At 42.7% G+C, this 72,089-nt stretch overlaps 2 protein-coding genes across 2 annotated transcripts; one reads left to right on the forward strand and one right to left on the reverse strand.

Moving 5' to 3' along the window:
* Positions 1 to 10,265: 10,265 nt before the first annotated feature.
* On the forward strand, positions 10,266 to 23,378 carry angptl2b (angiopoietin-like 2b). Its single transcript, XM_080531215.1, has 5 exons — positions 10,266 to 10,661; positions 16,099 to 17,041; positions 20,982 to 21,175; positions 22,312 to 22,582; positions 22,699 to 23,378. Exons 2-5 carry the CDS (start codon positions 16,132 to 16,134, stop codon positions 22,896 to 22,898), a joined length of 1,575 nt encoding a protein of 524 aa, XP_080387341.1. The 5' UTR covers positions 10,266 to 10,661; positions 16,099 to 16,131; the 3' UTR covers positions 22,899 to 23,378.
* Positions 23,379 to 41,526: 18,148 nt separating this feature from the next.
* Positions 41,527 to 55,529, reverse strand: zbtb34 (zinc finger and BTB domain containing 34). Its single transcript, XM_080532031.1, has 2 exons — positions 55,461 to 55,529; positions 41,527 to 50,182 (listed from the first exon to the last, which is right to left on the reverse strand). Exon 2 carries the CDS (start codon positions 50,147 to 50,149, stop codon positions 48,617 to 48,619), a length of 1,533 nt encoding a protein of 510 aa, XP_080388157.1. The 5' UTR covers positions 50,150 to 50,182; positions 55,461 to 55,529; the 3' UTR covers positions 41,527 to 48,616.
* Positions 55,530 to 72,089: the final 16,560 nt, after the last annotated feature.

A 72,089-nucleotide genomic window follows, 5' to 3' on the forward strand; every position in this document is an offset into this window, starting at 1 on the left:
TCCGGCTACTTATTTGAGCTCTTATGATCCAAGACAAACAGTCTGAGCTTTCAAAGAGCAGTGTGATCTGAGGGTGGTCCGCCTTTGTCAGCACAGTGGTTTTGCCCCTACTGTAACTCTGCCCACCAAGGGTCAGAATGACGCCACTGAACCCCCCCAGGAGAGAAAGGCTGAAAAGAGTCTACTGAAGCATGGTACAGAGCAATAACACCGTCCAGCTGAGAGGACTAAACCTACTATAGGTCAAAGGTCATTTGTGTTTCTGATTTTGCAGGTCTCTTAATGGGTGACAATGAAATCAGTCATCAGTGTCACTGCTCTTGGATCTAGACACACATGGTGACAAGGGCTCTGTGACCACAAAGGTGCTTATTTGCTGAACAGGGACACACAAATACAGATGGCTTTCTCAAACGCTTGAGTGGAAAAAACACCACACTTCAGTGAGTTTAGCCACATAAACTGGACAGAGTACTCCCTGCCGTTTAGGGTCAGTGTCTGTGGCTTGAAAACATACTCATTAAGCAGGAATTTATCTGAATAAAAATGATGGATAGCTTGCAGAGCAGGCTAATGTAGAATTGAGGACATTGAGTGAAGACACATCAGAAAGGCATCATTATTGAAGGCCTACTGGCTGAAAGCTTCGACAGATATTTGGCTCCTAAACCGAGTGGTTTCAACTTCTTCCACTTCGCTATACTTTCCATTCCAATCAAAGGGGAAAAGACAATCCCACACAAATCCTCTTTTAGGATTGACTTTTGTAAAAGGACATGCATTTATTCATTTGCATTGATAGAGACAAAGGCGAAGTATATTCTTCATATTAGATTCAGGAAACAACTGGAGTTGCATGGGTGTGTGTTTTCAGTCCTTGGGGTCCACAAGGCTGACCTTCCTCGGTTTGGTTCAGCAGCTCTGGACTCTCTATCAGCCCCTGTCCAACAGGAAATGACCTCAGACATTGCCTTGCAGACTTGGGTACTGGACAAAGAGCATACACTTATGAGACCTACTGTCAGATCGCCACATTGCTGCTGAATATAAAAGCAAAATAAAAACGTATTTTGAGCAGAACAGATCATTTAACCATCTGAACTACTTATGTAACTCCTCCTCAGCTGGATCTATCACCAACCACTATTTATGGGAGATGTTGAAGTACAGTATTGACTGAGAATATCAACAGACCATAGCACAGTTGGAGCTGGACTGCCCACCCAGTTCCATAAACACCAGGGAAATGATGTATGGATGAACATGGGTCGGGTGTCCCCCATAGTGCTGGTCACACTGTTTCCCAGGCTGTCCCACCAGGACATCAGTCATTAAAGCCAGCAGACCTGAATCCAAATACACGCCAACAGAACACACCTTGTCCTCCACAGTCCAGCAGCCGAGGCCAGAGGGAAACAGGATTCATGTCACAAGTTAACACTGCTTCTAGGCACACCTGGCTCGAAGGCCAGCTTGTTCAAAACTGTTTTAAAAACGATCATACTCTCCTCATAAACGTGTAACATGTGAAACTATCACGTTTGGACCACATTTGAAGTTCAAAACGTAGTTATTCGATGTGTTGACACCAAGCTGTCACATAAGCTTGTTGTATGAGCATTTTAGGATAACTGAGATCTAAGGGTCATTGGTTTTCTTGACTGGAGGTGCCAACGTGTCACTCCACAGACCGACTACAGTATTAGGCAGCAAAGCAGTCCTCACCCTGAATACATTGACGATTATGAGGTGAATCACATCCAATACTTTGCTCTGTTTGAGTGTCATGCTAGCAGTCTACATTTGTTAAAGTGAAGGACTGTTATCAAGGTGGATAGAAATAATGTGAAATATTCTGGCACTTTACCCAAATATGCAATTGAGAGCTTCAATAATTTGTGGTGTGAGATGACTCGTATCCTAACACTTGAACTGTACCAATCACAACATGTCCATGAAGATTGAGCCTAGCATTTATCATGAAGGGTTCTGTTGAGAGAGACGTTCCTGTATTACCAGCCTCCTGCCATGAGATGACATGTCATCAGGAATTCCAGAGGGAAATCCCTCCATTATAACATGTACCTGGCACAGCTGCCATTGACTTTTCATCACCTCAGCTCGTTTCTCTTTTTAAGGGGGCAGTCCACACACCAACATTATACTTACTTACTTCTATGTGTTGTTATGTTCAGCTTCTGTGACCATGGGTCTTGACGCAGAGCACCTGTTAAAAGGTTTACCTGACCCTGTTTTGTTGGATTCCTTCCCGGTGACGTACAGAAGTCAGTCTTGTAAAATACATGTCTGGAAACCATAAGGTATAGAAGTCCTGAGGCCGTCTAATGCAGCCATGGACATAAAGTGGCATGGCTTTTAGATTCACGACACAAAGAATGCTGTCAATTCAAAATAAATGACTGTTAAGGTGAGCTGAACGGGGCGGGATGCATTGGCTCTTCAGTAATCTTCTAGAAATGCACTGTACACGGCGGTAAATCATTTCCCTATCACTCGGCAAGGTCTTCTGTCAGATTGAATAGTAGTGAAATTCTGCTGCTACGGTTTACGTAACGTAAATGGTAGGAAATACAAAAAAAAAACAAGTACAGAATGAGAATACAGTCCAGGGATACCAGGTGGCTAAAATCCCTTAAACTTTATGTATGCTTCAATACTTACGGTGATGAATCGATAAATCATTTGAACTGGGATTTATGGGTAAGTAATGCGGAGACCAGGCCACACAGACGGCTCTTGCCTTCAACTTCAGACTCATAAAGTTTCTCTGAATCAAATCCCATTCCACTCAACTCTCACACATTCCTCATTTACTGCTCTCATTCAGTGGTTTGTAACAGTCAGGGTGATTCTGACAGAATCCCGAGCCAGACCAATTGTTTCCACTCTGATCATAAAACTGAACTAGACGTCTATCCCATCAAAACAGACCTCAGCGTCCAGCCATCAGGCCCAGCAGGCAGTGCTGCCCTATCCACACATGCTGACCTTCTCCCCAGACCACGGAAGAAGAAGAGGGACCAGAAGAGTAAAAAGCGTAAAGTGAGACTTTTGATTCGTATCAAATGAGTGTATAATACTAATCAAAGAAAGCTTGTTTTCCTGTCTACAGAAGCAAAGTGGTTCATTATGTTTCCTTTTTAAACCAGACTAATGACTCACAACGTGATGTGAGCTGCTCCTGAGTCAGTCTCACACCAGCTAGTTCATCTAACCACTGGCAGCTGTCTCTGCATGCTCCACAACAGCAGACCTTCTCAGGCACCCAGCCAGATGCACAAGCACAGCCAATAGAAAGATCTATTAATTATCTATGAAAAAATGACACAGGTTAAAAGTACATGAGAAGATGGAAAATGAGTCACGTGTTACACTTAAAGTGTTACAGGAAAATGTCCCCAGTCTGGTTTAACAACTTGCGGGGAGGAGGCCATACAGTAGACTGTAGTCAAAGAAACAGACTACCTCTGTTCTGGGACTGGGTTAGGTGAGGTAGAGATGAATATACTGTAGCTCTCCCAAGTATGATTTCGCTCCATTTCTACTCATTCTACTTCTATGCAAGCATCAATTAGAGGGAGTCGGCCTAAGAATATTGTGATGCTGCCAGACATTGCAAAAAGAGAACAGTAGTTCTCCTCTGGTCTGAGACCTGTCAGTCAAACTGGGCTACCAAACAGAGAGTAACAGTGCAGTGCAGGCCAGGGGTGACGAGGTCACCACAGGTTAGCATGGGACCATCCATCATGGCTAGGGAGACAGGGAGACACCCTGGCCTTGTACATGCCCATGTTTATCCTGCAGAGGCTGAGCTGGAGACCTGCACTATAGGGGTCTGTGTGTGGTGGTCTTCCACAAGAGGAGTGAGTGGTAAGGCACATCAGGATCTGTACAACTCAACCACTGGGCTACCTGATGGCTAACATGTTGAGACCAGGTTTTCCTAGTTGGGAAAGTCTGGTCAAATCCTTTGCATAAAGTAGCTACACAGGGGTGGAAAAGTGTTTGAAATGAGTGACACCTTACCACATGTCAAACCAATCAAATACCTTATGCCTTCATAGATCATAGACTCGACTTTGTGTATAGAGCACACTTCTGGCAAAACAGAATTCAGTTTTTCCTTCCTGGTTTCAATTTTCTTTAATGTTGCAAGCAAGCATCTAGCAACAACTCTCATGCAAAATAGCCCTACCCGGTTGGACACACACAACAACAAGCAGTCATCTACAGATATGTGGGGGAGGGTTGATGGAATTCCAATCCAATGAAATTGCAAACAAATTCTCCCATCACTGTCCAGGTTCAATCCAAGCCAAATTGGCTAATAAAACAAAAGAAACTGTCCATTATAATTCAGACCATTTCTATGCAAACAAGTGAGCTTATCCTCCTGCAACTATTACCTCCAGTGATTGTAAACACATTATATATACTATCCTGTAAAGTTAGTTATAGTATGCATTATTCTGTACAGTAGGTGACTGTTGCAATATACTTTCTTTACAGTTTGTCATGACCTTACAGCTGAAATGATGTCATTCCTGTGTTTAGCCTTTCAGCTTGTTCGATCTACATTACAGCCTGTTCGATCTTTCTACCACTCTAAGTGGTAGCTTACATTCACAAGCACTAGCCAGTAAAACCACCTCTAGATGCCAATGATGATCTTACAGCCGTTGTTAATGTTTGCAAGATGATGTTGTCAAAGTGTTACTGTAAAGTCTTATCTGGGATCTGTACTGTTTCTTATTACTGAGCCTTCTTGTTTATTTTCCCATGCCCTGTAGCCTCCTGCTTAATGCCATGACAAGCTAGAGTACATCCCTATTAAAGGGAGGAGGATGAGTAGATACCTGATGAGTATGATACATTGTTGATTGAGACAACACACATTGCATTACCTCAAATGCATTCTCTCAATGGAGATATATGTAGATATATTCTCGTCATAGAAAAATACAGTGACTCATATGGGCATGTTGCAAGCTGAAACAAAGAGGGCCCCAGTTGAAAGACAGGGTCTTATACACGGACAGCTGTAACACTTCAAGAACAGTATGACCTCACTAAGTGGTAGTGTCTCAGAATGACAAAGCAAGAGGTTGAAAGAGGAGGGAGACAGAAAGAGAAAGAGAGAGTGAGTTATGCTGCTGGAGACAAAGGGGGACCACATTCACCCAATTACTAATCCGTCACTATGTCATGTGTTCAGATTTTGATTCCTTTACTTTCCACCACAAACACTTCACAGTTGAATGTGCATATAATAGCTTTGTAGACCTACAATGTTTTCTGCATGACACACTCTTCCATCTTCATAGATGAGCCACATTGAGCAAGCAGTCTTTCCGCAGTGATGATGTAAGCTGTGAATGATCCCCAGCCCCTCTTCCACTTTGTATAGACCTCTATTATTCTGGATTGGGAATGGGGAGGACGGCTGTTTGCATCTCCAACTCCAACTAGCCTTGCACCTTTCAACGTTTACCGGTAATCTTTTATGTGCTAAGGCACATTTTCAAATGTGACAAAACTCAATGGGAATTTGGGGAAAAAATAGCCATGTTCATGTTTGGCACAAATTACAAAGATTTGGAGAAAAACAAGTTGAAAAACTGTTTAGTGTATATTTTTACATTATATCTTGCAGCTAAGCTATACATCATCGTTTTTTTGTTACACTCATGACTTCAAAGAAAACTGCAGATGTTGAACAACCTGTTAAGATAAGATTTTAAAAAATACCTGCCAGTAATACATTCCTAGATGTTGATGATTATTATTTAGTACAGAGATAAAAACCATGCTCAATAAAATGTTTATCCTTGAATGTTATGGTCTTAGACGAGCAATGGGTAACAGGCCAACAGTATTGTCCAGTCCAGAACCACTGATTCAGATATGTGACAGGGTCTGGTGAAAAAATCTGGTGAAATAATATTGCAGATTATGAAAGTACAGATGACGTGTCATAGATTGAAATCTGAAAATAGTTGAAGGAGATATGCTTGCGTGTGAATATGAATCAAAACACACGCAAAACAACTGCTAGTAGTTAACAGCTAAGGGACATCACTATTAACATCTAACGGCATGTTTAGCACATCACAACATGCTGATAGAACATCAACATGCTAAAACACATGTTGACTAACTACACATAAGTTGATCATACAGTCCTTGCTTTTGAACATGTCTTAAAACTTAACTTTGTTTACAATCCAATTCACAAATTATTTAAAAAGTATTTAGTGATCCTAAAACTGTTGTTTGTTATATCGAGTGGGCTCTTCAACACTTAAACTTTCCTAGTATGAAAAGGAAAAAATAATAATAAATACTTTCACCAGACCGTGTCACATATTTTAGTGCTGGTTGGTAACAAAAGCCTCTCCACTCTGCTCCCCTCCAGGATTGGTGTTGTTCACCCCTGTCTGATAGACACGAGACATACCATGTCTAGAGTGCTGCATCTAGTACTAGCTAAGAGACATAACTGACAAAGTAACAACCTAAACCACCCAATCACATAAATAGTCTGTATCTCCCAACACTTAAATCCTCAGGGATACATTTAGGGATATTTATAGAGACGTAAATATGGTATGCACCTGTGGAAAGAGCTAAACTGATCTGAATGCAGATTCCCTCTGTCTTTCTCACCAGATGAATTCCTGCTTAGATGAATGGCGTTTACAACCAGCAGATTTCTCAACGCACTCATTCACTAATGCAGAGAACCCATCTGTGAAACATTTCAAGTGAGAATCCACTTTCCTTGATTTCTCCCATGTGGGGCTGTTTGGTTTACAATGCATTGATTGGTCACCGTTTCAATATGAGAGTAACATTTTCCTCTGCCATTTTCATTGGACGTTCCAGCACCTGCTATGGATTAGAAATGGAAAGAGAACGAATCACCAGTTAAACAGTCTGGTTTTGAAGTGAGTAAGTCACTATGCTATTGAGCATTCTGCCTGCCTGGTCTTCAGTCTGAGAGCTTGGTTTATACACTGTCAGTTGCAGGTGTACAGTGGTATTAGTGAGAAGCAGGGGAGGCTGGTGGAGGTAGAAATTAGAGGACGAGTAATCCATACATTACAATGAGCCCATCCTCCGATTTCTACCTCCACCAGCCTCCATTGGTGAGAGAGGGAAGAAGAGGGGTAAAGGCAACATCTGAAACGTTCAGGAAACAAATTCCCATCAAGACATGTGGTGAATGTATACTCATGTGTAATAACATTTGCTTTGATTAAAGATCGCTTCGGGAGGGTCAGTTTGTAAAATGTGGTCATTTTGTAATTTTGGTCTGACATAAGTTAGTGTTATAAAATAACATTGTCTCACTTGTTTTATTCCTTTTCCTTTTCCCATGCTCGTTGTTTCCATAGAGACATCTGTATATTCTCTGTATGAATAAAGACACCTAATTTTTTCCATCTGGATTTGGGGACCAAGAGGTCAGGTCTACCAACATTCATGGAAGTAATCAATAATTACACACTCAGTCTGTTAAAAACACCTGCTCTTTGGTAAGAGAGCAGAGGCTTTTTGAAAGGCCTTTATAAGGAAGCTGAGTTTGAAAGTTTGATATTTAGAAAATCGGTTAGGATAAGGTTTGCATTAAAAAGATGGATCCTGCTAAGGGAATGAAAGAAAACCCTGGATCTACTGTAGCCTGTCACTGTGATATGCAGGCCTTCCACCACCCACAACTTAACCCCTACTTCATAGCTACAGCTATGAGATAGTTCAGTGGGTTTATTTTCAATACCACAGTATGAATTAACTTTTTTATACTCAAATATGTTCCACGGATTGTTCCAGCCAAAAACACCAGAGCACTCTCTTTACCTTTTTCCAAATTGCTTTTCCTGTCCTATCTTAAACTACTGTATTTAAATGGAGTCAAGGTATGGTAAGCTAATGGAAAAAACATATGTGTTTTGATTCAAAATGCATAAATGCGAGCTGAATTACACACAAGTGCCATGGCAAACATATAGATTTAAAGGGGTATCCAACCTACCTCTTTAGGCTGTGTATTCAGGTAACACAGTCTGACGTCTCAAGACGCTCAAACTATCAACTGAATAAATGGTTTGTGTTTCTCAATGGCTATTAAAGGGATAGTTCTTTTGAAAACAACTTTTATATTATATTTATATTCAGCATTTTGAATAGAACAAATCGGTCAGCTACAGTATGACCATAAACAGCTACGGTATATGTACTATTGGGATTCATAAACGGCAATTGCATTTGAAGTTATAGACTGGCCATTTTATAGTTTCTTTAGTAATAGAATCAGAATTATTCCCTCTGCTCTACAAGGATGTTTTACCTACTAAAAAAATAGAGGGTTCTAAACATAAATCTTACTTTCTAAAGTTTGGGGGACAGGTTGAGTTTGGCCTGTCTGAAACTTCTGGGCCTCTGTTTATTCACATAGAGCGGTGTGAGGCAACATCTGAATCGTATTTATAATGGATGCAGCTCCAGGGAAAAGCCAGACATCCTGTACATGGTAAAACCCCACAGTTTCACTTAATGATTTAGTTTTAAACATAGCCATTATAAAGGCTGAGAGACGTAACATGTTTACATAACCTTGAAGAGTTTATAATATAGGGTTAGCCTACATGTCATAGCCTGTGTTTTATTCTACCAATTAAACACGCCTCAGTAATCTTTGATTATTTATTACAGAACTACAGTCTGGCCGTGTTATTGGCTTAAGGACAGCGTTGTGTGAGTTAATACTGTTTTGAAAATTGAAAATCAAACCTCTCAACAAACAGATCTATAGATGTTTAGCACCCTAACTAGAAATATCCAAATGTCTTATACACATAATTCTCCTTCTAAGTTGTTAATCACCCTCGACTGGACAGTATTCTGTAAACATAATATGTCTTTAAATAAACAATCATAGTAAGACCGGGAAACACAGTAAGGACACCATTTACTAAATAAACAATACAATCCTTATGGAAATGTGAGAATAACACAAATACAATTGATTACAGCCAGGTAAAGACTCTCACTGCCAATTCTATGCATACATTAATGTTGTCATAGATTTGGCAAGCTTGTCTGTGCACATCACAAACATGATTCCACACTGAGCAACATGTTCCCAAACAGTCCGGTCATGCTGTATTTTCTTAAAACAACAGTAAGACACAAACAACACAACACAACAAACACAACCAAAAATGGCCAAAATGGGTTAAGGTTAGGTTAGTTCCTGAATAGAACATAAAGTACATATTAATTAATAAACAGCTCAAACACATCTAGCTGGATGGCAGCTGTCCTCCACAGCCCCTGCTTCACAACATAGTATTTCCCCTTTAAGCTCTGATCCATGGTCAGTTTTCCCTCCCGATCCAAAGCTCCAGAAATCGTAACTTTCCCTGGACATACACTTCTTATTTCCATAGCCTCATTCCTCCTTCAGGGGCTGGCCAGCTCACACACATGCCCAATTAGACTCTGGTTGTGACATCACTGTGCTCTCTGCTACAACAACCAACAGCCCAAGCCAGAAATAGTGGTGGGGTGAGGGGTGAAAGGTGAGGGGTGAAGGGTGAGGGGTGAGGGGTGAGGGGTGTGTGTGTGTGTGTGTGTGTGTGTGTGTGTGTGTGTGTGTGTGTGTGTGTGTGAGAGAGAGAGAGAGAGAGCGACAGAGAAAGAGAGAGAGAGAGAGAGAGAGAGAGAGAGAAAGAGAAAGAGAGAGAGAGAGAGAGAGAGAGAGAGAGAGAGAGAGAGAGAGAGAGAGAGAGAGAGAGAGAGAGAGAGAGAGAGAGAGGGAGGTGGGTTGGGGGGAGGTGTGTGTGTGTGGAGCTTGTATCTCATGCTTTTGGATCTCTTTGTGCCAAGGGGAGGAGAAAGGAGAAAGGGGGAGGACCTGAGCTCAATTTGTCAGCCTTCTAAAACGTTGTGCCAGAGCATTTTTCATCATGTAAAAGCAGTGAGGAGAGAGAGAGAGAGAGAGAGAGAGAGAGAGAGAGAGAGAGAGAGAGAGAGAGAGAGAGAGACAGAGAGAGAGAGAGAGAGAGAGAAAAAGAAAGAGAAAGAGAAAGACAGAGAGGGGTGGGGTAAAAGGGGAGTTAGGGGGGGCAGTTGAGAAAAGACTACCTCTTCGAGCCGTGAGGCAGAAGTGATGGACTCAGCAGTGAGAAAGTGACAGTCTTCTACTGCCGGGCCACAGAGAGCACACAGACCAGCACAATGGCCTCTCACTGCCTCCTGCTCACTGAAAGCTTCTAAGGAAACGACTCATTCCGTCAACAAAAACATCTGGAATTATTCTTTTATTTGGCATCTCAAATCTTGTTAAGTGGATTTTTTTAAACCCTTGCCCCAATGTCTACAGAGGATTTCCCAGCCACTGGAGCTCCTGTTGGTGTAATGAAGGTGTTTTAATAATAGGCTTCAACCCACAGTCAACATTTAACTGCCAGGACGGACTCAGGTGACAGAGAGCCACCAGGAACAGAGAGAGGGACAACCTCGAGCAGCTTTCACACTTGCGATGACTTTCTTCAAGGGGACACTTCAATCAGCTGTGCCAGGAGGGCAAGGAAACTAGTGACAAGAGGCAACAAGTGACAGTATACAATTATCTGGTAAGGATGGAACTTTCACTGCATCAATGGTCAAAAACCTGTTTATTTAACAACTTGTAGTCAAAGTAGTTAGCCTATCACATACTTGTTTATTTCTACTGTTGCTCCTGTGTAAAACCTCAAGATGACCGTTCAGCTCAGTTGTGTTAGCAATATTGGTAATCCATGGACTACTTTCTCAAATTGAGTGCTGCTAAGCCGCACAGCGTGAGTCTCTGGCAGCTGGCTGGTGAGTTGAAAGAGATGCTGATCAGTTTAAGCGTAGCCCTAAGTGCTATCTGAACATACAAGGACAGGTTTGTTGCCCCGGGCGGTTCCCCATTCTGATTACTCTAAGTGGTTTTAACAAGGCAGCTGGGTCTGAAGTGGACACACTAGAGAGGGTTCAACACAACAGAAAGAGACTGAAGTGAGTTTTCCAGGGGCAAGCGCTCGTTAACCACTGATAAACACTCAGCTTGTCATCACAGAGGATTCCAAAGACATACCCAGACTACAAAGACAGTGAATAGTGAATAGGGTCACTAGCGGGAGTTTGGGCTTTTCAACATGAACATCTTTATATTCATACTTGTAAGCAGGGCTGCACAAGGCTGTCCCTCTGTCCATTTTGTATGGGTCACAACAGCAGCAGTTGGTTGTTTTAGATATAGTTTGATTAAATTATTCTAAATATCACAGCACAACATGATAAACAAATCAAATCAAAGAGGGAAGACACATTGACAAGATATAAAAAGCAATTCAAACCAATCACAGGGTTTGAAAAGATTTGTACATGAATGGCTAATGAATGGATACTTTTAATGAATGAATGAGTATCACTATCAGGCAAAGCTTTGTCATGATTCAGGATGTAACCCTGGGCAGAAGTGGACAGGGAAGCGGCCAGGCTTGAATCTCTGCTTTGTCTCTGCTGCCAGTGCTGTGTTTGGACAAGGGGGCTTTGAGGCTGAATGTCGGTACTTATCAAAACAGTTCCTGAGACCCCCTGCCTTGCTGTATCAGAGGATAGGTCTCAGCCAAAACAGCACACAACAACAGCACAACACAAACAGTCTGATTGTGTCAAAGAACGAAACCCTCAAAAATGAGAAGTCAAACCAATGGCTACTTTCCCTCACCATCAGAGCAGTCAAACCGTGCTGGTAGCTGGGACTGAGGCTAATTACTGGATGCCTACACTGTTACCAGGATTACATGCTTGAGGAAAAAATGTGGTCCCCTTCAAGATACTGTAATAACCCAGATTACCATAAATTCAATTGACTCTGATCCAAGTTATTATTTTCTCACCATAACTGGTGCTAATTTCCCCAATTAATGTGCTGTAGTTTGAGAGGTGTTACGTTACGTTGATATGATGTTGTTATGTGATGTTGATATTAGATATTAGATATTAGAGTCTAACGGTGTGAACCTGTATTAGTGCAGGATAACAGGACTGAGGGACCTGTAAGGCAGATGTACACGACGGCTTCCAAGGCTACGGGAGCTAATGGAGGGGCTTACAGTGACTACAGGGTCTCTTTCCACCGCCAGCAATGGCTCTGTCTGTATCTGTCTGTGTCTGTGTCTAAGGCAGCTCACTCTAATGAGGTGGCGAGGAATGTGAGGAATGCCACACTCACGCCGAAATAAGAGGGGCTGGGGCGAGAGACATCAGAAGTGGCGCTCACCTTCTAATTGCTATGTGCTGAGCATGAACAAAAACACAGGAGCATGCGGCTGGACAGATACACAGTGACCCACACAAAGCCCTGCCTGTCCCACACAATAGGGAGAGGGAAAAAACATGATGATTTGGTAGTCATGAGACCTGTGACTAAGAAGTGTCATCTGAAATGCTGCATACTCGAAAGGCTTAAGTCATTTAAAAAGGTGGTTATTTGGTCTATGGCAACATTGTCCTCTGTGGTCTATCCATTGAGCTTCAACACACCAATGTACAGTGTCCTGAGGTGTCCTCTGTGTACTACTGTATGAAGCTTCTCAACACCAGTTAATCATAGACATCGCCAGTAGCCAGTCAATGGCAGCTTGTTTAAGTGAAATTATGCTAGGCCGGCAGGGCTGTGTAGGTTATAACAGTGGAGGAGGAGTAGTAGGGGCGTGTGGGGGTGCGGGGGGGGGGGGGCCTGTTGTTCCCTCTGGCGGTGACGGTGGACGGGTTAATAACAGGGTCTCTCTCCTGGGGCAGATGGGACTCTCTCTGGTCTCTGGGAGTCTGACCCTGGCATGTGGTGTTATCTGAATACACACACACACACACACACACACACACACATTCAGACACACATTCAGACACACACTCATTCACCACAAGCTCAGGCATTTTCCTCTTCTTTGAGGTGGTGGGAAGCCTGGGAGACTCTTGGAGGGCTAACCGCATATGGGGCTCCTCTGCAGTGATGGAGGGGCGCATAGAAGGAAAGCTCAGGTTCCAGAGAGGGAAGCCATAGCAGTTCCTGGCCAAAAACAGCCATTTGCTAAGAGGAGTCCATGACTGCTCCATTAACCCTGATTGGTCCTGTTCCGAGCCTATTCATTATCAGTGTGTTGTCCTCTGTGTCCCAGGGAGGAATTTTATCTGAGGACTTCATTCTTTACCCTCTGAAAAGAGCTCTCTCGGGAAAATAATCTATTATATCAACACTATTTTTGTTTGTTGGCACTTCTATGTTTAGATACTGTCCCTGAATCCAATCTCTGCTATCTTCTCTATGCCAATCAGAAGCTGCTGGGATGATGACATACAGTGGGGTTTTGTGCTATGAAAGGGTCCCGCACACTGTATTCACTGATGGGTTTCATAGTAAAAACCCTTGATAGAAACCAAAACGAAACCAACTCCTGTTTAGAACTTCTAAATCATGTGTAAAACAGAGCTTCTGCATAAGAATGACTTGCTTACTTACAAAACAGGTATAATACTATTTGATCAATTCATCTTTATGATTTCTAAGTATTAAGTGGTCAATTGCGTATTGTATCTTTTTGTCCACAACCCGTTCCTTGTACCAGCCAGAGATCTCACAGGGGCTTGTTCTTGGGTTCCACATTTCTGCTCTCCGTCTGTCCAACATAATGTGCTGGCCCTCTGCCCAGGATAACAAGACCAAAACAAAAGGTCTGCTCCCTTCTGCTGCTGAAGGCTTTCTGAACATCATGCGCTGGGGTATCCTTCAGGTTGGGTCTCTTCATGTCGTTAAGGACAGGACAAGACATTCTGATGCTGAATATGCTCCACAGAACCAGGCCAGCCTCACTCACCAGTGCACCATGCTTCCCAGTGTGGAGGGCAGCAGCTAAAGGCCTCTCCTGCAGGACTCTGGGGAAGTGTTGCACAGGACTCCTCTGTAATCCAATCTGCAGCAGCTTTCAATTAAGGAGTCCCGGGGGTCCAGGCCCTTGTTATCCTTACACAGGAGTCACATTCTCCTGCGCACTCAGTGGCATCCCCTCCGCTTCTAAAAACACCACAAACCCTTCAACTGCCGCCCCCAGCTATTTCTCTAATAAAAATCCCTTCACTTTGAAATCTGGGACAAACAACCAAACTCTTCTATGCACTGCTGTAAAAAGCGGTGGGTTGGAGTTTTGGTTAGATGTTTTCAACCATATACACCACTAAAGATGTGAGAGTAAGAGAGTAACATGTTGTATCAAAATCCCCAATGTATACAGAAAGACAAACTGTGTCAAGCAAGATTGATATTACTACACATTCTCGTTACAATGTTGAACTTGCATGTAATGTTCCAAAGCGCAGTCAGAATGTTTAAGAGTTCAAATACTTTCCAGCTTTGATTTTGGATGGCGTTCCAATATCCAAAATAAATACTCAAACGTTTATATATATATTTACGAAATAATGTATCCTGTGAAGGATACACATCATCTCCCTTTTGGTAAATGGTTCAGGTCTGATGCAATGTGATCAATATTTAAAAACAGGCCTATGAATAGCATCAGCTGCTGATGTCTCAAAGTTTCCACCAGCAGTGATGTCCAGGCCTGCTGTGAGGAGTAGATAGGAGTGGTTTCACATGTCATCCTCAGACAGTGGCAGTCACCCAAGGAGAGTCTGAGCCAGGCCAGCTAGCTAAGCTAAACACCCTCCCTTCACATCATTACAACAGACCTAAAACAGCTACTAGATAGATCAGTGCCTTATTAGCTCAAATAAAAACAGGCGCGACTACAAGACTACAGACATTCTAATTGCTTCCCTTTTTAAAACATGTAATAATGGAATTTAATTTACAACCAAAAGCTTTTGTAGACGAATATTGCTGGTTCCTGGAGGTGCCTAATCATGTCTATTCACAAAAAGGAAAAAGGCACTTAATGTCAAACTTTATAGTGTTTGAATAATATGATATGTGTTCACACAGCAGCATCAATCATCAACATTTACATTCCTCTTTGACTTTTGTGTAATACAGTAGATCTTAAATAACACAAAGTTACAGCACCCATGGCCGAGCTCAGTGGGAGAGGTTTCATTCCTGCTCTCTTCCTTTATGGTGGCCTGTATTTCTTTAGCTTTAATGACCCCCGGCCTCCCCTATGCTGAGCCGGGCTGTGTAATGAATAGGGGGTCCCTGGCCTCAGCCAGGCCAGAGCGGCTCCCTAGGCTCCCTGAGCTGTGTGCCTGCCTCTCTCAGGTAACAAAAACTAGTAGCAGGCCGTCCTGAGGGACAGGCTGCCTCTGGTCTCAATCAGTGGACCTGTGAAGGCTCCCATTGATGTTCTGTATGTGTGTAAGTTTAGGCCTCAGTGGGTCTCCTGCAGATGCCTTTAGTGAACTGAACAGGCAAGCCAGGAAAAAGGTTACATAATGCCCACTCAGAGACACGGCGAGCCAGGCACACTCTCAGACACGCAAACTCACACCAGCCTGGTGCCTGCTCTGAGACATGATGGCACGCCAGCTCAGTCCCCTGATCATGACTCTCACGAATTTGCTGTTCTCTAATCGGAGCTGATAATAGATGGTGGATAGAGGTTTGGTGACAGACCATCCATTATGATTATGATCATCAGTATAACAAAGGCAGAGAGAAGAACGGGCAATGATATGTGGATATAAGTCATCATCTAATATTTCTACCTGTATAGAAAAGACCAATGGAAAGCACACTGCAGTGTGTGGATGGTGGAACAAAGTGGATGATCCCCAACCACACCATTGGATTATACAGTATCTGAGGGTTAATGTTCTACTAGAATGAATCAAAGTGAATATGGATCTATTAAGGCTGTTCTAGCACAGTTAATCCATTTACAGAAATTGTATACAGTGTGGTTAGAGTGAGAACATTTAAATGAGATTAATACAAAATTACTCAAGTACTGTGTGTTCATGTGTTCATGTTGACCAAACCATTAACTTCCTCTTTTCTTTCTCTCCATCTGTCCCTTGCCTCCCCAGGTGTGTGTATGAGATAGTCCCCCTCAGAGACTCATGGAGCTCCCTACAGTGGTCCTTCTGGGCCTGTTGCTAGTGTATGGGCTGGTGTGTGGCAGTGAGCCCAACCCCCAGGAGAGCAGCCAGGAGAGCAGCCAGGCCAGGGGCCAGGAGTGGACCCAGGAGTTTCAGAGCAGCATGGACGACCAAGACAAAGAATTCCTGTATGCAGGGCGGAGCAAACGATCTCCTGACCCCCCACAGGCTGATAAGTGTTCCTACACCTTCATCGTGCCCCAGCAGAAGGTGACAGGGGCCATCTGTGTCAACTCCAGGGAGCCGGATGTGGTACTGGAGAACCGAGTCAACAAGCAGGAGCTGGAGCTGCTGAACGGGGAACTGCAGAAGCAGAAGAGGCAGATTGAGACGCTGCAGCAGCTAGTGGAGGTGGACGGAGGCATCGTCAACGAGGTAAAGCTGCTCCGCAAGGAGAGCCGCAACATGAACTCCAGGGTCACGCAGCTTTACATGCAGCTGCTACATGAGATCATCAGGAAGAGGGACAATGCCCTGGAGCTGTCGCAGATGGAGAACAAGATCCTGAACCAGACGTCGGAGATGCAGCTGCTCACCAACCGTTACAAGGACCTGGATCACAAATACCAGCACCTGGCCTCCCTAGCCACCAACCAGTCAGTCCTCATCGCCCTACTGGAGGAGAGGTGTCAGAGTCGGCCAGTCAGTGTCCCCCGCCCTGTCCCCGTCCCCCAGCCCCGAGCACAGCCCCAGCCCCCACCCCCACCATCACCACCCATCAATAAGCCTTATCAACCCCCCACCTTCCCACGCAATACCAACCAGATCACCAATGAGATCCAGAGTGACCAGAACCAGAAGTCCCCACCGCCCTCCCTGCCCACCATGCCCACTGGCACACACAGCCCCTCTACCACAAACAAACCCTCTGGTGAGCCTCTCTTTTTTAATCGACTGCATGTGTATAGTTTTTCTCTCATTCAAATTGGTTGATGGCATAATGGAAAAAATTGGCTGATGGCATAATGGAAAAAAATGGCTGATGGCATAATGGAAAAAGGGCAGCTGGCTAATGATTATGAACTTTCACTAAACAGATAAACCTCTGTGCTGTGTCTATCATGTCTGGGGATAAACAGAGGGATCTGTGTGTGTGTGTGTGTGTGTGTCTGTGTGTATCTGTGTGTGCGTGTGTGTGTTTGTGTGTGTGTGTGTGCGTGTGTGTGTGCGTTTGTGCTCGCGTGCAATTGCGTGCATACGTGTGGTGCTTAGTTTCACATCATAATCATTAATCACAAGACAACACAGCAGCTATCCATTGTTCACACCATTGTCTATGGGCATAATACGTCTCACACATTCCCTGAGAAAGGGGGCTCTAAGGGAGAAAAGAGCTGCTGTTCTGCAAAGGCCTTTGAGATGCATATCATCTAATGGGCTTGATACAACAGTCAGCTCATAGATAATCCTCCCAAAGCATATTGAAAGGGTAAACACATCTTAGTGTGTGCCCGTGGATGGTTGGATCACTGCCGAACAGGGTCCCTCTGGACCAAATGAATGCAAGGAAATGAGACACTGTCTCTAATTTCATAATCATCCAGCTGGGCATAAATAAATAAATAGATGATTTAATTGATGGATTGCGCATAGTTGCCTGAATACAATAGAAAGAACAACAATAGGAGCCTGGTTATATTCAAGTGGTAATAATGAGGTGTTAGACGGTGCCTCTGCCAGTGGCTGTTGCTTTTGGATGGGAGTGCTGACTGCCGAGTGCTGAGCCCCAGGCAGGCATGTGTCTCAGTGGAGACAGACGCCACATGGGGGAAGAGTGTGGAGACAGGGACTGTGTGGTCTCCCCCAACACACCCTGGGACAGGAACCCACTGCTGAGAGGGGAACAAAGCCAGCGTACACTCCATTTCATGGTCAATCTATCCACCACAATGGTGACCATAACATTCCAGATATGAGGGAAACCCAGCTGCAGGCAAGAAGTACTCTGCTGCTCCTGGTTGAATAGAGAGAGTGTAGGACTTAATGCTTATGGTTCCAATGCTAGTTCCATTGAGATATCCTTCAATTTGAATGTACTGTAGTCAAAGCCCTGGCTCAAGGTGGATTTGACCAGGGTACACTTTCTCTGTACATTTTGTGCAACACTGTTTTGTCCTCCCTGAGCTGTGAACCGTGTGCTCTGTACACTGTGTTTGAAGGGAGGCGAGCAATTTCCTGTCCAGGGCTGTGCAACTTACACCCCAAAGGTTATACAAACCTTCCACACAAAGAGGCAGTCGTGTACAATGCAGCAAGGGGGAGAGACAGGGGGCCGGGAATCAAGAGACAGAGAGAGAGCGAGAGAGAGAGAGAGAGAGAGAGAGAGAGAGAGAGAGAGAGAGAGAGAGAGAGAGAGAGAGAGAGAGAAGAGGGGTGGGGGGAAAGGGGAGTTAGGGGGACCACATAAGGAAGGGGGTTTGTATGAAAAGACAGAGGAAAACGAATGGGTATGATGTCATTTGTTCCAGCCCCACAAGGCTTGGATCAGTCAGATGTTCCGCCACAGAGGCAGGCTTTATCAGGGGCAGGGCCGAGCTCTGTCTTGTGTCTGTACAACAGCGATATTCCAGAGCCAATGGTGAGGAGGAGGTGGATGATATCATCTAATACAGCAGTAATTCACCTCCCTTGCCTCTTCTCATCTCTGTGTCGCAACTGGAGCTTATAAGTTATGTCCTGTCAGTTTAGATCTCAACATCTGTCAGTCACCCTGCCTGTCTCTGTCTGTGTGTGACACTTTATCTCTCCCTGTCACTGTGGCTTCACTCCTTGTGGTTCTGTTCCTGGCAGTGAGTATGATGTCGTTTGTCTTGACAGACACCCTTGTCTTTCTGCTCTCCGACTGTCCTGCATCTCCCTCCCCCATTCCTCTCACATACACTCCCTGTTCTCATAATCTAAGACTGTACTAGATACAGACCAGCTGTCACTACCTAGCTACTTATCTCAATGTTGATGTCCATCATTCCTCTTGTTTGTGTAGAACTGTGCAACATGCTCTTTCAAAACTGGGTCAGTTGGCAAGTCTTGTCAGTGTTAAATATTGAATAGGTGAACACTTTCACATCCAATTAGGATGTGGAGCCAGCGGCCAAATAAAAGTTGTTTTTTTCCCATATCTGCTGACTGGATAGTTCTGGGAAAGCAGGGAGAGTAATGGCTAAGAGGCAGTAAGCCAATTAATTTTTACAGATATGGACTGGTTTCTGCCAGAACACCAAGTGAGACGTATAACAAAACATGTGCAGAATCTAACATAAACTTCATTCCTCATTAAACCATAGACTGTGGAACAATATAAAATACAATTTCTGCTCAGTCTTTGGTTGTTGTCAGGGCATCCATCGCAACGTGTGGGTCTGTTATTTCTATCCAGTAAGTCATAGAGCAGATGTTACAGTGTATACTTAAGTGCATCTGTTGGGTGAAGAGCTATTGAGAGACAAGGAATCCATGATCAAAAGTCATTGACAACCACAGTCATTTAATCCGTTTTTACATTTGCTTTCACAACAACTATTATGGCATTTTTGGCTAAAGTATTTCTGTGTAAGTACCCAACTTCCAAGTTTGGAATTACTTGAGATGAATGAAATGTGAAGTGAAAGGGTGAACATTATGGAATTTGGGAATGGTTCCAGCAGTCTCCCTGGCAAAGAACTACTGAGGTTTGATTGAGATTCAGGCTATTTGGGATTATCCTAAATTAGTCCAATTCTGGAAATCCTTTCTCCCAGTAGAATGAACATAAAGGAGCGGTCAGATGAATGTTGTGGACACTCACAGAAAATCAAGATAATCAGAGTTGAAGTCATGTTTTGCAGAAACGGTCTTTGTGGAACTCGAATCACCCGCTCAGCCCATACAGACACACATTCTCTAACTCTTACCTCATCTGACCTTAATCCTCAACCCCAAACACACACAACCTCATGCTCCCGACTCCCACTCACTATTAACCTTAGATCTAGAGATGCAGTCTTTCACCTAGACAGAGCACAGCCTGTATTTGTATATCTCAGAGGATAAAAAAGCGTCTAGTACATGGAAACAGCTGCATGCCACATTGTGTGGTTGTGAGTGGCATATAGAACCATGCTGGGTGCCATGCTGGGTGTTTATTTCAAAGCCACACACCACCCACAAAACACTGAGGCCTTTCCAGATGAAGGAGGTTACTATGTCTCAGGACAGATGTAATGGCTGATAAATGAGAAGACAAGAAAATGACACGCAAGGGCACACTGTGAGCACATGCTATATAAAAACACAATTCCAATTGAGATGTTTCTCTGATGAATGTAGACTACCTAAATGTGCTTCCTATTTCACAGAGCATTGCACAGAGGCTTCCCTACTCTGCTATTTTAGTATTTTCTTAAAGCACATTGTATCCCTCAATATGGACGGAGATTGACTACCTGCTGATCCATGCGCTACTGTTGCATCATTTAGCAATCAGGACTCCCTTTACCCATATGCCAATATTAGTCTTGGCTGCATAGCCTGCAGCCATTTCCCTTGTGAGAGCAGTAGCCAAAGTAAATTCTGGGCTTACGCAGAGATATTTTCCTGCTGAGAGATGGGAGCCCCGGTGACAGTAGCTATGTCATACGATATCGTTTCAACAATTTTTCCAGCACTCTGTTAGTCCCACAAGAGCAGTTACATAGAGTATAAATCATGAAGAATAGAAAATTAATGGTACTTTTCATATACTTAAGTGAAAAATTGCTGTTCAATCCTCAAATGTACTAGGTTTGCCTCCCTCATGCTGCTGTCTCATCACTGTCTCCCTCTCTTCCACCCAGGGCCGTGGAAGGACTGTCTGCAGGCTCTGGACGATGGACACACTGCCAGTGGCATGTACCTGGTGAAGCCAGAGAACGCCAACCGCCTCATGCAGGTGTGGTGTGACCAGAGACACGACCCTGGCGGCTGGACGGTGATCCAGAGGAGGCAGGACGGCTCGGTCAACTTCTTCAGGAACTGGGAGACATACAAGGTGTGCAGCTATTCGCATAACTCAGACAAAAGCAAAGTCATTCAGTAAAAATGTACCTGCTGGGCAGTGACTTAGTTGGACGTGCCACATGTGACTTAGTTTGTCTCACGTATATGACGTTAAACAGATGTGAATGAATGAATGAGGTCATTGTTGAGGTTTCAGAGTGGTCCCTAGCACATGCTCTCTGACGTGGTGGCTACGGTGTTCTGCACCTGTCAGTCACTCTACTGGCCAATGACTCATAACACCCACCAACATGAGTTGAGTCTTTGTGAAATTAGTCCTCACAGGACGCATACACTTAATGAGAAACATATGTGGAAGAGAGGCTGCCATACCGGCAATAAATGCCACAATGCCAAAGCTGGCCACTCCAAAAGTATTCATGGTCCATGAAAATGATTTATATTTACACCATGGCATAGGATTATGAGGGAAAGAAATCACTGGGTTCCTGTATTTACAGAACTTCCCACAAGTGATGAGGACAGCATGAAATACTGGATGACTATTGCCAGCGGGAAATTTGTTTTCCGGAGCCATTTAACGGACCCTAAGCACTTGAACAGGGCGATGCAGTTCAATGATAAACATCAGAGGCTAGACAGACAATTTACCAGGTTCTTGTTTAAAACATTACTACATGTCATACAAGAGAACTTTCTAAGACCTTTACAATACACCTTAAACCACATGGGATTCAAAAATTACATGTGCACAATACCCAGAGAGGGGCTTCCCATGATTCAAAGCATGTGCGGTGTAACGAATACCACATCACCAACCATGACCAGAGCTGAGACAGAGCAGTCCAGCCCACATCATGGCCTCAGATCCCCCACTGCACTCTATAGGCAGGAGTATGTTTTTGATAAGTCACACATAGGGAGCTAATCTGAGCACTGAATACTGTCTGTAATGTAGGCTCATGGACCATTTGCTGTTACTTTCCATGATAATAAACAACAATCCAAGACTGATGGAGCTTAACTGGCAAAGCAGTGAAAGGATTGTTCCTCTAAGTACTTCCAGGGCATTGGGTAGAGGTCCTAAATCATCCCACAGGTTACCAGACCAACAGTTTAAGACAGCCTGTCATGTTGAGTGTGATGTATTCTCTCTGCCCTTCACAGCAAGGCTTTGGGAACATCGATGGTGAGTATTGGCTGGGCCTGGAGAACATCTACTGGCTGACCAATCAGGGCAACTACAAACTGCTAGTCACGCTGGAGGACTGGTCTGGCAGGAAGATGTTTGCTGAGTATGCCAGTTTCAGGCTGGAGCCTGAGGCAGACTTCTACAAACTAAGGGTGGGTCGCTACCATGGCAACGCCGGTGACTCCCTCACCTGGCACAATGGCAAACAGTTCACAACGCTGGATAGAGACCATGATGTGTACACAGGTAAGGAAAAGATTACAGCCGGCACACACACTATCACGGTAACATGATTCTGAACCAACTACATAGCATGGTTGCGAGTGTACAATATTGTCTGACTCATATTTGTTTAAACCTAGGTAACTGCGCCCACTATCAGAAGGGGGGCTGGTGGTACAATGCATGTGCCCATTCCAACCTCAATGGAGTGTGGTACAGGGGAGGACATTACCGCAGTCGCTACCAAGATGGAGTATACTGGGCTGAGTTCAGAGGAGGGGCCTACTCTCTAAAGAAGGTGGTTATGCTGATCCGACCAAACCCAAACACCTATCATTAAGTGATGATACAACAAGATGAATGGCCACCTTTTACAAACTCCCATCAAGCTTCCTCTGCTATAAAAAAACAACAACAACTTAAATTCAAACAATTCTTGAACTCAAGCGGCACTTCACACTGCCCGATCAAGAAGACAATGATGTAGAAAGTGCAATATCTTGGCCCTCAGGCAGAGCTCTTAGTAGCACGGGGCGAACAGGGTGCTTCATGAAGACAAACACATGCACTGGTGTGGTTGTACGCTTGCTTCTTCCCTTTTTATATTGGGATCAGTTTAGAGATTCCTTTATTTGCGTACTGTAACAACCAAGACGTATGTGAGGGGTAGCCTACTGCCTACTGTTTGTGGTGGAATGTCAACTTTGTTTTCAATTTGTTGTAAGACTTGAAGATAAAATGGCAAAAAAACAGGTATTGGTATATGGTATTGTCAAGTCAGTTGACAATACCATAGCTTTGGGATAGCAATCCTCTATTGTAGTCAGTGTAATAATGCAATAAACCATTCTATGAGAATGAATTTGACACAGGAAATGATATCCAGTGACTTTATGTTGTTTAAAGCAAACTCTTCAGGTGAGTTATTTATAGGAAACAATAATCACATTTCTTAACTCATGGTACAGGTATTTATGCATTATCTAGGCCTACTATTAAGTAACCCTATTGTAACAAACGGTTACAAATGGTCTTCATTGATTACAAATGGGGCATGGATAATTTGCTCTACTGCACTGGTAAACGGTCATGACCTGATATCTGGCATAGAAACTCATGGTAAACATTTATTTTTTTCATTCCTGGTTGTACACCATGCTGGTGTCGGGCAGTGCAGGTAACAGGGTGCTATAAAACCCAGAAAATAAAACTGGCTCGCTTACAAAAATAGTCTGTCAGGCAAGAATTACATTGATTATGGAGTGATATTCTATAAGATATAATGATTACTTGCAACGGTCATACAGTATTTCAATTACTTCATGATATGTGACATCAAACCTCATGTTAAGGCCAGGTATTAATTTGCTTGCATCAAAATCTAAGCAATGTATGTACTGTATAAATTTATTGCTGGTGGAAATGGATCCAGCACCTTTTGTCTGTACATAAAAGATATTTGTAATATAAAAATGTCACAAAAGCTATCATGTATCACTTTATAGTTGCAATAAACGATGCAGCTTCTTCTCTTTCCTTGGTGGTTTCTTGTGCATGCATTCAATTCAAAACAGACACAAGCACACGCACACACACACACACACACACACACACACACACACAACCTTGAGCAATATGCTCTTCTGATTGACTCTGACAGGAATAGTTTGTGTTTACATGTACTACATTGTATGATCATGTGTTTTAGATTGTATTGTAACCTGTGCACAGAGAGACTGTAATGTGTGGCTCAGGGACCAAGCTAAACAAGGCCTGGCTCCACAGGAACGATGGAGATTAGGGTAATTACAGCCAGCCTGTGATGAAGATGTCATCTACTCTCCTGTGGACGATATTAGTCCCTGTGTGAGAGGAGAGCCCCTGTTTCAGATCTAGCATTTATCAACCACAGAGCTAGTGGAACAGGGGATGACAAATGAAACGTGACAGCCTGCAAAACCTCAGGCATGCAACGGTCCCGTCCTCTCACAGCAACCACCTCTATTCCACGGCACCAGATTCCCAAAGCAGACTGGAAAATATAGGAAAAACAGGGGGAAAGACAAACATGGGCTAATGGCATGCTACAGTTAAGCACATGTAGCCTACTACTGTCTGAATATCCTCCATTCTCTGACAGAGAACGTAGGACGTGAAGACACTGAGGCAGTATGGCAAACCATTTGAGGCCACAGTTGAGTTCTTATTATTACGATAATCTATCCTTCAGTTTCAAGTTTCAAATGTTATTGTTACGTCACATTACACAAGTGTAAGAGAGTAACATTCTTAGGATTCGATTCCTGACATTGCAACACAAAGACAAATAAGGCAACAAGGCAAGATAAGTCAAGATAAATAAAGTGGCAATAGTTAAAAAACACAAGTGAGACAATTGGACAAGTGACAGTTGTAGGAGACAAATAAGACAAATAAGACAGGACACAATTGAGCCGTACAAATAGTACAAAATAAAATAGTACAAAGTAGAAATGTCACGAGTATTGCACTCGTTGGTAGTGGGTGTATGGTATTGAGTAAAGTGTGCTTAAGGGTAGGTAGTCTGTATACATGGGATATGCTTGTGGATAATAGTAATTTGTCTTCAGTAGGCTTGTTCATCAGCCTGATCGCATCCGATCAAAATGTGTTGAAGAAAAAACCAATGGGCATGATTACAAGCCAAGTTACACAATAGCTGGGTGTGTTTATTTGGAAAGAACCACATAAACAATGTGTTAGCATTGCATCAGAGAGCACACAGATGGATGCTGCAGTAAGAAGAGCAGCTGAGATTCTCTCTGGCCTAACACACTTGGTAGTAGACAACGACTCAGAGAAGTGTCACTGTGTTGGCTCACAAATCAGCAGCTCCGATGCCTTGATTCCAAAGATAAATAGTCTTTGGATAAGATGGAGGAAGGCATCTATCTCCAGTACTGTCAGTTCTGTCAGCTGTGTTTTCACAGGAAATGAATTGGACAGTAAAACATGTCCCATTATGCTGCAGCTGATCCTCTACTATCGTTTCTAGAGGTGTTCTCAAGATGGATGTTTTTTTGCCATGTTTTTATATGTAAGCTTTCTCCATAATGCTGTCTGGGATATTTAAATGTAATTATGTCTACTGACAAGCCAACAGTACCATGCTAATAGTATACATGTAGTAATTAAAGTAAAGTACATTTGAGGAATTTCCTGAAAATGATACCCGCCTATTAAATAAAAGATAATTTACAACAAAAGAGTAAACATACCTGTGGAATAGCGGAAGAGCATGTGCTATGCTCACTCACTACATTGTCACGCCCTCTACTGGAGGAGAATAGATTATGGAAAAAGTGGGGCAACCACATCACCTGATACGAACCATACCATTTATTAATCATAGTCTCCATGGTAAGGATGTGTCTCAGAATAATTATTCATCAACAGAGTAGATCACAGAGATGAGACATCAAATTTAACAAAAATGTGAACTCCAGTGAGCTCTCAAAGGGATCGAGGAAGACATATATCTCTCTTTATATACTGGCAATATGCACATAAACTATTAGACACATCTGAAAGATGACTCACTAGCTAAGCTTTATTAAATCCTATTTGGCTTTTCCCCTCTCAGTGTCTGCCAGGACATCATTATGGGTAAGGGATAAAAAGACAAAACTTAAAACTGAATTATGAAGGATGACACAGAAGAGGTCTTTGCTCTTTTGATCAGCCTTCACAGACATGACTAACACTAATGCCAGACACGTGGCATTAATTTTGAAAGAAAATTACTTTTAGCACATTTCTATGGCTCATACTCCTGACATACTGCAGGCTTCAGTATTTTAACTCAAGAGAGGAGAGTGTGATCTCCGTGCAGGATTCCTTGAGTTTTTTGGTGAAGATTTCCTGTCTGGTTTAGAAATTAAATGTTCCCCATGCCAATCCTTCTTATCAATTAAAATGCAGCAAAAACGTTCCACAAATGGATGACAGGTGGGAAGAAACAAATGGGTTATGCTTGAAACAAGCAGAAATTGTCAGTATATTTTGACATTTAATCTCCAGAACTTTGTTTTTGAGGAGCTATGTACCTATAACATCAGCTATAAACCCTTTGAGAGCCAGTCACTTGAACAGTCTTGATCTCAGTTCACTATATCATCAGTAATAATTCTTCACAAGTCTCAAGAAGCATTCAGCAGCAGATCCAATATCTTATGTAATAGTCCATTTGAGCAATTATGCCCAGGTCTGCACTGTGTCTGAGGAGGAGTGGAAACGTGCTCTGACAGTCGACTGGCTCCAGCTCAGCCGCTCTCACTGTTCAGCTGACGTCCACATCCAGCCTGGTGGCGAACCTGGGACAAGTACCCTCCGCAGATCATCATCTAATTTAGCCTTTAAAAAAACCACCATATTCTAAACACATCTCTGTTCATCCTACAATCTGTTGCGTCCCATCCCACGCACTAGTCAGCAGTCTGGCTTGTCTACTCTGCCTTAAGTGAGGCTCATTGTGCCAGAACAAGGGGAAGGTGTCTCATTGTCTCCATAAACAGAGAGAACACCCCCTCTGGTTAGGCCGTCTGTCTCAGGAAACACCACAGTGGAATAAACCCACTAAGTGTGGCCTCACTGAACCCCCCACCTCCTCCCCAACATGGAAAACCATGTTCTACTACAGTACTTCATGCTCACTAAGCAGAGAGAATCCGTTCATATGCTTTATCTTTTAATCACATAGATGCACAATGTACAACACTGTACTGTATGTCACTGCTCGGGAGGCTCCAGGAGGTCTTCATACGTCATACATCAAAAGCTATGAAGATAGTGTGTCAGAGCATTGATAATATGTTTTATCTGGGTGCATTTCAAGGCTCCCGGCAGATTGTCGTTGTGCCTAAGGGTCTATGTAGCAGGGAGAGTTTCAGCGATGATCCTATGATTTCCCCCCTCCTCCTTACTTCACTGCCCTACAGACAGACATGCACTAACAAACAGCATTTGACTCCGACAGAAAATAAAAGGCGTCAGCTGAGAGAGAATCATATCATCCATCTCTGTCAGCACACTGTCTCTCTCTCTCTCTCTCTCTCTCTCTCTCTCTCTCTCTCTCTCTCTCTCTCTCTCTCTCTCTCTCTCTCCTTCCACTGCTGAGCACTGATCCACACACTGATCCCTCCATCATTCTCACTTTACTAAAGTGACACAGGCTGTCAGACAGGACTTGCTCAAGGATCCATGTTCACCGATCGGCATCTGGATTACCTCTCCCTCACCTCTACTTCATTCTTCTTTCCATCCCTGACATGTCTCTACTATGCTGTGGTTTTCCATTGAGGTGGCAAATTACACCACACTGAGCATATCATCACTGACTCATTGCAAGTCAGCAAAAGCACAGTTCTAAACAGAATGGAATATATTCTAATAATAGATTGTGTGCAATAAAAGTCTGGCCCAATATATTTTTCCTATCATAGATTCAAACCACATTCAAAAGTATTGTAGTAAAAACATAATCATCCATATGGTAGTCATTGGATACACTTAGAAACTGAGAGTCACACTTGGATAATGTAGTATAGGTCTTTGAAGAGAAAAGCCCTGTCATTGTTTATTGGGTACACTGGTATCAAATATGGAGTTATTCTACTTTCCTCAAGACCAACCATTTGAACTGAACTTGAACTGACTTCAAATTGTGGTGATGTGTAGATCCACTAATAGATTTTAAGCCTGGGGTAAAAACTGAAGCCATGACCACTGTTTGAAGTTCTTCCAACCCACTTTTAAATTTTTCTCTGTGTGGAAACAGGTCAAATTGAGCTTTTTCAGAAAAAATTAATGAAGTAAAAAAATAAACCTCTAGTCATATTTGTTCTACCAGTCAGTGGATGGTACAATACCATACTGGCTCACTATATCTTACTGTGTTTCATCCTCAGTTAAAGTGATGATTTACTGACCTCTCTGGGGATCCTATTCTTTGTTCCTTTGGAAAGCTTTTTTGGATGTACTCTATGATGTCATACTGCTGCCACGTTCTTTATTTCCACTGTGTGACCTGGCTAAAGGACTGTGCTGGTTCTCCCTATCAGGCTCACTGACGTGCATCCAAAGGGAAGTTAGGAAGAGTCAAGCATGTGAGGAGGCCATATTCATGTGAGGAGGCCATATTCATGTGAGGAGGCCATATTCTCCAACTTGTCTGTTGCAACCTGTCTCTGAAGAACAAAGAGAGAAAGAACGGTTTCAAATGCAGTTATTCTGAAGTTATGTCATTAGAAATGATTTTACAGTGTGTCAGTTATTCCTGTAACACCCAAGCTGTATAGTATTTATGAGTTACATGAAATGTCTATCAATAGCATTAACTATCCACTCACTCACTCAGTCTGTCTCACACAGTCTGTTTCTGAGATTGCACATTGAGCACATTGTTGCACATAATCCCATTTTCGTAACTGTTCCCATGATAGCTGTAAGTCCAATAAAATGCATGAACGAAATGTTTCCGCCAAATGGAAAAAGCACTGGTAAATGATCACACGAATCCAAGACATGTGTTGCCTTGCTAGATAAAATATTTTGAATTATCATCATGAATTATATGACTGATATGTTGACGTTTTTCAACACCCTTACCATAGTGTATCTCACTTTAACCAAACAGGTCCCATGCAGCCAACAGGGGATAATGAGACAATAAGAGTTGTGCTATGTGCTAAGTGCTATGGGTGTTGACAGGGCTAGACGGACAGCTGAGGGTCTGTGTGTTTACTGGAAGTGTTGGCAGCATATGGGCCCACAGTCCTTTCCATCCATTTGCCAGTCTGAACACAGCCAGCCTGGGCTGTAAGTTTTACAGCACCCGCTGAGGTAATTCAGAGTAACAGACATTCATAAATGTCAGTCAGAATCGGGTCAAATATATGAACTACGTTTTATAACTTGACAAGGGGAAAGGCTCTGACCTGTACACTCCCTAATTCTAGTGATGATGAAATGGGCACAGCCCCCACACTGCTGAATAGAGTTCCTCATAGTGGTTTAACTAGCAAACGAGTGTGGCATGGTCCATAATTTCAGCATAACCACTCTTCATATTACTCTAAGCAGGTCATACTATAGATAATACTGAAATTGTCCAATGAGTTGGGTTACAGAAAATATGGAAAATATGACAGAAAAAAGACTCTATGAAACCAAGAGTGTTTTGTAATGTCACCAAATATCAAAATGGTACAACCACAGAAATTAGCGCCTCCATTGAGTGCCATTAGAAATATTGTACCAGAAAGACCAATAAATATTCTCCACTAGAGCACAAGGAAAAATGCCAACTGCAATTTCACATCAAGGCCGAATTACTTTGTTATTGATACTCCTTGATATTTGGATTCAGGCACAACTCAAAAGCTAGGGAACAGAGTGTGGATTCATGCATAATATGCAGTCTACTACCCTTAATTTCCTCTAGACTTGCCCACTTTCTCCAATTAAAGACATGAGGGCACAAAAGCTATTCTGTGCTCTAACAGTGAGAGTATGTTAATATGGGCCATATCGAACCAATACTAATACTTTTCTATGGGGGGAAATGGGAGGGTTGGAAATCATTTGGTAAAATGTTTGGCACTTCACTGTGGAGTTGAATGAATCAGTTCACTTCACTGTGGAGTTGAATGAATTGAGTTCACTTCACTGTGGAGTTGAATGAATTGAGTTCACTTCACTGTGGAGTTGAATGAATTGAGTTCACTTCACTGTGGAGTTGAATGAATTGAGTTCACTTCACTGTGGAGTTGAATGAATTGAGTTCAGAAAATGAATATCCCACCTGGATAATGAAAGAACAATTATCACTGAAAGATGTGGGGAGGAAGGTCTACCTTCCATTTTTACAGCCACATTTCTTCACCTCCAGGTCAATAATTTGCTCCCAGCACACTAACAGCTCCTGGGCTGTTGTTCTAGTGCAGCTGTGCAGCTTGATGGATATATCATCTCCTGTAGATGCATTTTTCAATGCTATAGGGACAGAAGCAATAACACTACTGAACACTAAACAGAACATTCCACTGGAAAGCAAGTTGGAAAAGCGGCTGTTAGCTGGTAGTACATTCATTCAAAGTAGTTGCTCTCCAGCAAAAAGCCTCCAGCAAAAAGGTCGAGCGTTACTCCTCTTAGCCCAGGTTAGGTTCCTTACCCCAAAGGTCACTGGGGTAACAGTGACTGGGATCCCTCAAAGCCAGGTCTCAGTTACCCCTATGTCTAGCCTAAAGGTTACGTCAACCTTAAGGTCGTGCATTGGATGATCAGGATATAGTTACTCTGTGCCAAATGTCTCAAAAGCTCAACACAAACACAGCTTACCGTCTATAATGAATTCTAGTCTGTATGTTGCAATACAAATAATTACAATAATCACAATACAAATAATCACACCCACATAGGAATGAGGTTAGTAAATAAATGATGTCAACTCAATCTTCTCAGATGTTAAGATAGCTGGAGGTTTCCATCCACATATGCAATCAGTTTAGTACCTCAGATAAATTCCTGTGTAACCTCATATCCTCTTCATAGCCTACACAATGATGTCAATGAAAAAAAATATCAATTAAGATTTCCTTCTTGTCATGCTATCTTTGAAGTGTATGATCTAGCCTATGGGTAGGGAGGGAGAATCTCCATTAAGATTAATAGAGCTATAAATTGCTCCCCCATAAAGGTCAGCCACATTGTCCCACGTCAGATATCAAGACTTCACATAGTGTCGGAATGACACCACAGAAGAGAATGTGTGTCAGCCATTAAATAACTATGGGCATTCTGCATTACATTTACTTTAGTGTCATCTGCTCTCATGGTTAGGAGACTCATCATCATCATCATCATCATCTATTCAACTAAAATCAGTATTAGATGAGAGGCCTAGGCCTTATGCCTGAGGTGAGAGTGAGTAGAAAGCTGAAACTCATGACAAGTGTATCCTGTATCCCCCTCTAGTGGCAGCTCAGTAAAACTGATGAGCAGTGAGGAGTTCTAGTTCTCCGTTTCTCTGCTACTACGTGTCCGTGACAGGCAGCCGCCACGAAAACCAGGAGTCACAGGTGTCTGAGGGCCGTTTTTTCCCGGACACAGATTAAGCCTAGTCTAAATATAATTGTCACCGGAAGACCTACATTGAAGATAGATTTTGGTGTAAGATTAGGCTTAATATGTGCCCGGGAAACAGTGTAAAATGTTTGAATCTGCTGTTATACTCGGGTGACATTAAGTAGAGTCAGAGCTTGTATTGTATTTATGTAGTAACGCTCATTGTACTCGTCTACCAGCCTTGCAGGTCGTTTTACCTACGAGGTTATCAATTATAAAATCATCACAGAGCTAGATCGGCTACATCGTCAAGTTTAGCTTTAGCCGAGATGCAGCCTCACCTCTATGGGTTTGTATTTTCACTCTGAAGAGTATTAATTAAATTAGGCTGTTTGAGAAGCTTTGAATTGAAACCTAAAAAACCTACCCAGTGGTGAGTAGATGTTGTTTTGAAGTACACAATATAGAGGGCATTGTACGGCATTGGCTGTCCCTGGCCGGCCCTGTGTGAGGTCCGAAAAAAAGTTTTTTCATGGCTTTAACATGTAAAGCAATGCGTACAATTGCATTGCTTTTATTTTGAAGGCGACAATTTTATTTTCAATTTACGTATGTGCGTGCGTGACTTTATGGTGCTTTTCCACTACCGTGCTGACCCGTGCCGTACCGCGTGAGCCCGGTTTGTTTTGCTTTCTCCACTGCCAACCGAGCCGGGCTGAGCCGGGCGGTTTTAGTTCTCTTTCAGAGGGGTAGCGAGAGGTACTTTTTGCCAGGCTGTGTGTGACGTGGGACGCTGCAGACCGTTGATTGGTCAATGGAAATCGTCAACATCGTCATCCCATGTTCATAGACTTCATCGCTAACCGCCATTTTTAAATACCACAACAGATTTCACTCGGAAAATGTCACTTGTGGCGCTTTTCCATTGACCAGACCGGTTCGGCTCGGCTCGGCACGCTTTGGAAAAGTTCCATATAGGATACGTTCTCCACTATACACAAGAGACCTTACGTTACGCAGATGTATTTTTATGGCGTTCACGGTATTAAGGCCCTTGCACACCAATGCGTTTTTTACGTGTGTTTTTTACGTCCGTTCAAAAAATTAATTAGAACTCATGTTGTGTCAATCACGCTTGCATACCGAATCCGTAATATTCGTCTGTCAAAAAAAAAATCGGAACAGGTTCGATTTTCTGCGTTTTTCGCGTCCATCAAAAGCCTTTTGAGAGTTGTTTTTGACCACTCCGCCATGGTATAGGGACACATCGTCAAATTAGAACTGCAGGACAGTTGGATTAATGCTTACGGAAGTACATGTCTCAAGTATTATCTCGGTTAGTCGAGTGAAAGAAAAACAACATACAGATGATAATTCACACAATATAATACCACGAAAGCGTACGGCACTAAACAATAACATTCATTTGGGCAGCATCACTAAACAATAACATTCATTTGGGCAGCATCATACTCAAACTCAGGCAGAAGGGCAAGGTCCGGGCAGGTGCACACACTGTCAGACTGCCAGTTTATCTGTACATCATTCAGCATGGTTATAGCGGTTTCTTTTTCTATTCTACTATTCAATTTCTACTTCTGCTGTCAACCAAATGCTCACATCCAGTTATCCGCTCACTGCTCTCCATCAAAAATGGCACACCCATCGATAATATTACATAATAACAGCTGCTCGGATTAGATAGCGTCACATCAACGGGGCAAATGCGAGATGAACTCTCATGCGCGAGTGTCATGCTCGCTCATGCGTTCCATAAATTCCTCCGTAGAACGGAAAGTCCTATCTATTCCAAAGTGTTTTAGCCTTCCCCCTTTCCACTGGTAATAAGGAATTGGCAAGAATAGATTGATATAAATCGATCAACATTTAAAAACAGATGAAGAGAATGATTACAACATAGAGATAAAAGTGTTATTACTGGAACTGTATTCTATTAGCGGGATAATGCACAGGGAGCGATATATTTCTACGGAAAGGCTGTGCTTGACGCTCTCATCGGACTGACGCGGGGCTCATACAATCTCTGCGTGTCTTGCTGGTAGTCAAATATATTTATTTATACAGCATATGGATGTTACATGCCTGTTACTTGCCGCTTTCACTTCTAGTAGATTTGTAGTTTAGATCCTTAGTACCTTTCGCTCCAGGAGTTCCTGGTCCAGAAGGGTAGCTAAAACGGCCCGGCTCGGGTCGCTTCGCCCTGGCTCGGTTGGCAATGGAGAAAGGAAAATAAACCATCGTGTTGGCCCGGTAGTGGAAAAGCGCCATTACTGTTTCTGTAATAACTTATTAATAAAGATTTGAAAAATTATGATAACCATATTATTATCTTAGTTTAATGTCATTTCAATGCATCATAGAACTATGTGTTTTATGAATTTTAGTTTCAGAATAAAAGTCCCCAAAAAAGTTTCAGAATAAAAGTCTGAAAAAAAAAGTTTAGGAATAAAAGTCCTGAAAAAAAGTTTCAGAATAAAAGTCCGGGAAAAAAAGTTTCTGAATAAAAGTCCTCAAAATTTAGAACAACATTCTCACCCACTTGCCAACACTAAAGCAAGTCACACCCTCAGCTGATCACCTCTGCAGGTACTCATCCATGTTAGGAGCTCTGCATGGTGAGTTTTCAAGGCGATTTCAAGACTTCAAAGCAGTTAACATGATTTGTTCTCCCTTAACCTGCAGTGTGGATAATACACCCAGCGACGTTCAGCTCAAACTCATTGACCTGCAGTCTGATACACTACTGGTAGAGCACTTTAAGTCAGTATCACTGCTGGACTTTTACTCTTCTCTCAAAAGAGGAGAACTTTCCACACATGAGGAGGCATGCTCAGAGGATGCTAGTTCTCTTTGGATCTACCTACACATGTGAACAAACATTCTCAGTGAAGTTCAACAAATCCAGATACAGATCCTCTCTCACTGATGATCACCTGTCAGCTGTCCTTCGCATCTCCACCTCAGACATTCAACCAGACTTCAGTGCACTTGTTCAAGCCCAAGGCAGACTTTTCTCACTGAACACAAAAAAGAACTGAAAAATATCAAAAGCACTTGTTTTTTCTACTCAGATGCTTAGCTCTGTGTGTTGTAACTTTATAGTTAGTTATTAGACATTAACTGTCTAACTCAGCGATTCCCAACCTGTGGGCACCCTAACCACAGTCTAAAACCACTAATTCCACCCAAAAAACCCGAGCCCATCTGGCAACCCTGGTCGGGAGTCAGGAGTTGCCCACACACATAAGGATGTTTGGTCGTAAATATTGAACACATACAACATTTACGATCTTGGTATTTGATCACCTGCTATATAAAACATCGCCGCTCGGCTTTAATGGTTTAACCGCTATTTATTTTTTTGCCACGCTCCCTCTAGTTTTTGGTAAAATTACGTCGTTGTTTTGAGCGCTCATGCGCGTTTCATGCGCGTGCACGCGAAAACAAATCGCGCTGCTGAGTGGGCCGCGAATACTGAAGAGATCTGTAAAGTGGGCCGTGAGTCCTAAAAGGTTGGGAATCGCTGGTCTAGTGTTTAATATTTGTGATATGTTATATGTGTATATGTTTGTGAATATGTGAATATGTTTTCTGTTTTTGCACCTTCAGAAGAACCACTACAATTTCATCGTATAGGCAACTGTATAAGGACAATAAAGTCTATTTTATATATATCACTGAATTGTATGGCCATTCTGTCCTGTTTGTGATGTCACACACTCACCTAAGAACATCCAACTCTGATTGTCACAAACCATCACCAACGTTCTAGAACCCAGATTCAAATCAAATCAAATCAAATTGTATTTGTACACAACACTGAAGACCAGTCACACCTGTGAGAGCTCACACACAACTGTGCCTTACGTATAGCATAGCTGAGAGAACAAGAACACAACTAGTAATACTTTTGATGTTTCCTTCACTACAATGTCTTCTATCAATAGTAACCGGCGGGTCGATGGCCTCGGTAAGTCTTCTATTCTCTTCTAATTTTCATAGTTACAGATAACAAACATCTATCAGCAGTGAAATAATGAATGTTTGAGTCTGTTACAAGTACTTTTTAATTTTTAATAATAACCGTTATTTGTATAGCACTTTTCCTGCAAATGTTGCAGCTCAAAGTGCTTTAATCATTATATAATCATAATTTCATTATTTATGAATATTAAAAAGATGATTTTTTTGGTCTTGACTTGAACATATTTGCTGAGGTTGCATCCCTAAGGTAAACTGGCAGTGCATTCCACAATCTGTGTGCATAACATGAGAATGCAGCCTCACCAAATCTCTTCTTTTGTACAGAATCTCAATTTGAATTTAAGTTTATTTAAGAAAGGACAATGCATACCAATTAACTTTACCAATTAATTAATTAAGTGTAAATATGCCAGATTTAGCCAGGAGGCTCGTTTTCATCTGTGGTCCCTGGCCAAGATTGTAATGAATGTTTGAGTCTGTTTCAAGTAGGCCTACTTGTATGTACCAAGGAAGGTTAGATAGAAGAACTGTAAAATGTACTGTATGCCTAGTTAGGAAGTGCTGTTATATTATATTATATATATTAGCTACATTATATAACTATAATGTTGTCCTATTTTGTCCCAGCAGCCCGCAGACAAACACGACGACACAATCCTTTGGCGGTGCTTGGTGTACGGGGGGCTAGACGTCCTCCAGGCGTCAGGATGTTGGCTGGACGTCCTCGAGGCATCGCGACCCCTCTGATGCTGCTGAGGATGCTGCAGGGCTCAGCACGCCACACCACCCTGGACAGCGACGGCGAGCACAGTGCTCCTGACGACGACGATGACTACGTCGATGACTACGTCGATGACTACGTCTCTCCTGTCGCCGTCAGCACCAGAGGTGACGAAGAGGAGGAGGAGGAGGAGTACAGCTGCTCCTCCTGTGCGTCCGATGACGACTCGGACTCTGACGATGACTCTGACGATGACTCTGACGATGACTCTGACGATGACTCTGACGATGACTCTGACGATGACTCGGCACGCCACGCCGGCTCCTGGGCCCTCCCACGCCCTCCCTCTCCCTACCCTCGCTACGTCCCCTCCTCCTCCGACGACGACGACGATGACTCAGAGGAAGAGGAAGGGAAGGGCGATGCCCCTGGACGCCCTGGTGGCGCCCGTCCTCGGGCCCCTCCTCCATGCCCTCCCTCTCCCTACCCTCGCTACGTCCTCTCCTCCTCTGAAGACGAGGACTGGTCTGAAGACGAGGACGACCCTGATGGAAGCATACGGGCCAGACTGTTGGGCCTGTGTCGCCCTTCTGCTTGTGGTCCCGCTGGTCTCCCTACTGGACACTCTGCTGGTGTCTCTACTGGACACTTAGCTGGTCTCTCTAGTGGACACTCTGCTGGTCTCCCTCCTGGACACTCTGCTGGTCTCCCTTCTGGACACTCTGCTGGTCTCCCTCCTGGACACTCTGCTGGCCTGTCTACTGGACACTCTGCTGGTCTCTCTACTGGTAGGTCTGCTGTCCTCTCCATGCTTTTAAACGAGGCCTTAAAACCCACCTTTTTAATAGAGCCTTTTTTTAGCCTTTTAATTGAAAATGTGTATTGCTTTATCTTCCTGTGTTTAATTGTAGCACTCTGAGATTTCCTATGTAAAGTGCTTTTATAAATAAAATGTATTATTATTATTATTAGAAGGAGGAGACGCCATGAGGCCCCAGACGACTCCCCTCCCACACGTGTCGGCCCCTGTGAGGGTGGCCAGGGCCCCTATGACGGCGGCACCCAGGCCCAGCGGTAGAGGTAAGAGGACCAGGGACGACGCCGGCAGCTGTTCCTCAGACTCAGACTCAGACTCAGAGGAGACCTCAACCAAGAGACAGAGGATTGGGCAGGATTAACCAGGATTATCACAATAACCAAGACAACCACAATAACCAGGACTACCACAATAACCAGGATTTTCACAATAACCAGGATTATCACAATAACCAGGACAACCACAATAACCAGGATTATCACAATAACCAGGACTACCACAATAACCAGGACTACCACAATAACCAGGATTATCACAATAACCAGAACTATCACAACAACCAGGACTATCACAACAACCAGGACCCACACCACCCACACCACCCACACCATCCACACCAACCAACCCAACCACACCACCCACACCACCCACACCATCCACACCAACCACCCCAACCACACCACCCACACCAACCACCACAACCACACCAACCACACCAACCACCCCAACCACACCACCCACACCAACCACCCCAACCACACCACCCACACCAACCACCACAACCACACCACACACACCATCCACACCATCCACACCACCCACCACAACCACCACAACCACCCCACCCACACCAACCACCCCACCCACACCAACCACCACAACCACACCAACCACCACAACCACACCACCCACACCACCCACACCATCCACACCATCCACACCAACCACCCCAACCACACCACCCACACCACCCACCACAACCACACCACCCACACCAACCACCCCAACCACACCACCCACACCACCCACACCAACCACCCACACCACACACACCATCCACACCAACCACCCCAACCACACCACCCACACCAACCACCACAACCACACCACCCACACCAATCACCTTACAACACCTACCAGACCTACCAAACTGACCTTGCACATGCATCCACACCCTGGACAAGCCCTTCTCCTGCTACCTGGACAAGCCCGGCTTGAAGCCCTCCACCTGCCCCATGGACAAGCCCTCCACCTGCTCTCTGGACAAGCCCTCCACCTGCTCTCTGGACAAGCCCTCTACCTGCCCCCTGGACAGGCCCTCCACCTGCCCCCTGGACAAGCCCTCCACCTGCTCTCTGGACAAGCCCTCCACCTGCCCCCTGGACAAGCCCTCCACCTGCCCCCTGGACAAGCCCTTCACCTGCCCCCTGGACAGGCCCTCCACCTGCCCCCTGGACAAGCCCTCCACCTGCTGCCTCTGCCACCACCTCTGCAGCCCATCCTCCACACCGGCAAGCGTCCCTACAGGTGTCAGGTGTGCCAGCAGGGCCTCCCTACAGGTGCCAGGTGTGCCAGCAGGGCCTCACTACAGGTGCCAGGTGTGCCAGGGCTGTGGGTGCACCAAAAGAATGCCAGGCACCGACCGGTCTGCCCCCCCCTCCCCCTCAGATGAGCTGCCTGCCTCATTTACTGTTCAAACCCTAACCCTAACCCCCCCCCAGTTTGAAGACAAAGACCGTTTGAAGACAAAAGATCTTCAATCATATACATTTGACCAAGAACAATTGGTTTAAAGAAGTAGAATATATGGCTAACTCCAAATTAAGTTCAGTCTGTCAATGCTTTAATTATATATACAAGTATGTGTGCTTGTATTGTGAATAAATTCGGTGTAAATATAAATAAATACTGTATATATAATTTGCTTATGTCACGCAAATCTTTTAATTGCTACACAAGTGTGTGTGTGTGTGTGTGTGTGTGTGTGTTTGTGTGTGTATGTATGTATCTTGTTAATTAGCCTATGACAGATAAATAGGCAAAAATGTAAATAAAATGTGCTGACCATAGTCTTTACAATGGAAAGCTGCTATTTACACACAACAGCCACTAGTTGGCTGTCTTTTAAAATTCGCCTGCCTCCTGCACAGAAAAACTGCAAAATAGCTTTATACTAGCTTATCCTGATGTCATTTTGAAAATGTAAGGATACTTGGTGGTAGAACGCACATATCTAGGAAAGTCATGAGGAGGAGGAGGAGGGTCCAGAAATTTGATCGAGTGCAAAGATATACACTTTTTACTCACAGGGTCAAATTTAATTTAAATTTAATTTAATAATAATAATTTATAATTTATAATGACCCCATCCATGGCTGTTCCAGTGTTAAAGGCATAATCAGGAACATAGAGACCTGCTAGGATACACAATAGGTAATGGAATGATTACAAATATGGAAGGAGCATGATTATATTTTACTTGATTGCATTAAATCTGCCTATTCAGAATAATCAGGACATGTTTGTACAGTTGTTGGTTTAGTAAACAGGAGTTGACATGTTAGAGTAAAACATAGTTCAGGTTTTCAGTAAAACAAATGTATGAATTCTGCTAACATTTTCATTTTCAGCTCAACAAACAAATGGCTAGATATGATTCTGAAGACTCAATTAGCAGCATAGACATAACAGAAGATAAATATCTGGATCAAAGAGATACACAAAAAACATGACTGTCTCTTTTGTGAGATAGCACAATCAAAATTAGCCCAGCACCTGGCACAGATTCATAAAGGTAAAGCTGAAGTTGCAAAGGCCCTTTCTTTACCCTTTCTTTGAGGCTGTGGCGCAGGAGGTAGAGTCGCCGTCTAATGATCACAAGGTTGGCAGATCGGCGGTTTGAGCCCACTGCATAGGAAAACAGCATGTGAATTGTATAATTGTGTTTTCATTAGCCATGCTCCAACAATGGCAGTCTTATAATGCAATGTTCAGTCATTTAAATGGAGATTCATATCAGTGATGTGACATCACGGCAAACAAGCAGCAAGAGTCTATACTCATTTTTCCATTCATAAAGGCATAACCCTTATGGTAGATGTGGCTACGATCATCCGTGTGTCTACAGTTGCTCATACCCCTTGTTTTTCTAAACAGCAATTCATCTCTAGATTAATTCATCTTCCAGATATGATGTCACTCCCTTGGTGGTATATCATTGGCATAGAAATGTTTTTCATGGGGGGCGCTTAAGTGGACACTAATGTGCATACCGTCATTATTGCGATGGATGCCTGGTTTGATGCAAACCATCGTCTCTCTCCCCAATAAAGCAGAAATGTCCTAAAGAAAGAGAGAACAATGGGTTTCAGGGGGCTTCTGGAATGAAGACCACCAGGACAGACAGCACCGGTTCTGCAGGTAAGAATTATGTGGTAGACAGTTTAATAGATACTATGTCTATGCAAACAGCATGTCATAGGATTTCAATATTGACCAGTGGGATTTTTATAAAGGTGTTTCCATAGGTTTGCCAGAGAGAATACAGGAGGCCATGGTGTCATGGCAGGAAGATCAGCTTGAAGTGTTTGTTCCTGTTTCGACTTGCCTTCTCTTCAATCACTCCTATTCTAAGATTTCTGTACAGTAAGCCGGTGTTTAATACGAGCAGAGATCACAGAGGGGCACTGGCAGACTCAAGGGGGGGCAGGGGGCGACTGCCCCTCCTGGTGCCCCCACAGTTGAAAAACGTCTCGCTTAAGTGCCCTTTTGAGTGGCGGAAATGAGAGGATGTGCCCTATTGGCTGCCCTTCTAATGGTCTAAACTTGACCATGTGCACTGATGGGGTCCCATGTTGTGCAGTAGGTGCCCTTTTTTTCTTTCCGCCCCTGCCCTTCAAACAGCCTGAGTCCGCCACTGGTGGGAGGTGATGTTAATTGTTTTTTTTTCCGGTCTTGTGGCTTTTGGCAAGCAATAACTTCTCACTTAAAACATAGTTTTTGGTCATTTGGCCTTTCATTTGTCCTATAATAAGTGGATGTCACCCCTAACAGTCACAAGCTCTGATGTAAAAGCATAGGTGAAGTGAAATACACGTTCAGTGTAGTAGGTATTCACCATATTGCTTCCGCCGATCTTGTATTTTCAGATCAGATGATGCCCCTGCCTTGGAATGGACTAGTGATTTTTAATGAAACACCTCCCTCTACTGGAAAATCATATGAATGCAATCAGTTTATCCACACCTTCATTGTGGTCATCATAAAAAAACACCCTATTTAGTTTACTCATGTATCCACAACAACAAATTCACAAGACAGGACTGTGTTGCCAAATCAGCATCTTTATTTTACAAACAAACAAATTCTATTGACATTTCTTTGTATCATAAAAAAGCAATTTACAGGCTTAAGAACCAAAATAAAGCAGCACAGAATGATTATGAGTAAAATATATAATTTGAATAAATATATCTTATATTTCATGCTATAAAATAAAATTCATAAATGGCAAGTTAATAGTTACAGCATCAGCTCTAGCTAGCTTTATTTTCTTCATAGTTGTACAAAACAGTAGAGTTCTGAGGTTCACAGTTGGGTTGTGAGGTTGTATGTAGAGTGGACAAGAGGGAGGTGGACAGACAGCTGCATACATTATGGTCAAACTAATGGTCTCCCCTGTACCTCAGGCTTGAAGCTCTGTGCTTGTCACATGCATGCAGAGAGGGAACGGGAAACATTCAGTGAGACCCCTGAGGCAGAATATTTGGGAACCACTGACTGGACTTGTTTCCCCACCTGAAGAGAAGTGCACATTGTATTCTATGGACATGAGCAGTAGGCCCAGAGTGACCACTTTAACACTATACCCTGAGTTCTACTTTCTTTTCTTTTTTTGCCATATTACCAATACCGGTACATGAAAAATCAGAGACCACAGAATGTCAGAGACCAAGGAGTTTCACATTGAGAAAGAAATAGGTCAGTCTTAACATGTAACCACTTAAAGCAGCACTGACCACTTCGTCTCTGGCCCTGACTATGTACATCTGCACTGTCATGTGTCTCTGTACTTGAGGGTATAGGGTAGACCATTCCGTTTGAGCATGAAAACAGGTTGCCACTCCCATTCTGTGGCTATACAGCCCTAAATCCCTTTCATTATTTGACACAGATGGAGGTGCAACTTTTAACCAGTGCCATTGAGTTGCTGACTGAACCACACGCTCTGCTATTACATTGCAGTTCACTGACAGTCGTAGGCTTCAGATGCGTACTTAGATGACCAGTCACACTAGTCTCCACTAATGAGCATCATTCACTCAACCTGTCCAAAGATTCACAAAATATATAAAAATAAATCAATATCAAACTGTCCTCATCCTACTTCAATTCAACAGCTCCCTGACATAGTTTTTATTTTATTTTATTTGAGACATGAGGCCAAGATTTTGATTCACTGATACCAATACACCACTTTTTAAAAAGGTTATTGCTTTTGTATATTACACAGTGGAGAGAGGTTGAAAGAGGAGAAGCTGTGGAAGACTTCAAGATTTTTCTAAGTCTATATCAGTGTTCATAAACTACCTGAAGTTATTCAGTTTAAAAAAAGGAATAGGACGAGCTGCAAATTCAAAAAAGTAGTCGAACAGCCTTCCCTGTAAACACTTCCTTTTGATTACTTCTGGCCCATAAGCCTCTCCTGCTTTTCTGTGAAGCTTGGAACAAAAAGAGTGAATGTAAATAAGTATCAGGTTCAGTTGGTTGGTGAGTGTTGTGGCATTAGTAACTATTGGTTATAAAAGCATTTACACAAATTACCCTCCATTCCCCTATAATGTATATATGCATGTGTATAGTCATATGTATATAAAAATCAATAAATAACCTGACCAGTCTAAAAGCACCATTTAAGGGTAAAAAGGTCCCTATTGAAATAAAGTAATTGAGGCCATTATAGCGGAGTCCCTTACGGGGGAAACTAGAATGATAAGTAAATCCCCTCTGGAATATGTATGTATCAAAGACAGGTTATCTCTAAGTGCATGCCAGATGAGACAAAACAAGAACTAATGTTGAGTTCCAAAACAGCCATTGGCATTTCTATACAATTGTGTGGGTGAGCGACGTGCAAAACAGCTATAACAGGGCAAGCTTTAATTTTTTTCGCTCTGCTCGACTTTTCTTTAAAAAAAATGAATCTGCTCATTATCAAGCAGCTGTCCCCTCGGCCAAATGTTCCAAAAGGAATCTTGAAAGAAGGAGATTTCTTTAGATTGTCCTCAGTGCTAACAGAGAAAGGATACAGTATAGGCCTACAAATTGTCATACAAACAATCTGAACAGAGGAACGGCTCATCCGAGTGTGATTAGATGACCACAAATGACCACATCACCATAACTACACTCCATCACATAATCAATGGATAAGGAGTCTATTGAGAAGGGAAAGGTAAGGAAGGGCTATTCCACCAACTACAATGCGATCAACATGGGCAAATCGTTCAGACGTTTCCTCCCTGCTGAACAAATCTCAATTATGTCCCTATCCCTTTGTGGGCACTTCTTGCATAATCTATAACACAATATCCTCTTTAGTCTTTACATAGGAGAGGCACAAGGTCGACATGCCAGAACCATGAATTTAAAGCTAGGGATAGTTGTTGTGGCAAGGCACAGATGATGTTTCAGATGCCATCCATTTTTCTCAACAAATTCTAGGTTTTGTGCATAAACAAACATGGGTAATTTCACTATGGCTTCATCAATGTTCTAACCCTAAAATAGATCAGAAATAGTCAGATTGGACTGCATTGTGTCAGGACAATAGGGAACAGAGAACGAGTAAAAGGAAATGGGGTCACTAGGATACATCTAATGTAGATAACCCAACCCTCCTGACTAGTTTCCAATAAATTACATAGACCATTTGCCTTCCTGATTACTATATGGAGGATCACCTAATGGGTTAATTCTTTGGTTTGCTGGCACAATAATCGATAGCAGCCTGTCCCTGTTCTGCCAATAACATCAAAGATCATGTGAAGGACTATGTTCTATTAAAAAGCCAATTACCTAAAAATCTCTGAGAGCAGACTTATAAGACTTTAGACAGGTCGATGAAGTCAGTTCTGCTTGAAGAGTATTATCACAACCTTGTAGGCATTCAGAGGAGCATAGAGAGTGTAGTAAGTGACTAGGCAATGACACTGTCAATGATATGGTGTTTAGGCCTAGATGGAGAAAACAAACATAAAACAAACAAAAATTAAAGTGAAAAAGCCTATCATTCCGATCTGCACAGGAGGCCAAAATCAGCAATAATAATAGGAGACAGTCAGCTCTCATAGAAGGGTCCATTTGGTTCTTAACTGAACAATTGCAATGGCATCTGGTGAAACAAGATGGTCATTAAATAATGAGCCGTTTGTGTTGTTATAATTCAGTGGAAAAAGACTGCATGGATGACCTAACATTAAGATATGGATATAAAAGCAAAATAGCACCAAACTGAAATAGGAAACTAAATCACAGCGACACAATGAAAATGAATTAGGTCAAAGGCAAGGGGCTGGTCATGATCTTGATAAGAAAAGAACACTAAAACATGGTACAGTACAGGTATCTTAAAAGGGGCTATCTGGGATTGGTACATCCACTTTTTGACTTTTAAATTAATAACATATAGCCACCGATCCTTGAAGAATATCACTTAACTATGCCCCATGAACATAGTTCAACAGTCTTACACCCCCCCCCCCCCCCCTCCCCCCATCAGAACCTAAAACATGAGCTTGTTTTACTCCATTGTTTGCAAACAATGCAGTTGCAAAAAAACTGTATAGCTTCAAAACATGGTTGAAGTTATCATTTTGATCTCATGGATTGTCAGTAATCCATAGCTCCTTCCATGCATTTGAGAGTGGTTACATTTCTCCAGGCCCTCAGCTGTTAAGCTGTTAACCCCCCAAAAATGGAGTTACCACTTGTTGTTTGAATCCCAGATTGCACTTGTAATGACAGTGCTACAATAACAACATTAGGCTTTTCAAAAGACACCTCTCTATAAACAGTGGATTGCTAAGCAATTAGGCACTGTTACAGCTCCTTGCATTACTTGTGGTTGTGTGTGCTTTGTCATAAAACATAATAATTCAAACATAAACACAGAAAATAAGTTCGGAAACGTTATTTCAGTCGATTATTCCTCCCCTTTAATAATACCAATTGTATTTTCTATTGTTGGAAAGCCTGATTAGTCACCTTTACAACGAGGTACAACTTGTAAGGATCATGCATTCGTGGAATGAGCAACACAGCTAAACGTGTGGGTAGCAGCCCAAAATTTGTCAAAATTCCCTGCAATATTCTTCTGTTGGTATTCACTCTCGTTTTGAGTTGCTTGGTGGATTAGATGATTGCACTCTCCCACAGTAATAAGGGAAAAACAACACATATTGGCCATTTTTACACTCATTTTACACTGTCAGGGACCTCAGTAGTGTGTGGAAGATCCATACGCAGTCACAACAGCTTGGCACCTCCTCCTCATGCTGGTCACCAGCCTGGTCACACACTGCTGTGGGATGGCATCCCATTCCTCAACCAAGATTTACCGCAAGTCAGCCAACATGGTTGCGTTGGTCTCTCTGGCACGTACAGCACGCCCAAGCTGATCCCACAAGTGTTCAATTGGGTTTAGGTCAGGCCATTCCATCCTCTCCACTCCCAAATTCTGGACCAGCAGTGTGTGACCAGGCTGGTGACCAGCATGAGGAGGAGGTGCCAAGCTGTTGTGACTGCGTATGGATCTTCCACACGCTACTGAGGTCCCTGACAGTGTAAAATGAATAAAGTGTAAAAATGGCCAATATGTGTTGTTTTTTCCTTATTACTGTGGGAGAGTGCAATCATCCAATCCACCAAGCAACTAAAAACGAGAGTGAATACCAACAGAAGAATATTGCCGGGGATTTTGGCCACCCACGTGTTTAGCTGTGTTGCTCATTCAACGAATGCATGATCCTTAAGGTGTACCTTGTTGTAAAGGTGACTAATCAGGCTTTGAATGAATGAATGGACTTTATTGTCATTGCTACAGTACAGGTACCAAACAACGAAATTTAGGAATTGTGATCTGCACAGGAGATTTTCCAATGATATAAAATACAATACCAATTGGTATTATTAAAGGTGAGGAATAATCGACCGAAATAACATTTCCGAACTTTTTTTGAGGAGTTACGTAATAATAAAAAGACCGCACTGGTGTAATGCAAAAGGAGAAAGCACGATGACGAAGAAGGGGGCAAGATTTACATTTAATTTAAGATAACTTGTCAAAAAGTGCTCTCCAGGAACCAGCTTACCACACCCTGATCTAAGTCTCATCCACTAAATCAAAACAGAGCTTTCTCTGGACTTACCCATTAGGGCAACTATTGGCCAATGAATAGCCCTGATAAAATGATAAAGCCTACCTGGGTAATTTAGAATTACACAGTAAGAATGACCTATAACCCCATATAACTATGCCATGGCATATCGTTGTGCATCACAATGCTGAGTGAATTAAATGATGCACAATAGAAATCTGTATAAAGACATGTAGTGCCCCCCTCCCCAACAAAACAGTGATGTGAATTAAGATGACACGAAAAAATAGAATCTGTTCAAATGAAAAGTTCTGAATTGTGCAGAGCCATGAGACCTTAAGCTCACAAAACAATCACACAGGATTTAAACATGAAAGCTGGCAGTGCCTTTGATGATTACTTACTAACACTGAGAACAACTGTTGTCAAATGGGCTTACACAGTTGTACTGCAATTCTCATTTGAATAAAACTATGGTCACAACTACGCAGAGGAAGAATGAGAAAAATGAACAAAACATATTATTACCAGGTCACCATTCAGGTAAGTCTACTGACAAAAAGTGCACCATTACTTTGGATCACAAGCTTTTCTCAAACTCCTTTACCTTCCGTCCCTGATCAAACTCTATTCCTATTTTACCTAAGAGGGATAACGCTGAGAACGTGTAGTCCTGCTTGATCCCCTTGTCACAACAGCTATGTCCAATCAGAAAATGGGTAGACACAATCAATGAAAAACACAAGACAAGAGAACAAGTGCTCTTATGTAATGGAGCGTGAAGAGAAATGCCATGGCAAGATGGCTGATATTCCTTTGTTCTTTCTGTTTGCATATTCTGAGCATATTGATTACATGCGGAGATCCACAACTGCTCCTGCTGTGCCAAGCTAATGATGAGGAACTCTGTCTCTGTGAGGTGCACTGAACATACAGTAATCTCCAGACAAGCAAACAACGGTTTCACATAAAAGGACTGGGAATAAGAAACGCCACCAGAATGTAAGACACTCTAAATGACTTCACACTGTGTATGAGGATCAATCATCCACCATGAGGATGAACAGCATCTGAACAAACACACCTTGACCAACTGAATGACCAAGTAGTGAGAGGAGGCAGATGAAACAACCATCTGCTTGTGATGTTATGAGAAGTAAAATAGATATTGGCTACATAGTGACATTATAAAAAATCATGTCATCTTTCACTTTTATTCACTATCCTCTTGGAGCTCGCCCAATGCAAATTTACTTAATTTTTTCTATAGCCTACACCTTATTGTAGCACCTTCTTTGACCACATTATATCCTGGCTGACATGAATGTTGAACAAGGACACAATCCAGAATTCATACAATCAGCAAGGAATATTTCACTCAAGTATCAAGGCTTTGTGTTGAGAGGATGTTCTGCCTAGAGTTTGGCAAATGAAACACATTAGACCGCAAAACAAAAAAAACGGTAGTTGTACGGAGAACACTTCTGTTCGTGTTAGGTTCTTGGCTATGAGGTAGAACCAGGTGGAGTTTCATAAAAGCTAAAATACTGTCTGTTATGAGTATGTAGTTGTATCATGAGGTATTGAACGGATATGTCACACAAAAGCTTTACACTGGCAGAAAAATCATTCCTTGTGAGTATGTGACCTCCTTTGGCCACGTGTGCAAAAACAGGTCAGGTAAAATCGTGATATGATAAGCATCTTACCAGAGCTTTCACATTATCAATTATTGCAACATGCCTATATTACTCTGTAAATATGTTTTAAAAAACATGGAAAGAATAAAATAAAAAAAGGGAGGCCTTGATTATTGAGACCACCTCATCAATAGTAAGTTGATACTCCTTCTTCCCTTTGAAAGAATTGATTTAAAAAGCACCCTTTTCTTTTCTGCTTCTATGTTCGACAACAATTGACTTTCACAAAAATGGACAGGCAGAACATAGGTTCAACATTTGAAGGAACCTATTCCAAAACCAATCCTTAACATTTAAAATAACATATCTTAAAGCTTCCTCAACCAGAATGTGGGCCTAATAATCACATCTAGATGCCTGAGCCTCCTCCGGGCTGCACTTTGAACTCTCTTCCATGTCGTTAGCTGGCGCCTCCTCTGCATACTGTGCCTCAAAAGCCATGCCCTCGGGAGCATCCTCAGGGTCCTTCTGACCTGAGATTCCCTCCGTCCTCTCCGGAGAGTCCATGTGATTGCTGCTCTCTGTAGCGCCCAAGTGCTTCTTCCTCAGGTGCTGGTTGAGGGTGCCCTGGAAGGGGAAGCATTTGCCACAGATCTGGCAGTGGAAGGGCTTGTTGTCTGTGTGGCCGCGGATGTGGTACTCCAGCTGGTCTTTCCGGGTGTACTTCTTACCGCAGAACTTGCAAACGAACGGTGTGATTCCCATGTGCAGGCGCATGTGGCGATCCAGGCTGCCCTTCTGGTTGAAGGACTTGCCACAGTAGATGCAGATGAGCCTCTCGTTGTAGGGGTACCACTGGCTGCGCAGGCTCCGCTCTCGGACATCATTCTCAAAGCCTGCGGTGCCCAACACTGGCTCACTGTCGTCTGCGCCTACTTTGAGCTGATTAATGACCTCGGCTGGGACGGCCACTGGCCTCTTGGCCCTGGCTCGCCCCCCTCTGAAGCCACTGAGCATGGAGCGGGAGGGGCTGGAGCTGCTGAGGCTGACGAAGCAGGGGGAGGACAGCCCTGAGTAAGTGTAACCGGCCGGCTGGATGACGGGGCCGTAGGAGCCCACACTGACGGCCAGCACTTGTTCCCCGTCCACCAGCTCTGTGTGGTAGCCATCGTCTCCAGCTGATGAGCTGTCCGAGTAGCTGGGCCTGTCCGTCTTCTCAAGCTTCACATGTACGTCCGTGACCAGTCCGTCCTTCCCAATCAGGTCCACCTGTTCAGGCTCCCCCTCCATCGCTGCCTCCTGCTCTGACACACCGTCACTGCTGCACCGGTCTGAGTGGCCCTCGTCCTGCTGACGCACCCTGCCCGGGCCTTTCCCTGCCAGCTCAGCGCGGGCCTCCATTATGCCAGAGTGGCTCTGCCGGGAGTAATATGGGGGGGAGATCTGGGTGGGGTTGATGAACAGGTTGCTGTCTTTGACACCGTTGCGGCTGGCCTGGGAGCCCTCCTTGTCGGGGCTGTCTGCGTTGGCGGGGAGGCTGATCTTGGAGTGGATGCCCTCCAGGAGATGGGTGCACTTATCAATGATGGCCTGCATCTGCAGGAAGCTGGCGGCAGTGAGGAAGCTGATGACATCCTTGAGCTGCAGGGACATGCGGCCTGTGTAACAGAAGGCCAGCAGCTGCTCAAACACCTCGGGGCTCTTTATGACGGAGATTGAGAGGCCGCTCATAGTGCTGAGGGCCGAGTGGTCGCGGAAGTACGGCGAGCTGGCTGCTAGCACGGCCTTGTGAGCGCGGAACGGCTGACCCTGGATGTGAACGATGATATCGCATAGCTTCCCCTGCAGCCGCAGCTCATTGAGTTGGCTGAGGACGGTGCTGCTGAACTCCGGCACGTCAACCTCAATGTAGGCGTTGCCGTCGTCCATGACTTGGATATGTCTCTCCAGTTTGTCGACAGCCTGGGACAAAAGAAATTAAGAGAAAAACAATTAAGCCTAGTAATACATTTCCCAACATAGGCCTATAGGCCATGCTTTAGTTAACACCATTTTAAGCCAACTCATTTCAAAATTGCTTTACCATTTACAAAACCATAACCATGGGTTAGGCATACATTGACAGACAATCTAGCTAGTTTAACATTGGCAACATCTTCTTGCCTAACATTAGCATTTAAAAAATAACACCCACGTAAGAAGGCAAAGAGAGTTGAATATGAGTAACCCTTTGGCAGTCTATGCCAGAAATATGCCAACACGAAGCACCCTACAGCCGACAGCATTCCACCTTCACACTGGCCTGAGAAATATAGTATGTTTTCAACATGGCCCTCCCATTACTTGGCAGCAAGAGCAAAAAAGGACGTCCATTTGTTTTCAGAAATAAATTGTAGCCCTATAATGCTTCCATAGTACTTGACCAAAAATATGATTTCTCAAGATTATTCAGATAAGTGGGCTAGGCCTAGCTACTGGACAATTATGATGACTGCACGTATTTGACCGAGGCCATTTCAGTTATATAGCAGTTCTCTGGTTAAGCTAGGATAAACTGTTGACCTAATTGACTCTCATAAGAGATCTGGACTTGAAATAAGACCACAGCTGGGCAATTTCACAGTCATTTGCCAAAGGAATGACTGTAAGGACAACTGCAGCCTCATCCAAGTTTTGAGATGGCGTCAAGAGTCAAGAGCATATTCATTCCACCCCTTTCAAAATGCAGGCGGTCTCTGGTGTTAGGAGTAGCCTACACAGAAAACACCTGACAATAACACCGAAAAAAATAAATAATAATCTCATAATAATAAACATAGATGTTTAATCTGGAGTGAAGAGTTAATCCTCATAACACAAACATAGTAACCCCGTTAAACATCAGGGAGAAGTCAAAGTATACCATACTACAGCACTGATTTGAAATGCATTGGTATACAACAAGGACACAAGTCCCCATGTGGGGTGGATTGTGAAAAGTATTTCATTTGCAGGTTATTTCTTCATTGCTATGTTGTTGTTTCTATACGTTTTGGCAATGAAAAGAAAAACTGGTTCTGTTTGTTAAGCAAGGGCCCTAGCTGTAAATTGTTACTCTTGAATACACCCACATCAGCAATGAACACGGTTTGTTAAGAAGATAAAAAAGAAAATGTATGCTTCCCACTCGAACAGAGGGTAAACTTGCTCAACCACTGGTTTTGAGGGACATGATTATGAGGTTAGAGCAGTCCAAACAACAGGGATATAGGTCTTGGCTATGGGCAAATGTAGGCCTATCCCCTTTTGGCAACTAAGTACACTACAAAAACTGGTCTGTCTCAGTTCTCCAGCTCTGCCCTCTTCTCCCCCCACTCCATCTGCCCCATCTCTCCCACTCCTCCTCCCTGCCTCTCCCTGGCAATTCAGCATGAGCTTCTGCACATTGAGTCTCTGTCAGCAGTTTGAGAACGTAAACAATTTCTCCAATTGCCAAGGCCTGCCAAGACACCTGTCCCACTAACCATATGTTCTCATCCTGGCACAGGGGAAGAGGAATTGAAAGACGCACAACAGAGAGAGAAAGGGAAAAGAGAAGTATACATTATTTTCACTGTGCCATTATGGGGCTTTCAAATATAGCATGCATATTAAATGTATCAGTGGCCTCTGCCAACATCATGCACACTGCACCGAGAGCCAAGTTGAAGGATAGCCAAAGAATGCATGCTCAGTGACTGAGCTGAACCCAGGGGGTTAGGGTCACAGGCAAGGCTCAAATGGGCTGGATGGGAAACAGACTTGCTTTAGTTTGCATGGCCCGATTCTGGCATCTTATTCTTGGATTTGAGTAATCTCTGAGATGAGATTACAACAAAAACATATATGTATAATTTCTGACCTTAAAGACCACTGATCTGTGGTAGGGAGGCCATGGTCAGAGGAACTCTAATGTTTCATTTAGGCTACTATGTGCCTTCACAGGCAAAATGTGGGCCTGTGGCAGAGAAAGAAAAAACAACAACTAGGCTTCAAAGACAACCTCCAAAACCAGCCCATCACTCACATTTTTGAAAAACAGAATTGTAAAAAAAGGAATGTCAGCACTAGCAGAGACGCAATGAAAGCATGTCAAGATAAGCTGCATTTTGCCTATTTTGCAAAACAACTTGCAGCACGTCCCAAGCAAAAATTGCTAAACAAGCAAGGCATAGCGGAGCAATATGAGATGGGCAACAAAAGGTCTGCAGAGTGGGAGACTTCTGAGAAATGGATCTTAGGAGGAAAATGTGGAGGGATTCGGCTATTTTAACTGCACTGTAGAGAGTAGAACACGTGCAAGTGTGTTGAAATACTGTGCTGAATTTGAGGCACACTGTGGCCTAATACATGTACAGGTCCTGCTAAGAAGTACGCTGTACACCAGAAAGTTTAGTTGACATGGGTCATTCTCATTTCCATTTTTGGTACTTAGCAGACGCCTTTATCCAAAGTAACTTACAATAAATACATTCGATTAAGTGAATCATCTATCCACCAGTCATAGCAGGAAAAAGTAATCTATGCTCAGGCCTGGAATCATTGGCAGTCATCGTGCTAGAAGAAGGAAGTTTTTATTTTTTCTTCTTTTTGTTTTTTTGGACACTGGGGAAACAGTAGAGGGGGGGTAGTAGAAGTCTCAGGAGGGACAGTTCAGTTGTAGGTGGTCATACGTTGGTCATTTCGTTCAGCAGTGCAGAGGCTGAGGGCACGCTCTGGCATTGTATGGGTGGTATAATTGAATATTGAGTTGAAGTCCTTGCCAATTACAATTTCATTGTGAATACTTAAGTGCCCATAATATCATGATCTACCCCCTCCGACAGCAAGCCTAATGAACCTGTCCTGACTATGCTCATGTTTTTATAATTTGCATCCCAGTAATACTCACTTCAAAAAATAACCATCTACACAAGATATCATAACCTACTCTATTCTAAATGTCTCTTAAATGTCAATAAAATCTCTTTAAGCTTACTGCCATGCCAACCACTTACGTTGGCTGTTCGTATCGCCATTCAGTCTCCATTCTGTATAGTCCCTTTGGGGAAAGAAAAATTGAATGACCAGAGAAACTGATAGCCGAGGTGCCTTAACGAGACTGCAGCACAACGACGAGAAGAACAGGCCTAATTAAAAAATGGCTACAAAATTAGCAGGGGAAATCAGGCTTTGCATATTTGCTGGGCATAGCCTAATAAGCACCTAAAAATACTTCCCTATTGCTTAAAGACACTGTGCAGAGAATTCAAATCCTCCTGTTGAATTCAGAAATGAACCTCAACCTACCTAGTCTTATCATTTTTAGCTTCCAAGAGTTCTAGTGTCTAGAAAAGCGCTATATAAGTCTAATGTATTATTATTATTATTATTATTATTATTATAATTTCAAGTGTCCCTTAATCATTCTTGGAGTAGCCAACTCACCACTGAGATGGGAACAGTGTTACCAAATTGTGTTAAAGGAACACAAAGGGCCATGCAGGACTACTGTCCTTTTCTTCCAAAAACTGTCTATACGTCAGTTTGATCTTGTATTGCTCAATCGACACTGATGGCAGAAAGAGGCTCAAACCAATACAATTGTACATCTTATCCTGAAGAGAACCATGACTATAAAAATGCAGGGGTTTAACGGGTGCAAAGCCATAATGCCTACTCATGCACAACGCTTAATTGGTTTGGCTCCGTCTGTTCTGACAAGCCTTGTAGCTAGTGAAAATATTCAGAGTGGTTGAGTGGGACTTGTCTGGCTCAGATAATACAGTAGTCCAAAAGGCTGCATGGTCCAGGATGTATTTATGTATCAATTTTCCCTAGTTCCATTAGATGAAATACAACTGTTTGCTGTGATGTATTTCACCTCATGTTCGGGTGTGTGTGACCAAGTCAAAACCATTGTCACTAGAGTAGTCAAAGGCCTCTGCTCTGACCTCTCTGTGTAGGCCTATGTGTAGATAGACTAAGACTAAGCCCTGTGTGTGTGTGTGTGTGTGTGTGTGTGTGTGTGTGTGTGTGTGTGTGTGTGTGTGTGTGTGTGTGTGTGTGTGTGTGTATCTAGGGAGCTATGCAAACGTTAGGCCTACCCTGTGTAAATGGACAAATAAACTGATCTTTATTTTTCTAATTTAAATGGTACTGTGTTGCAATACAGTGCTTCGGGTGACCTGAGATTCTAAGAGAACCCAGGTGCACTGGATGACCCTAGATGGCCCTGCACTTTGTACTGCCATGCCATTGACATGATGTGTGTTTACAACATTCAACACAACTACAGAGCACAGTGAGTTTATCTCACCTGTTATCAAGGTCAGATGCCTCACATGAAGTTGACATCCCAAAACCTAGACACCATACTATACGTGGATACAGCCCATCGACACATTTAAGGAATTTTACACAAGTGTTCTTCCACAAAATATAAACATTCAGTGAACACTGATTTTGCATGCCGGACGTCACGTCTACATAAAAGCCTCTTTATGGATGGCCTGGGAGGCTTAGATAAGGTTTTTGAGTTTTTTTTTATCCAACGTTAGCTACCGTAGCTAAGTTTAACAGACTATTAACCTAAAACAAAGTTCGCTAGCCAGCCTAGTGCTAGATAGAAGTATAAAGGGAGAACGTTTCAAAGCTTGTCAGTTAGCTTAAGTTAGCTAGCGAGATCTATCCCGAATGTATTCAGACGAGCAAAGCTTGAAAGCAGACACATTTCTGACGATCTGCGAAAAGGTTTCGCTAGTCGCTACACCCTTAGCTTGGTTAGCATAACCTGCTAGCTGAGCTCCGCCGCTAGCCCGGACACGGACAGTCCTGCCACTACACCTACCAGGGCGGGCAGGCGAATACTACTAGCCTAGCTAGCTAAATCATACAAAAAACGGTGTTTCAACACTAGCTAACGTTAGCGTTATTTAGATAAGGTTATCTAGTGGGCGTGACATTACAAACATTGGTGATAGAATCGCCGATAGCCCGGCTACATAGTACATACACCGTCACCAAATGACTTGCAAGCGAACTTGGAAAAGCCTCGTTTTACACTAGGAGGCGAATTCCCCCCAAATGAGCTAGGCGTGTATATGCTAGCCAGCAAGTAAGCTAACGTGCTGGCAAGAATGCAAACCTTTCTGCCCTATTGACACATGCGACCATAATGTCCACTTATGCACGTACGCTTAAAATGTGTTTTCCAAATCGATATGACGTATGTCAAGCTTACCTTTTCCCGATCAAACGTAGTCCATTCCCCCCGAGTAGCTCGCGTTCACTCCGGCCTGGCCTCCCCCCCTCTCCAGCTGTGTCAGTTGCTGCTGCAAATTTTTTTTTTTTTTCATCAACAGGAAGTGTGTCCGTTCTTTTCATTGGTCGGTTCTGATCGTGAGTCTGTCTCATCTATTGGTCTCATGTCATAAAGATATAAGTGTGTGTGTGTGTGTGTGTGTGTGTGTGTGTGTGTGTGTGTGTGTGTGTGTGTGTGTGTGTGTGTGCGTGTGTGTGTGCGTGTATGTGTGCGTGTGCGTGTGCGTGTGCGTGTGCGTGTGCGTGTGCGTGTGTGTGTGCGTGCGTGTGTGTGTGTGTGTGTGTGTGTGTGTGTGTGTTAGCAAATGATCAATAACTATTGAAATTGGTTCCATATAATCGATGTTGATTGTTATGGATTTACCACAGAATTGTATGCTCTGTACTGCATCAAATCGTCTTCATGTAATAACCTACTGCACTGCATTCTGTCACACTTTTGGAAAGGCATAGCCTACTGTAGTAACTACAGCATGCACTGTAATAGCTAGAAAATACGGTTACCACAATTCATATAGACTATTTTGTAGCGTAGCTTATTATGTTTTTGAAGCTTTATTTCATTTCTTTTTGAGGTACCCTTAGGGAAGTTTTTAAGTTTCAAATTAAGTTGTATTGTCATGTACTGGAATAGAGTCAATGGAATGTTTCACAGTACATAGGTTAACCTTGACAGGGTAGCACTGATCATAGTGCATTCCGTCCACACCTTTGGAAAGGCATGTCCCCCCCCCCCCTATAAACACTGTATTGTGGACCAAAATAGGATTTATTTAGTTTTGGCATAATGTAGTATTCTTTCTGTATTGCTTGTTGGTTGAAATTCATCCTGTTGGTGATATGATGATATGGCTTTCCCATGTCACACAATAGGCTAGGTCTAGGCTTGATTGTTATATTATAGCAAAACAAAGAACATTTCATAATCATAGAATTATTGAAAGGACCAGCTCTATCTTGGTTTGTCAAGGTGAATGATTTATGTAAATTTAACATGGGATACAGTGATGTCAGAGGTTGCACTGGGCTGAGGGAGAGTTGCCCCTATGCCGGACATCCCCTGTGCCATGCCTTTAGCATGTATGCTGAGTATCTGTATATGTATCAGCCTACTAGAATCTTGCAACCCCAGTCCCCTTTTCAACCCTACCACAAATAGTACCCGAGTCATTTATGTGTTAGGTCAGGATTAGTTTACGTCATTGTTCAGTGAGTGTAGATATTACTCTTGCTAATCACCATATCATAACCGTCATGACCATAGTAGTAGGTCATTGTTCAGTGTAGATATAGATCTCTCGCTAATCATCATCATTTATAATCACAAACCCTTTATGTGAAGTTAATGTCCTTATTGTTCTCATTAATTATATCATAGACATGATTATATCATAGACATAGTTTCTATAATGTTTACTCTGGAATAATTGAAAGTTACTATAATGCCTTTTTAATGAAGACCATCTCTGACCATCAGTCATAAAAGTTATGCATGTAGTTCTATAGTCTTACCAGCATGTGGTGCCACAGACTAAATAAAGACAGGGCTAGAAAAAAAAAACAATGAGGTAATCTATCAAAGACACTGTAGTGCACTATTTGTTTCAAGCAAAACAGGAATTTCATTCACAAAAGAAATAAAGAATAAAAAACCGCTGCTTGTTCAACATTAATATGTTTTGAATTAACTACCAGCAATAGGGGTTTGGACATTAGCAATGTTGTGATGATTTCAGAGCTGGTCCTTTCAACATTTACTGTAGGTTAACATATTTTAAATTAAAGTCACAACAGATGTATGTCATCTTGACATAACATGCAATGTTTATAAGAATGTTTTATCATATTATTTTCAACAGTTGCACTGCAGAGCTTGTCATCAAGAGTTCCCTTCTCTTTGGACTAAATTGAAACAAGCAACAGATGTGCAATTTGATTTTAAATATATATTTCAAATACATTTCAAATAAATATCTAGCCTCTTGGTCGTGATTAGAGTTACTACAGCATTGTGTTAGATATTTGCTGTTAGCTGTTATACAGGATCCTCCAGTCAAGGCGTACTGTATCAAATTACCTGTGTCACCTCAACCAAATGTATTATACATTTGTACCATAATGCAATATAAGTGTGACCATTCATTCAAGAGAAAACAAAAGCTACATTAAGTTTCTCTTTGGATCTTGGATATGGACCAATGTATATAAAGAGTTGAGTTTGCAATGTTTAAAAGCAAGCTTTGAGCATAGACATTTTGCTTCACAATGACACTATATAAAATAGTTTGTACATCAGAGATTAAAATTAGGTAAAAAACGATTCAAACCATCTTATACTGTAGCCTACGTCTTGCATCTTTTAAAACTGTACACTTGTACTACACCCCACTATTGACTTATGGATTGATTAGGTTGACAATTTGTGTTTTCATAACAAAATTATGCTCATAAACCTAGGATTGATGTGTATTGATGTATTGTTACTTCAGCTTCATGCTCTTGGTTAAAGCAAGGTTCTTGTAAAAGTTGTTGTATTTATGACTCTTGTAATCTATGCGCTTCTTTGCCTGTAGTATTTATGAAGTGGAATGAATGTGATCCTGTGTGTATTTTTTTCTCATTGTGTGTGAATGACAGCTTGGCAGCTCTAGTGAATATCTGACCTAATCTGGGTGCAGGTGGGTGATCGACATAAGGAGCAGAATCGCTTTGTCATTGCACGTGCTCCTTGTTAAACAAGTTGCTCCTCTATTCTCAACAGTAATTTGCCTTTTTTCAAAAGATCGACACACAACTGAGAGTGCAGCCAAGGTATGGTGATTAGAAATGGTTTTGTTGACCTGGAGGGGTGATCATGGTATTGATAACATTTCAAACAGCCTCATAATCAAAGGGTTTCCTGTTGAAGTTGTAATCTTGCTTGAAATGGGGCTTTGTTAGTTGCAGTGCCGTTTACTTGACCAAGAATTCCTTGGCGGTAAGCTAATGGGACTGGTTTTGAGTGGTGCAGGGGCAGGGATCATGAGGGGGCTCCAGGTGGGTTGGCTTGGGGCTCTGATGTGCCTCTGATTTTTTTTTATTCCAGGTGACTTAGCAAATTCCCCAATGACCCCCCTCCTCTTAAGGCTTGGGGAGCAAAGGCTACTAGTTGATCTGCTCAAGGTCCAATTTCAGGTATTAGACAGTATGAAGAAATAGCGAGCTCTACTGTTGCAGACTAGAGACCATAAATTCACCAAAAAATACAAATAAACAAAACAAAATATATTAAAGCTATTTAGTTTGTAGTAATGGAGCTGGCATGCTTATTGAAAGGTTGTATTTTTCATGTATAATCTTTGGACCAATAGAACGTGCAGCTCTTGCCACAGCCAACCTATGCCATTGTAACATTGTAAATGCTTTCATTATATGCTGGAGACTCCTTGTATGTGATATACATTATCACAATCATACAGAAGTGTTGCCTGTATTTTAAAAGGTTAATGTATTCAGTGAACATGTTAAGAGAAGGCTTTTGTGAAATCAAAGCTTGTTAAAGGTGCATTCTGTAATCCAAACAACAACAAAGCGGGCACACACTTTGTTGGTAAACAGTTGAGGGATGGGGTTAGAGAAATGTAACCACTCTCAATTTCGTCGACAGAGCTATGGATGCAAGGACTGACCTTCAGTATAGTAAATAAAGTAAAATAAGTTGAATAAAATAAGTTAACACTTTGGGTTCTGATGGGGTAAGTCAGTTAAATTAAGCTCATGAGGCATTCATATGTAATATTCTTCAGGAATCAATGGCAATATATATAATACATTTAAAACATTTTAATTACAGATAGCACCTTTAATGCCTGGCGCAAAACAGCCTTTCATTTGATGTGAAACAAAGGCCTTTGATTATGGAATCTTTGTGAACATACTGTAGCAGTTCCTACTATAAAGGTTAGAGCAACACAAAGTGACACAAATATTATTCTTATATATATATATATATATATATATACTGTACAGAATATGAATCTCAAATGGAAATAAAGAAATCATATCAGTGTCACTTTCATTCCCAAAGTGAAACATTACTGCACAATAACACCTTGATGTGCAAGAAATTGTTGACAGTTCAATAACATTTAGTAGTAATGGAGGATATTCTATTTGTTACCTTATAAGTATAACATGAATAACACATTGTTCTCAATGTCCACCAGGAGTCCAGAAATACCTTGGCTGTCAGTGCTCTGAGAGAACAATGGCCTCCCAGTCCTCCAGCCCAGAGAGAAGCTATAGCTCACTGATGGAGAACATATTTCCCAATAGCAGGTGTTTGAGTCTGTCAGTGCCTGGTCCTCACCGTGACTGTCAATGAAAGGCCCAGCTCGTCCAGGTGTGGGAGCACCTCTCTGGCCCTCTCATGTTACTCCTTGAAGGAGTTGAGGCTTTTGTCGGAGGATGTAGTTGATATCAGCAAGGAAAATATTGGCATTAGAAATAAAAACGGATAGACTGGATACAGGTCCTCTATGGCTCAGTTGGTTAGAGCAAGGTGCTAACAATGCTAAGGTTGTGGGTTTTAATGCTGGGACCATATACAGTGTAATACAAATGTATACATTCACTTTACTGTAGGTTGTTTGGATAAAAGCATCAACTAAATGGCATATATTAAAGCACATTTTCTCATTCAGTGTCCAAGACCATATACTGTATATTCATAGCAGAGACAAATGTTTCTTTCATCTCACTGAAGCCATGATGAAACATTCTAAACAGATTTGTTGCTTCAAATATTCAGGTGATTTGGTTTGAATTAATAGTTTTAGTAGTATAGTAAATAGTTTAGAACCATATCTTAATTTTATCAGGAATCTACTTGCTGCAATCTGAGATCTGAAAGAAAGTACAGCTCACTAATTTCACATACAAATGATGAAAGCTGTAAATGCTCTACCATGAGATGTACTGTATCATATCACATTTGCCTAAGAAATTAAGCCAAATTGTGGAAATAATGGCCTGGGCTTGAGGGAACACTGAGTAACCTATGGGGATGAGTGATATCTGGCACACCATGAAGAGAAGGAGAGGTGTGCTGCCCGGTGCTTAGACCAAATGAAAGCCCTGCTTAGTGGAGCAGAGATCAAAATGACGGACCGATGGAGGCTTCAGCTGGGCCTTTGTTATTGATAAGTCTGTCATCCCTGCTGATATTGGAGCAGTAATGGCAGCTGATGATTAGGCCACTCCTGAGCTATTAACTACATTTCTTATCCTTTTACTCTGGCCCAGGAGAGCCGACGGGGGAGACAAAGGCATCCTTTATGAAGCTGAGGCTTTAAACGCCATCCACCTGACCTGAAAGGCACAACTGTTACGTCTTTCTGCCAGGCCAAAGAAGTCAGGGACGAGATACATGTCAAAGGTCGCAATGTGCTGCTATTTGAAATGAAGGGGTTCTGAGTGACTGGGCTGTTGAAAGAAGGCTGTGGCGAAATTACAGAAAATTGGCTGTTTTGTCAACATTTCATCGGTAGATTTACAGAAAACTGACCCCAACCCTCTCTCTCCCCCTCTTTCACAGAGCTCAGGGGATTGGGTCGGTCAGAATTGACTGACATACAAATCTCCCCTTTATTTCCCTCTCCCTCTCAAGAAGTGATATTTAATATGATCTCTTTTTAATGATCCTTAAGTGGCTGAAATTACATCTCCCTCAAAACATGCAGTAAAATGACAGGCTTCAGCTTTTTTTTTACCAAAGGCAAAGAAAAGGACCTCTTAATTATGGTTAGTATGTTTTCAATAATGCTCTTTCACAACATAGAACATTTTCATTACAGCATACTTTGCTTTAGCCATGCATATTGTATACATACATAATATGCATTTCAATATATTGCCATAGAATAACAATTTTAGGTTAATATAGAGTTAGTTGTTTAAGTGAAAATAGAAAAACGTAGCTGAAATTAAAATAGGGTTACATGATTGGGTGCCTACTACCACATCACTTTCCATGTTTTGCAGCCCACTGTTTCCATGTTAAATCCAGAGACTTGTCCCTGACCTCCGGTCTGTCTCTGGTATTCCCTGACAAAGACCAGCAGGAATCTTGGGCTTGTTGGTTTAGCCCCCAGCGGCCGGAGGCAAAGCATCTTTCATTAAAGTCTAAAACCTCAGGAATAAGATACTGGCCTCGCGATAAGATCTGGTAATGCAGTAACATGGAATTATGGAAGAAGAAAATTGCCATTTTGTAAATAAGCACCTGTGATCTCTCATGAAAGCCCCCTGTTTATGGGCCGGGTGGATAGAGGGAGCGGGCCCTGGAACCCAACCCAGCCCACAGAGGAGGGATTTGCAGGCCAGCAGCCCGGGGCAGTAATATTGGAGCCATGGAAGGTCAGCACAGAGAGGACCAGACAGTGATCTCAGACGCCTGCCAGAGAAAATCATCTCCTTCTCACAGGGGAAAACGGTCTCCTGTACATGTTATCTTTCATAATAAACAGTAGGCCATGATAACCTACAAACGACTTTCAGTCTTTTAATATGTTGTTGATAGTGATGTTAAAACGTATAAATGTTAGCACTAACGGAGGCATTGCAGGACATTCCATCCACTGTCCACAGTGTGTGAACCAGGCCACTGACCACTGTGCCTTATTGCAGTGACCCCTGACCTTGGTGTGGAGGTGTTGTCATGTTATCCTAATGGAAGGGGGGGGGGGGGGTGATAGATCACGGCAGTGTGATCCCTCACTCACCAGCCTGAAAATCTCTGAGCATGCAAGGAGAATAGAACCTGTTTCTTAAAACCAGATTCGATCTTATTACACATAAACATACAGTGTGTACTGTATCCAGACAGCATCTTATACCTTTGAATCAATACGTGGCTGACATAAACCGTAACCACATCATAGACTACACCTGCTAGTCCAAATGCAGTGGGGGAGGTTTGCCAAAGTACACTAGCGAATAACTTTTTCCTGTGCTGTGACCTGAGGACCGCAGGCTTTAGCTCAGTGGGCCAGTGCAGTCTTGAGTCACTCACGTTCAAAAGCGTCAAAAGATAGGCTGATGGATAACACATAACATACATTCATTGATATCAATGAAGGGAAAATGCCTTAGCAATCACACGTTCATAATGTTTCTAAAATACTCCTATAATATAATAAGGCAATTTTTTTACGTGATATTATAGCAAGTGAGGACCCATAGTCAAGACTGCACATTGAAAAACTGCCTTTATTATTATAATAGTGCATTGGTCATCTCTTCTCCCCATTGTCCACAATACACAATGCTTGTGGAACTTGTAGACTGTGGGAGTGCTATCCATTTCAGTTGTTTCCTCTGTCCCTCTTTCTCTTTCTTTGTAGAGAGGGTTGTAATGGCTTGTAATGAGCTAGAGATTGATCCTACAGAGGCGTGTCTGTTCTCCCCTACCTCTCTCCCTCCATCCTTCCCTCCTTCCCTCCTTGAGAGAGCACATCAGGTGCAATAGAGTTATGTGACATTCTGACAGTTTTGATGAAGGAGATACCATTTTTGTACTTACACTCACCCCAAGTTCAGAACCATCAAAAGAGCCCACCAAGCATGCAGGTGTTCTGCTTGCAGCAAAAACCCTGCAAGAAAATCCAGCTTCCCTCCCACACCCCCCAGGCTCTCTCTTTCCTCGCAGCCATGGATGGTGCACAAGTAGAGTTATGTTCACATGGCAAACATTCTGAACATACTGATACCCATGATGCTGTATCTGACACTATGGGTTGAAATCTTTGCCAAGAAATGTCTGCTTGTAGTTCACACCTCATAGAACCACAGGACTATCCATCGACAGCCATCCCTGAGGATTTGCTCTCTTTCACCTAATTATACGCAGCTTGCTTTGACAAATTCTTGATTTCCTTTTGTAAATGGAGGCTTTGGCAGAATTTTACTCTGAATGGCCTACAGTATTTGCATTGCTATCAATTTATCCAGTCTTTCCATAAATATAATCCCTTCTGTTGGTTAAGTGGTCAGTGACTCATGACTGCATAACTCCCTGAACACAAGAACAGGTTAAAATGGCTGGCAAGGAGGGAAGAGGGTCGACTAAAATGGAGAAGAAGGAAGAAAGAAAGAAAGAAAGGAAGAAAGAAAGAGAGAAAGAAAGAAAGAAAGAGAGAAAGAAAGAAAGAAAGAAAGAAAGAAAGAAAGAAAGAAGGAGAGCAGTCTTATTGTGCTAGAACTGATGTGTTTCTTGTCTCCTCTGGGTAGTTTCTTCATCACCTCTTTAAATGTTAAAGCATTTGGCACACAGCCCACAGCAGGTTCTCTTGAGGAAGCCAGCAGAGAAATGAGGGTCAACAGTGGCCATAAATTCTCCAGATTGGAATCAGACATGGACGTTCTAAAGGCGTACAAACACATTTACCATGGTCATATTATGGTCAAATTAGCCCCTCAAAGAAAGACGTCAATTAAGATGTCCTACCATGAAAGACTATTGAGATATCTAAACGTAATCCAGTGTTTGAGGTGCCCGTTCCAAATAGGCTGTACTGGTATTAAATGACACAGTGAAGTAAGTGTGAACTAATATAATATATATAACATTTAATTAGTTCCCAAAAGATGTCTTATGAATGGACATGAAAGGCTGGAATTGTAACCCTTTGGCAAGCCTGATAAAGGAAAATTGGGGCATAGTTTAGGAGAACAATTGTAACTTATGAATTCATTTGTAATAGTGCTCCTTAAATCACAATTAAGTCCAATTAACTGTCCTGTCAAGGGATTGTGGGACCAGAAATGTAAGCCAGTGTGACTACAAACAGAAAATTCAACAAATAAGAAAACCCATAAACTGCTTTTGACCTGTAGAGCAAAATGTAGGCTATAACATGCTCCAAACTCCCCATAACTCTCGGCCATGGTGGACGGGCTGGAGTGGGAGAAGGGTTGGCAGAAATGTTTTCGCACCTCATTCCAGAACGATGCAATAAGTGACATGACTTTGGCCTTAACCTAGGAATGAGGCTAACACTCAGAGACAAGCTTTTTCCCCCCCACCAAACCCCTCTGTCCTCCCTCTCCTAGATCATGCCTATAGATTGCACTCTACAGATGTACTGTATGCCCTCATGGGTTAATCTTAATTGGAGACATATTCTTATGCCTTCCAAGTTCCCAACATAGAATCTTTTTAGGCCCGAACACAGCAGGTGTTCTGTATTGTATACCCAAGCACATGTCTTACTGTGCACATGAAGGGGTTTCTTATAGGATTTTCTTTCTCTAAAAATGTATGTGCAATCATATTTTTCAACACCACAAGGGGGCTCTGTTAGAAATAGAAGTCAGTGTCATAAAAAACAACCCTATTTTTGTTTTGAAACAATTTCTAACATGTGACTAAATACTTCTGCTGCTTTTAGTCACTTTGCTTCACCAAGTCAAAGGTACAATTGAGGTAAAACTAATTTCCACTGTGTGTAATGGGAATAATCTGTGGCGACATTGAGGGAAGAAGTTCAAAACAATATTTACAAGCTAGGAGTGTGATTAGGATAGTAATTCAATTAGACAAGCATCCCCACCCGGTCTATGGGTCAAAGTTAAGATCCATGTTGATCATGGGAGACCGGAGACATATGAGCTCTGCTGGTTTCCTTTTTGAGTTAGTCAGACTGCACTGACAGACATTGGCTCTGACCGCTCGTCTCCAAAAATATCAAGGCGTTTCAAGCTAATGACATAGAAATGTAGCCATGAAAAATTAGCATGCTACATCTTCTTCTCCACACAAAAGATAATTCATTGCATATAGAGTAAATGACAGCTCACCAAGGGACATATATAAATCAGTACATTGCAATGGCCCCTGTTCAATGTAGCTCTTACCTTGTTGGAAAGCATATGTACAGATGTACAGTATAACCATCTGCTATTGATTCAACCCTAGGGAGACTGTGTCATGTCTTGCTCATACTGTACACAGACACTGACTAACAGTATTAGGAAAAGAAAAAGGAGGCCCGGCATACAACCTGAAACAGAGAAATCTACAGAAATAAGCATAAACCCATAATCACCCACCGTTGGATCACAGGCACATGAGTTACAGATACAGTTGGAGAAAACACTAGATTCATCATAAATGATAGCTAATTGTGGAAATATAATACTAGATGTATTAGCAGTATTCATTGATTTGAAACGCAACAAGGTCATTAAACGATAGATACTGTAACTGATATGAATCTGCTACTGTTTGTAAACTACCATTTCAAATGCATCATAGGGACAGCAAGTTCCTTCAGTCTAGTTAGTTAGCACTTAGCCTCAAGCCATCCTCACTAAATTCGTTATGTTTTGACAGATGGTGTTCTGTCCTCTCTACTGGCCCGTTATTTCAATTCCCAGCATAACAACTTCCAATTTAAGCTTTTGAAAACTTCCAAAGGCAACATGTACTTAAAGCCTTAATAAGAGCTGGGTCTTGATTTGATGCACATTGCACAGGAGGAGCCAATACACTGATATCTATCTCCAAGGAAACCTTAAATCTGGATATCCGTATATCTAGCTGACTGTCTGAGGATTTGGTTGGCTGGCCTGTCTGAGAGATTGCATGATATTCTGCAAAATCCAACCACATTCCACTGGCTCTGTACCACACATCCCCTGTGTCTGTTTTCATTTTTTCATGCCCCCTTTTACTTCAGATAACTGAGTTTAAAAAGGCCCTCCTCCTCTCTCAGCCAGAATACAGGCCGCACTATTGGAAGGTGTCCACTGCATCAGCTGATGATATGGCACACTCCTGGTGAAAAGCTATACTGTAGCAGGTGGCACCTGTAGTACATGTGAAATACCTGTGTAAGCAAGTGGTCAGCATTACAGCCGATGATGATTCATGATGGGCTTCATGGACAGCCTCTACAAACATACATAGTCCTGCAGGAACTGGGGGCTGGAGGATTCTAATAGCACTCTCATATCAATCATGAAAACGACTCAGCTGGGACAAAGGGTAAAATCAATGGGAACAATAGTCCAAAAATCAATAGGGATAGAGTTATCTGTATGTGCGACTAATCTAAGGTGGAGATAAGACCAGTATTGGCAGCTGACACTCTCTGACCACTGCAAGGCCTTTATGAATTATTAAACATCTGTTGTGTTAATCGTTGCAATGGCCACTTTACACTCCCGTAATCCCCTCTCTCTCCAAGGCTCGATTAACCATGACAAGACTCCTCGTAGTGAGGTTTTAGCTTGACCACAAACCAGCATAAATAATCAACTCCTACTGAGACTTACTGTGATATTAGGTTAAAGACTTATATTGAAATGATATTCTTCGATTACAATATTCATCCCTCCATATGCAAGTAATGTTGTCTGTGTCCTTACTTAGGTTGTGACAGCATCCCACATTTTTGACATCCTTTCAGCATGGAATTTCTTTCATTTTAAGAATGCAAGAAGATGGTTGGATAAATCTAATTCAAACCAATTGCATGGTCGCTTTTGTCTGTCATCTCTTGTCATGTAAGCATCTCAGGTGACCAATTTGTCACCTGCCACGTCCCCTGGCTGAGGGTGTCTGGGCGCTGTGGGGAGAGTGAGGGTGGGGACAGACAGGGAGAGAGGGGAGACGGGCCAGAGCTGTCATCCTGAGTCTCAGATGAAGTGGGGGATTAGGGAGGAGGTGAAAGCATACTGAGGACCATGGTGACAGCCGATGGAGAGAGATAGGATCAACTCTCCTGGAATTCATGAAGTAACGGTGAGAGGAGAGCGAGGTAGAGAATGAGAGGGGGAGAAGAAGAGGTAGAGAGAGGCGGCAGAGGACTGGACTGTATCCACATGTGTTTTTAAGACTGTTAAGACTAGATAACCTTGACATGTTAAGACTAGATAACCTTTGAAAGTATTCTTATGACGAATGTAAAAATGAGATCCATTAATATCTGTTTTGACAAATATGACATCATAACCTCTCATCCAGAAATTGGCAGTTATCAGCACCATGCAGCATTTCTGCCCAAGATAAAACAGGGTTTCGGCCACAAGATAACCTGAGGAATTGCATGTTATGACATCAAATAATGAAACCTGTCTGACAGAGAGGATGGTATGTGTGTGTGTGTGTGTGTGTGTGTGTGTGTGTGTGTGTGTGTGTGTGTGTGCGTGTGTGTCCTGCGGCTGTGCATTTGTTTAGGTATTTGTGTGTGTGTGTGTGTGTGTGTGTGTGTGTATGTGTGTGTGTGTGTGTGTGTGTTTTCTCTGTGGGGGAGAGAGAGCAGACTGTTCCCCTGCTGTGTGTGGATGTGGTGGTACTGCAGCACCAGGCATTCCTCCTCCTGCAGACACGCTGACTAGGCGAGCGTTGGCTCAGGTATCTCCAGTAACCTCCTCTTTGTTCTGCTCTATAATAGCTCCTTTTGTCTGCTGGTTTCTGCAGGTCATTGTGAGGAGCGCTTCTTAGTGTCAGCTTTAATTCACACTGTAATCCTAGCCATGATGCCCCCCAACTATCCGTGCTGCCTGCCATTCAGCTGCTCCTGGGAGCGCTGCGGCTGCATTACTCCAGAACTGCACCCAAGGGAGGACTTGTAAACTTTGTTGCTTAAATATTTAAATACCGCTTTAATTGACATCTGTCAGACCTCACCCAGAGTCACAGTTTTGATCCACAGGGCGGACAGTCGTCTGGAAACTTCCTCAGATCCCAGTGAGGAAGATGGCCCCCAGGCTCTGTCTGCCTCGCTGTCCTCCGTAAAGAAAAGAAAAGAGAGTGAGAAGAAGACAGAGAATATACGTTAAAACAGCAAACATTAGAACCTGATATAGAAACTCTGCTGGAGTGAGCCAGTGACTGGGCCAGACGTTTGTTACAGTGTCTGTACTTCTCTCAGAAATTATAAGAACCAGAAGGAGCAGTGTGTCCTTTTCTTTTAGATACTGTAGCTAAAACAAAACAAAATACATTCAAGGACTGTTATGATAACAGTTCGGCTCAGACACCATTTGCGAAGATATACCCTTCTTATCAAAGTTCAATCATAACAGATATACTGTGATAACTACACTAAGGGGGAAGCGTTTCCTGTAGTAGATAGGGACATTCGGTGGGACTATATTGATGATCAGAACATTCTTAAAAATTGGTGAAAGCCTGGGTGTTCCATATATATACTATATAGTATCATTAGTATTGTTGCTTGATTTTGATGTGTGTTCAACAAGTAGCCATTGGCCAGAGATTCCTACCGGCAAGCAAGCGAAAACATGGAGGAGTTCAAACGGGCCTGTTGACTTGTGGAGTAGAGGGTTGTGGGAGCCGGTCTCGGCCCAGTTCCCCTGCTCGGCTCACATTCTCTGGGTGAACCCGTGTCCTGGGGCCAGCTGGGCGGCACTGTCTCATGTCTCAGGTCCTCACAGTTCAGTGAGCCCTTTAAAGTGAACACACCCACCAGGAGCACTCAGGCCCACAAACATTGGGGCGTCTCGGCTCTCATGTGAAACACACACACACACACACACACACACACACACACACACACACACACACACACACACACACACCAGACAGGCATCCTTTTATCTCACTCACTTTCCTTTGATTTAATTAAGACATTCTACACAAAAGAGAGAAAAAAAAGAGGTTGGCAGCATGACTCTGCAATTGTACTGTTCAAAGACCAAGTCAGTTCCAAGCAATATTTAATAATTTTCAGATTTTTGTCTTTCAGTTTCGGAGAGAGATGGATCCTGAGATGGTAACGGGAGGGACATGTCGGAGAGTGGATCAGTTTTCTGACATGGCACACTTCGGTGAACATACGCATGGAGATCAAAGCGACCCCCGTGCCTACCGCAGTGCATCCCCGACAGATCTGACAAAGTGCCCCCATTGTGCGACCCTGACCCGTTACTGATAATGGATCGCCGCCAGAACTGCCCCCTCGGAGGCAGAACCGGTCCCACACAGAGAGCCAGTCAGAGTGAAGAGTGGAGTAGCTTTCCCTCTTGGTGATCATACATGATAACGTGTCAACTCTCATGCACTACCTGCAGTGGATTGTAGGCAACGTACATCGCTCTCTCTTGTCAGTGTTTTGCCTCATCTGATTCATACTATTGTTAATGCATTCAAAGCATCCTGTAGCAGCCATTTTTATCTAGAATCTCTCCCCTCCCCTGTCTGTTCTTTACTGTAAAGTAGAAACAACTTGGGACATCAAAGGCTAAAGAACAATTGCCAAAGGTTTGGTGAGTTCTGCAACTGAAACTGTTCTCTCCACTTGTTTGATAATTCTGCTGAAACAGCAATGCACAGGATTTGGTTTCCATCAAGCAGGAGCTATTTCTTTTCCTCGCAAAAAAAAATCCACATCTGCCTCTAGTCTGTGTTTTAAAGTCTGCTTTACTGTACTTCATCGTGTAACTTGGTAGAATTAAAGTTTATTTATTCATAACAGATTCCTTCAGTATTGGTGATACAATAATTGTGTTGTTTGGTCTGTATAATGGTCAGAGGGTGAGCTGGTTATGCTGTATAATGTTCAGAGGGTGAGCTGGTTATGCACATTGAGCTTACCTTCCTCTTATAATCTGATAATCAGTGCCTGCCAATGTAAAAAATAAAGAAAAAGATGCTGATGCTCAAGAGCTCACAGTGACCCACAGCACAATCCTCTGACCTACACACACAGTTTCCTGTCTTTGCCCCAGGCTTATGATCTTTGAGTCCCTCCCATTTCAAAACAAGTTTGGATGATCAAGGCTAGAACAGTAGAAAAGTACACCAACTTTGACCCTGCCATGAACTCTCTTCTCTGACATACAATGGCTAGCATTATTGGCTCTCTGGTTATTTAAGAGAGCCATCTATGACAGGCTTCTGAATTAGCACTGGCATGAATGTGAAAGATAGACATGAAGGCCACTGGTGGCTCCATCTCACCCAGACTGGCTCCCCTGTTGTAGAGACAGTGGGAGCGTGAGGGGGTCAAAAATGTGGAGTTATCAAATGATCCCCAAAAGTTCCCCTGTACCCCCCGCCTGGGCTTAAAGAAACAGTCCAGACTCCCACAACGCACCCTGCCAGCCTGCCAGCCCTGAGGGCTCCTCCAGACGGCTCAGGAATTTAGGATGGGGATCCGACGAGGCCTACAGCTGAGAGGGGAATTTTGTCCCTCCTCTGTTTAAGTTTCTTATTGTCTGGGACAGGGATCCTGGTGTGATCTGTCTGCTCTTTTTCTCTCTTAAACCATCAAATGTTTTGATGTTATTTTTGTTCGGGTTAGAGGTCATAAGATGAACAGAATTACAGTGTATGTCACCACAATAATAAAGGTGTAAATTCAGACCACACTGAAACATTCCTGACACACAGGTTTTAAATGTGCTTATCTTTACTTCACATCAGAAGATATGTTGCACCGCACTCTGGAGATGATCAATGACAACAATATATCTAACAGTGATTATTCACATAATTCAATTTGGAAATATTACTTGAAATCAATAAGACCATTAGCCTATAAGTCAGAGGGTGTGAGTGCCTTCAGGGATAATTCAAATGCTCCAGTTTTAGAATAAATGTTTTTGTCAATATGCAAGGTAGAGGAGGGGGGGGGGGGGGGATCCTAGAGGAATAATTGCATTATGATTATAGAATGGACTTCCCCTGGTAGCATAGGATCACAAACCAAAATATCTGAATTATGGTAAATGTAATGTGATGTTTGATAGAAGCCCACACAGTCCATCATCAGATTAGTTGGTTTATATCACACAGTGAACAATCACAATCAAGCACCTATTGTTGATGTTTGATATTTTTGGATACAGTCTGTACTCATGTTGAAGCAGTATCATTCTAGACATTCTTTTGCTTAGACAAAATGCCCATCGAACATGCACACTCCAGGTTTGTGCATTTTCAATCAATCATGAATGCAGAATAATGCTTTTTGATTTTGATTCATTTAAAACGATGGCTTCATAAAGGTTTAAACTAACATGTTTGAAATCTTCTTCCAATTCGACCTGTAGACTGAAGTATATCTTCTACTTCCACAGTATAATTATTTCCTCTGTGAATGCAGTACTGTGGCCTGTTTCCAGGGGGCAATATTGAACTGGGAGAGATAAACAGAGGCACGCTTCAGATTTACCACAGCAAAAGATACAGACAAGACAGAACATAATTAAACCCTTATCTAAAGCCTAGACACTTTCAATAGAACCTGAGCGTCAACATCCATGTTGATCCAACTGATTTAGAGAACCCAGGTTATACTGTAAAATTGATTATTTGCAAATGTCATATGCCTTTTGTTTTGAAACAACTACCTTGGGGCAACTTCATATTATATGAGTGTAGTAGAGCCTAAGTAGAGCCTTAGTGTCATTGGTATATTATCATCATCAACATGTTTGTAATGATAGGTTTCACTTTCATCTTAAATATGATAATTGCCATTTTGACAAGCATGACCAGATCTCAAAGAAGCATTTCTCTTGATCTTTTCTTTTTACT

This window comes from Nansenia antarctica (assembly GCF_963989245.1).
Source record: "Nansenia antarctica genome assembly, chromosome: 5".
Taxonomy (NCBI): Eukaryota; Metazoa; Chordata; class Actinopteri; order Argentiniformes; family Microstomatidae; genus Nansenia; species Nansenia antarctica.

Excerpts from the sequence above, each read along its gene's own strand:
- angptl2b (XM_080531215.1), top strand. The coding sequence starts at position 16,132 with ATGGAGCTCCCTACAGTGGTCCTTCTGGGCCTGTTGCTAGTGTATGGG. Across the intron at positions 21,176-22,311 it reads GGAACTGGGAGACATACAAG|CAAGGCTTTGGGAACATCGA; the intron begins GTGTGCAGCTAT and ends TGCCCTTCACAG. Across the intron at positions 22,583-22,698 it reads AGACCATGATGTGTACACAG|GTAACTGCGCCCACTATCAG; the intron begins GTAAGGAAAAGA and ends GTTTAAACCTAG.
- zbtb34 (XM_080532031.1), bottom strand. The coding sequence starts at position 50,149 with ATGGACGACGGCAACGCCTACATTGAGGTTGACGTGCCGGAGTTCAGC.